Source organism: Toxorhynchites rutilus, chromosome 3 (genome assembly GCF_029784135.1).
Source record: "Toxorhynchites rutilus septentrionalis strain SRP chromosome 3, ASM2978413v1, whole genome shotgun sequence".
In the NCBI taxonomy this organism is placed as follows: Eukaryota; Metazoa; Arthropoda; class Insecta; order Diptera; family Culicidae; genus Toxorhynchites; species Toxorhynchites rutilus.
The window spans coordinates 95,558,767-95,630,855 of NC_073746.1; the positions used below are offsets into that span (position 1 = coordinate 95,558,767).

Sequence of the window (72,089 nt, forward strand, 5' to 3'; positions counted from 1 at the left end):
TTAAAAAAATACTTAGAATATAAGTGAAAATTTAAAATGGCAGAGAGTGGGGGACCTTCGGATATGGAGGTCTCTGACTCTAGTTCCCTCCTAACGGATAAAAAAAAGTCACTCAAACGTGTTCCAAATACGGAAGATACTTCTTCTGGGGACGAGTCAGCTAACCCTACCAAGCCTCCCTCTAAAAAACTAGCAAATCTCCCATCTGCCCTTAACGATCCCACTCTACCTTCAACCTCGTCTTCTCCCTCTGTTCTTCCCGCTCCTTCTCAACCTTCGCCTTCCCACTCTCAATCCCCGTCCTCGCCTTCCCCCTCTGTTATTCCCACTCCCCGTGTAAAGGTCTATCCAGAAGATGCGCCCGGAACTGGTCCCTGGGTTGTTTTCTTCAGGCCTAAGCCAAATGGAAAGGCGTTGAGAGTCATGCAGATCGCGAAAGATCTGGCAAGGTATACCTCCGTTTCGGAAATTTCGAAGGTTAGACCAAACAAATTGCGAGTTGTCGTGAATGATCGAAAAGACGCAAACAAGATTGTTGTCGATCAGCATTTTACAATTGAGTATCGGGTCTACATACCCTCTCACATAGTCGAAATTGAGGGTGTGATAACCGAAACGGGCTTGACGTGCGAATACATTACGAGTGAAGGTACCGGCCGTTTTAAAAAACTGCCCTCGACGACTGTTAAGATCTTGGGTTGCCGCCAGCTCGGAACAGTCTCCCATGAAGGAGAAGAAAAGAAATTTACGCCGTCCAACTCGTTTCGAGTCACCTTCGCTGGTTCAGCTCTCCCTGACTACGTGATGGTAGATAAATTGAGGTTAGCCGTGCGACTTTTTATTCCAAAGCCAATGACTTGTCTAAAGTGCAAGTCAGTTGGTCACACGGCTGCTTATTGTGCCAATAAATAACGATGTGCCACTTGCGGAGAACAACATGAGGGGAAATCCTGCAGTGCGACTGAGCATAAGTGTCCATATTGCGGGGGATCCCCACACGTGCTCTCAGCTTGTGAAACATACAAGGCTCGCTGGGAGCGCTCTTTGAGGGAACGCTCTAAACGCACTTTCGCAGAAATTTTGAAGGGCGCTTCTCCACTGGCTCAAGAACAACAACCAATCAATACACACAATGTCTTCGCTACTTTGCCAGTTGACGAAATGGAAGCGGATACAGCTAACGGGGGCACGCCGTTTATTTCTCAAGGGAATCCCCGGCGCAAAAATGTGACCACTCCCAAAGTTCAAGGACAAGTCCCTCCGGTGATACCCCCTGTTAGCTTGCCCAAAAAATCGAGTGCAGCGGATAAGCAAAATCAGGCCCCTCCTGGCCTCCGTGGTAATAGTTCACCTTCGAACGACCCAGCACTCGAGGGGACATCAAAAACCCCAACTGTCCCTGTTTTTCCGTCAAGTTCAACTTCCCAATCGGGATTTATAAAGTTGTCTGACCTTGTGGATCAAATCTTCACGTGTTTTAATGTTTCCGACTCCATCAGAACCATTGTCACCGCAATGCTTCCAGTACTAAAGACAATTTTGCAGCAATTGATGCAAACATGGCCCCTCCTTGCAATGATTATCTCTCTTGATGTCTAATTTAAATAGAGAGGTCGGAGATATCACTGTTTTACAGTGGAATTGTCGTAGTCTTATCCCTAAATTGGATACATTCAAATTTCTAATTCATAAACTCAATTGTGATGTTTTTGCTCTATCCGAAACCTGGCTCTCTTCTCAAAATGATCTCTCTTTCCACGATTTTAATATAATACGCTTGGACCGCGATGACAGATACGGAGGGGTACTATTGGGGATCAATAAGTGCCACTCATTTTTTCGAATTGACCTTCCATCTATTGGAGGGATCGAAGCTGTTGCTTGTCATGCAAACATCAGAGGCAAAGACCTCTGTATTGTCAGCTTGTATTGGCCTCCGAGAGCTGCGGTTAGCCGCAAGCAACTTGTTGACATGTGCTCACTCCTTCCTGAGCCACGATTAATCTTGGGAGACTTCAACTCTCACGGAACTGCCTGGGGGGAACCGTACGACGATAATCGTTCGTCGTTGATATATGACCTTTGTAACAGCTTCAATATGACCGTTTTGAACACTGGGGAAACAACACGTGTACCTAAACCTCCTGCTAACCCAAGTGCTCTTGACCTCTCGCTTTGCTCGAATTCACTATCGTTAGATTGCAAGTGGAATGTAATCCAGGATCCCAACGGTAGTGACCACTTGCCAATCAAAATTACTATCACCAATGGGTTGAATTCTTCTGAATCAATAAACATGGCATACGACCTCACAAGACACATTGACTGGAAAAAATATGCGGACGCGATTGCTCTAGCCATCAATTCCAGAGATGGTTTGCCTCCATTGGAGGAGTATAACTTCATTTCTCGTTTGATCTATGACAGCGCGGTTCGCGCTCAAACGAAACCCATCCCAGGTTCCACTATTCGTCGAAGGCCTCCCAATCCATGGTGGGATAGCCAGTGTTCTAAGCTTTATGGAGATAAATCGAATGCATTTAAAGCTTTTCGGAAACGTGGAACCATTGAGAATTTTCAAACGTATTTGGACCTTGAAAATCAATTTAAAAACTTGATCAAAGGGAAAAAACGTGCTTATTGGCGAAATTTCGTGGGAGGTTTGTCACGAGAAACGTCAATGAAAAAATTATGGACAGTGGCTCGAAACATGAGAAATCGCTCTTCATCCAATGAAAGCGAGGAATATTCACATCGATGGATTTTGAATTTTGCACGGAAGGTTTGTCCTGATTCCGCTCCTGTGCAAAAAATTGTTCGAGATATACCACATGATAGGTGCAATCTTGATTCCGAGTTTTCGATGGTAGAATTCTCTCTTGCTCTGCTTTCATGTAACAATTCTGCTCCGGGATCGGATAGAATTAAGTTCAACTTGCTGAAAAACCTCCCTGATGTGGCGAAACATCGCTTGTTGAATTTATTCAATCGGTTTCTGGAGCATAATATTGTTCCAGATGATTGGAGACAAGTACGAGTTATAGCTATTCAAAAACCCGGAAAACCCGCGTCCGACTTCAATTCGTACCGCCCAATAGCAATGCTGTCTTGTATACGGAAATTGTTGGAGAAAATGATCTTGTTTCGCCTTGATCGATGGGTTGAAACGAATGGCCTACTCTCAGATACACAATATGGGTTCCGCAGGGGCAAGGGGACGAATGATTGTCTTGCGTTGCTTTCTTCAGAAATTCAAATGGCTTACGCCGAAAAAAAACAAATGGCTTCAGTATTCTTGGACATAAAGGGGGCCTTTGATTCTGTTTCAATAGAGGTTTTGTCAGACAAATTACAATCTCGGGGTCTGCCGCCTCTATTGAATAATATGTTATATAACTTGCTTTGTGAGAAACATTTGAACTTTTCTCACGGAGATTCGGCAGTAAGTCGGGTCTCTTACATGGGACTCCCCCAGGGCTCATGTTTAAGCCCCCTTTTGTACAACTTCTACGTAAGCGACATTGACAATTGCCTTACACAAAATTGCAGCCTAAGACAACTTGCAGATGATGGAGTGGTGTCTGTCGTAGGATCAAACGAATCCGACCTGCAAGAATCCTTACAAGATACTTTGAACAATTTTTCAACCTGGGCCATTGGGCTAGGGATCGAATTCTCCACGGAGAAAACAGAGATGGTGGTTTTTTCTAGGAAGCATAAACCAGCAAAACCAAAGCTTCAACTTTTGGGTAAACCGATCACTCATGCTATGTCATTCAAGTATCTTGGGGTCTGGTTCGACTCCAAATGTACTTGGGGGGCCCATATTAGGTATCTGAGTAAAAAATGCCAACAAAGAATAAACTTTCTCCGTACAATTACCGGCACCTGGTGGGGAGCCCATCCCGAAGATCTTATAATGTTGTATCGAACAACTATTCTCTCAGTGATGGAGTATGGCAGTTTCTGTTTTCAATCAGCTGCCAAAACACACTTAATTAAACTCGAGCGAATTCAGTATCTTTGTCTCCGTATCGCGTTGGGATGTATGCCCTCAACGCATACCATGAGTCTCGAGGTTTTGGCAGGCCTACTCCCACTAAAAGATCGCTTCAATTTATTATCTCTTCGGTTCTTCATCCGGTGTAAGGTCATGAACCCATTGGTGATCGGAAATTTTGAGCAGCTGATCGAGTTAAATTTTCACTCCGGATTCATGAGTTCATATCATGAATTCATCTCCATGCAGGTTGATCCTTCTTCGTATATTCCCAACCGTGTTTGTTTCCCTGACTACATCAATTCCTCTGTGCATTTTGATCTGTCCATGAAGCAAGATATCCATGGATATTCAGATTACCAACGATCGAGGATCGCTCCAACGATCTTCGATGAAAAGTATGGGGGTATCAATTGTGATAATATGTACTTTACTGATGGGTCCACTATAAACGAGTCCACAGGATTTGGAGTGTTCAACGAATTTTTTAGCACCTCACACAGTCTTCAGAATCCTTGCTCAGTGTATATTGCTGAATTGGCAGCAATACATTGGGCGCTGGACAGCGTCGCCTCACGACCTGTTGAACACTATTACATTGTAACGGATAGTCTTAGCTCTGTCGAAGCTATCCGTTCAGTGAGGCCGGAAAAGCACTCGCCGTACTTCCTTGAGAGAATACGAGAAATTTTGAGTGCTTTATCCAGACGCTGTTATTTCATTACCTTTGTTTGGGTCCCTTCACATTGCTCAATTCTGGGTAATGAGAGGGCTGACTCATTAGCAAAGGTAGGTGCAATTGAAGGCGATATTTATCAGCGTCAAATCGCCTTCAATGAATTTTATTCTTTAGTCCGCAAAAATACCATAGTTAACTGGCAACGCAAATGGAACGAAGATGAATTGGGCCGGTGGCTCCACTCGATTATCCCTAAGGTTAGCCTTAAACCATGGTTCAAAAGTCTGGACTTGAGTCGGGACTTTATTCGCACCTTCTCCCGACTCATGTCCAATCACTGTTCGTTAGATGCGCTACTCTTTCGTATTAATCTTGCCGACAACAATCTTTGTGTTTGTGGCCAAGGTTACCACGACATCGAGCACGTTGTTTGGTCGTGCGAGCTGTATCTTGTCGCCAGATCGAATTTAGTAGTCACCCTTCGGGCCCGAGGAAGGCAGCCCATGGTGCCGGTGAGAGATGTGTTGGCTCGGTTAGACCTTGATTACATGTCCCAAATATATGTATTCCTTAAAGCTATCGATCTTCGTGTGTGATTGTCCTTATACCCTTAGTTTTTCCTTTTCCTTTTCCTTTGTGAGAGATCGGATCCCTTCTTAAGAATAAGATGAAATGTAAATACATATTAGATATAAGATAGGTTTAAGAATTGAGTGTGATGAGTGTGATTGAGAGTGTGAGTGTGATCATTGTCAACATATCCTCATATCCCCTCCTTTTCCTGAAGAAAATATGTCACCCTTCTAAACTCGAGTTGACCGCGAGTAATCGGTTTCCTATATTATTAACATTAGAATTAAGGAAAAATGTATATATACTAGTAACAATACAGTAAGGAGTTCGGCTCCTTTAAACCTATGTAACTGAGCCTGTAAAAATAAACGATTTAAATAAAAAAAAAAATAACAGATAGCGCTAGATCGAACTTTCATCCACTCATTCGCAAGTAACCTCACTTCGTCTAAAGCCAGGCGTATCGCCGGCGAGCTGGTAGTATTTTTGAATGAGCACAAAGAATTATTGAAATACTTGAAATACTTCACACTTACTCGGTTTACAAAATGACAATCACGTTATTGTCATCAATTCTGATAAAACATCTGCTGGAGAGCACGTGTCTAGATTCAGTGCGCAAGCGTTACTAAAATCGTAGAAGGTGTCTGCACAACGACGCGAGAAATTGTGTTTCGAAGAAAAAACAATTATCTGGAATTCATCGTTAACGCACATCGCTCATACGACTCTCTCCATGATCTTCTTCAATAGCACTAACGTTCCCAACGTTCGCCTTCTCATCGTAGTATCACTTGCAACATTTTTATTAGTACTTAGTTGAGATTTCTATACCAAACAACACGCCTTGTACGTATTCTGAGTAGCAAGCTCTGGAATGTGTGTGCCACAATGCAAGTCAGAAGAAATATTTTTGACGAAAAATGCCCGACCGTTCTGAAAGACCAAGATGAATATTGTACAAATAGTAGACAACATGATCCTGCCACAGGTACTCCTGTCATTATGAACATCATTACTCATTTTGAAATAATATTTCTGAATAGCTATATCAGACGAGTGAAATAAAGGAGTGCGCTCGATGGGCTTTATGTGTATCGTATGATGTCATTATATGATGTCGTGAGCTGTACCAAAAATTCATGGTCAACATGTAGAGCGAACGACTGCGATTCCTACGGCCTAATCAACATAAGTGACTTGAAGAAGTGTCCATTCACTTGGGAAACGCTATCATGACCAACGCCGAAACAGTGTCAGAGTCAAAATTATCCCAACGAATTGCAATTTTGCATTCTTAAATCCTTTCGACTCAAGTCCGATCGAGTTGTGCAAATGTGTGAACCCTCCAACGCAATTCGACATATACAACATTGAGCTTCTTTTTCCATTTTTGTGAAATAAAAATGCAAAATGGATACTCGGGAGGAATAAACACGCTTTTAACCCAATTTTTTAAATGAAAGTTAATTCTACACATCAAAAGTCTGTTCGATGTGAAAAAGCAACACATTCTCTGCAATTGGGGAATAGATCTTGAACGAAATTTGTGTCTGACGATGATCTTAAGTTATGTGTAGAGTTTTGGTGGAAATGCAAGGAAGTTTATAGACAAAAAAGTAAAGTTAGGGTTAGGACTATGTCTTCTATGTATTTAAACGACATCGAGTGATCGTGAAATTAGATCGAGTTTCAAACCAATCGGATCCTGGAATACTGTTCGATACTGTTACCATAATAATAGTGTATAGTCCATGCGGTGATTCGAAACTGTTATCGTTTTGCATGGTAGATGGATGTACAAAGCATTTTCCTGTAGATTTCACCAACGACACGATCGCATGCGTAGGCGAATATCTAATATATCAACGAATAAATACTGATAATGTCATTCACAAATATCAACAACGCAGACATTGAAATTAAAAATGGTTGAGTAGTACCATATTCGCCTCAGCTGAGCAAAGGGCAATTAATAAATTTGCATGTCGGTGGATGAAGGAAGTGGCAACATGGCTTTGATTCTTAATTAGAATACCGCTGTGAATACTTCTCGATTGAATGACAACAACGAAGTAATGCGGTTTCAAATAATAACGATACATCAGCTTCATCCTGAAACATCGTACCAACTTCCGTAGAAACCGTTTCATTCGTTTTTATCGATCAAATTCGAATAATGTTGTAGATCGTTAAAACATTCAAACACGCTTAAGTCTTTACGGTCGGAATTCATTTCCATTGAAGGAGATACTCTTAGATTTCCACGCTAATAATATTTTGTTTATACCGAGTACCGTTACCTATTATTCACAGAAACTCTGTATACATTCGTGAAAAAGTTCACTAGACATAAAAAGTCGTTTAGAACAAATGTAAAATACTAAATCGTCGACTAAAGTATTTAATATGATTCCTTGCTTTGATGGCTGAGAGCAGACAAACGACCGCAAAGGGTTAAAATACATTAGTTATGTTTTATTTAACCCCCAAAATATTCTCTAGAAATAATTTAAATGGCAGAACAGCGTTTGCCGAGTCAGCTAGTTATAATATAAAATAATTGTAAGACTCAATTTTCGTTTAATGTTATTTTTACTATTTTGCGAAAAAAAAAGTGTTATTCTATATTTGATACGATTGAAATTACTCCGTATCTAGTAAGAGAAATTCGGGTAAAATAGGAAGCTGTTTAATTTTCGATTATTTAACTTACTACCAATTAATACTTCTTGACCACCCATGAAATTTTGACTATTCGGTCGTGATTATTTTTTATTAATTTCTATTTAAGTTCGATTTTTGTATATTCACAATAGTTTCAACACGCGATCATAGATGATCTTTGAAATTTTGACGTAGGACTACGTCCAACCTTTCAATATAGGGGCCCATTTCAGTATTTCGGTGTCAAAAAGTATTCAGTTTATGAACGCTAATACCTCCTCAATTAATGGATGGATTTTGGTTCCAAATACACATATTGATAGGAAATATCCTCAGCAATTGTTTATATGCTACACATTACGGTTTTTCAGCTCATATAAGGTTCAAATTGATGAAAAATTGGAAGAAATAATTCCCTACTTTCCCATACATTTTGTCTGCGCTCCCGCAGCAAACAGCTATTCATTACAAGCAACCACGGTTACGGGCGAAACGTATGGACAAGGTGAAGGAGGGAGACAAAAAAGAGATCTATATATATAAAAATGGAGTGATGTCTGTCTGTCTGTCTGATTCTTATAGACTCGGAAACTACTGAACCGATCGACATGAAAATTGGTATGTAGGGGTTTTTGGGGCCGGGGAAGGTTTTCGTGATATTTTGAGACCCCTCCCCCCTCTCTAAGAGGGGGCTGCCATACAAATGAAACACAAATTTCTGCATTACTCGGAAATTAACCAAGCAAACGAAACCAAAGTTGGCATGTGAAAGTTTTAGGGTGCAATAAATGTTTCTAAGATGGTTAGATAGTCCTTCCCCCACTCAAAGGGGGGGCTGCCATACAAATGAAACACAAATTTCTGCATTACTCGAGAATTAATCAAGCAAATGAAACCAAATTTGGCATGTGGAGGTTTTAGGATGCAATAAATGTTTCTATGGTGTTAAGATACTCCTTCCCCTTCTCTTAGAGGGGGCTGCCATACAAATGAAACACAATTTTTTGCATTACTCGGAAATTAATCAAGCAAACGAAACCAAAATTGGCATGTGAAAGTTTAAGGGTGCAATAAATGTTTCTATGATGGTTAGACAGTCCTTCCCCCACTCAAAGGGGGGGCTGCCATACAAATGAAACACAAATTTCTGCATTACTCGAGAATTAATCAAGCAAATGAAACCAAATTTGGCATGTGGAGGTTTTAGGATGCAATGAATGTTTCTATGGTGGTTAGATACCCCTCCCCCCTCTCTTAGGGGTGACTGCCATACAAATAAAACACAAATTTCTGCATTACTCGAGAATTAATCAAGTAAATGGGCGGGACGAAGTTTGCCGGGTTAGCTAGTTATAAATAAATATAGGCGGTCGCTACAACGTTAACTAGGGGTAGTGGGGGCAAATTGGTCATGAGGGGCAACGTGGTTACCTGCTTGTTTGGTAGTATAACTATTGACTATATATGCCGTATTGATAGTCACCTAATGTTTGAAGAATTTAATGACTTTTGAGTCACTCTGTACTTCAGTAGAGCTGTCGCATGTCAAAATATAAATAAAAACAGAAATTTCTCTCTCGGTAGCCATTCGGCCGTAGTTCTGTGCGCATGGTATCTAAGGAATTTCTCGTGAAATTTAGTTTATTCAATCTGATATATTGGACAAATCATCAGTTTGGACGACTGTTCACATATTTTAGAAGAGGTGAACAGATATTTCGTTTAATCTCAGTGATTAATTGGCATAGAAATTCTTTTGATGTTGGGGGGCAAAGTGGTCATAGGTGAATATCGACTTACAATGTTTTGTTTACTAAAGCTGATATACCGTATCATATTCTGCTCTTGAAGAGGATTCTTTTGTGGCTTTAACCCTGAATAAATATGCACCTCCAACTAAACCAAGCTCCATTATGCGGAATGTTGTTTGTTTCATACTATGTTTTTGTATGCATGAGAAAATTTGAATTGAGACTCTAGGTGAATATGCCTAACTTATTTCATATATGTACCTACTATATCAAATATGATTTGAACAAATTTGGACGGGTGACCACTTTGCCCCCACTAGGTGACCAGTTTACCTCCAAGCAAAAATAATGTTCGATTTTTCACCTTTTTTCTAATGATGAAAAGTGCACTATTTTGAATTTTTATAATAAAAGCCGTTTGTTATCTTGAACAACAATGAGTTGAACTATAATATTCTTCGAGATACGGGAATTGAAGCGATATGTGGACGCTGAAAATGGGCATATTCCTTAGGGTGACCACTATGCCCCCACTTCCCCTATATGGCTGTATAAAGTGAGCGATGGTGGGGCTTGGCCACATTCTATCATCGGACGCAAAGCAGGAAAGACGCTATCTTGAAATTGATTTTCAGCAAAAGAGATATCGCTGCATTTGCCGGGGATGTATGCGGTGCGATACCGCAAGAGTGAGAGACAGGAGTTTCAATGGGATGTGGAGCAGGAGATCCTATCGAAGCGTGTTAAAAGCGGTGGAAGCGTCGCGCCGGGTGAACGAGAGGCTAATCGCGCTCGATTTGATAGAATGCTGGAGTTTTTAAACGGTTTTATTTAGCTGTGACATATTTGTATGTTTGTATGTAACATGTTTGTCTATGGGGCTGTACCACATTAATTGAAATTTGACCCCTTTCCTGTTGATCGGTTGATCTGAAATTTGGAACACACCTTTATCTCTGCAGTCATTGTAAAACTGCATATTTCATGATCTTGAAAATCCAAGATGGCGACCACTACAAAATGGCGGATTACAAATTTTTTCAAAGCCCCATCAATATGGGTATCAAATGAAGGACTTGACTAGTAGAACACAGTTATTCATGAGGAGTGCAAAGCCCAATTATATCACGATACCAGACGGTAAATTCCTATTACGATATGCTTGCCATCAAGTATGTGTTCGTTGCCGGCTGAACATTTGCACGACAAATTTTGATTATTTCGTATTTGAATGTAAACGTTTGAGTGTTTGCTGAGTGCTGAGGTTTTATTTTATCCTTTGTTTTTTTCTGTAATTTTGTACATATAAAGTTGATCATTCTGGGATCTGTGCTCCATGATATTCGAATAATGGACACCCCTTGGTGTAGTCCTACGTCTCTCCGATTATATCCCCGACATTACCTACATTACCCACCTTACCTTTTTTGAGTTTGATAATGCATATATGTTATGAGTTCTAACTTCCGGACATTTTTCAAATGCTCATGTTGTGGATAATGACGTCCTCGACATCATGTCGTATTAAGTTTATTGGTATCATTGATTATGCAGGGGATTGCAGGGAACCAATCCCGTAGAGATATCTAAATACATAAATGATGCTTTGAATTTTTGCTTTATTGAAGCCTGTAGGGGAACCGTGGGTAATACGGACAGAGGGGGTAATATGGACAGGTGGTTGATTTTTATGGTTACATTTTGAATTTCAGCTTTCTGTAAATGAAAACACCTTCTACATGTTATTCTATAATATTTAAACCAGCATGTGGCAATGAATACTGATCAAAAGTGGAAATGGGAAACAAAAACCGAAAATCATACATGATTCCGCGTGTGGATGTTATTTTAATAATTGTAATTTGAGGATTTTGAATGGTTTAATATCAAAATTGAATTCGCTGATGGTTATATTTCGTTTTGTGAGTTAACAGAGAAGCGATATGAGGTATGTACGAAAAGGTAAATTCATTTTTGAGTGGAAAATTTTAAATTATTGAAATAACTGTACTGGTGGGGTAAAACGGACAGTTGCAAGTGGGAGTGATATGGAGTGAGAAAAGTCAGTTTAATCTATTCCTAAGGAATGCCCTGCGTCTATAAATGGAAATCAAATCGCCGAATGTGGACTATTTAGAAGCTGACTGGAATCAAAAGCAAAATAGTTGAGGATCTGATACTGCTGAAAAGCACGATAGGTGAATTGATTCGATTTTTTCATCATTTAACGGACATTCGTGATGAGTTCAGACCTTGGTTGAATAAAATTATTCCTCTCGTGAATGATAAACCTCTACGCTTCATATATTACAGACCTGCCCGTATTCCCCCCACTATATGTCCATATTACCCGTATCGAAAAAAATGTTGTACTTTTCGGTCTGTTTTAATTTCAATAAAAAAAACAATGAGAAACACTTTTTTGTAAAATATTTAGCCAAATAGGTAGAAAAAAAGTACATTGAATTGCAAGAAACTGCATCAAAGTTTTGAGAAACCTGAGTTTCCAGACATATAATTGAAGTTCTTCTTAACATGTCCGTTTTACCCTCACCTCCTCTATATATGTATTTTGCACAAAAAAGATCTTACCCTTCTTCATTATATTACCTGAATAAAATACCTGGGCATCTGTCTATGTAGGTAGGTTTCCTTCACGTTGCATTTTGAGTACCTAAATGTATGCATTGCATTTATCATCACCAAAACGCCTAATTGTAGGCAACAGAGAGAGCTTATCTATTTGTGAACAGCGGCACGTATATGTGAAAGGAACCGTTGAATCGCTCGTGAAGTGTCATTTAGTGTTAAACGTGGTAGAAAATCCAATGAACGAACATTTACATCATTTCGAATTTACTGTATACGATGTAACGACGGCCCAATGTAATCCAGGGCAATGTAGACTGAGACTAATCATAATTTTTTTGATAAATTAATATTGGGTTTTTCGGAATGCTCGTGCAAAATTTTAGGATGCGATCATGATTTTTATATTTCTTTTGTATACATCAGTGATTTTCAACCGGTGGGGAATTCCTCCCTAGTGGGGAATTTGGTCATTTACTTCGCTTTGAAGATGACAATGATTAGCAAAAATTGCCACAAAAACATTATTGGATATGCAAAAATTTGCGATCTAAATCTGAAATGTAATGTTTAATTGAACAACTTCGCAATGTTTGAAAGACTTTCGTCAGTGAATGATGATGGAACAGACGACGAAACAGTACAGAAGATCATAAAAAAGGAAAGTGTACAGCATTTGTCAAGACTTATCCCGTGCAAACTTGAAACATATTTTCCTTATATCAAAGAACAAATTTGGACAAGGTTTGAAATGCCCTCCGAGTGGTAGTAACGAAGGTTTCGGATCAATTTCAGAACAAACTCATCAATCTACAAATGATCGATTTTTATCCTGATACGCGGAATAAGCGTTACGATTGTTGTTTTTGCATAGAATTTAAGTGAATCTGGATTTCCTACACAAAGTGGATATCGAAGACATAAGGTGTGCTTTTCGACAACGTTCTCAAGAATTACAATTTTGGCGGAAATCGTACAAGCGCAGGTGCCATACTGTCTTGCCAAAACTTTATATACTTTTTTTGTAATCAGATACAAGTATTAAATCAAATTTGTTGCGAATATAACTTATAAACCGTTTGTATTCTTACATTACTTCATGGTAACGATTTGTTTTGAAATCTTCGATTTTTCACAATATTTCAACTTTTCTTCCCAATTCCATTTACGTTATCTTAGGTAACCTATAAGAGTGTGTTTTCCTTTACTAGCTAATATAGAAAGGCTGAAATTGAGCCATCTTTGGGAGAGAATATTCCCATGCGGGAAGCTGGACGTGACAGAAGGCTTAGTTCCAGGAAGAAGTTCATGATACAGATTTTCTTTCAGTCCCAGTCCCACCAGACCCAGCCATGACTTCCTTCAGGCAAAAACCTGCTTCAGGGTTCTATTCACTTTTCAAGATTTTTTGAACTCAGCATTCTTGTGAGTGAGATCCTTCAAATGTTCTTCGGCAAAAAAAACCTTTATTCCGGAATCCGGTCAATTTTGAAATTAGCACAATGTTGCAATCTTCAATCTGATCAAGTCAAATCCTATCGGGTTGTGCAAATGTTTCAGCCTTGGAATGCAGAATGCAAAACGTTTATCTCATTCGGATTGCGAAATGTCAAATCCGATCGGGTTCCGGAATATTGGTTAATATGTAGTCCATACATTGTAGCGTTTTCGTGATGTTTCGTTTCGTATGAACGGTGGTTTTAGATATATGTAGCAAATCTACTGATTCATGTGTCGTGTATCGAGGATTAATCTTCATAAGTGTCTGAATTTGATTGTCAACAGTATCAGCATGGACTTTTCAGACAGCTCAATAGAAGCGTATTATAAAAATTGCCAAATATCAATAAAAAAAACATCATTCTCTCTAGGGATAAGGCCCGTGCACCCATGGAAGAATATGTTGTTCGTTTCAATGTTCGGAAAACCTTGGGAATTCTCTAAAAATAAAAACGAAGTAGTTTTATCATGAAGAGCACAAGCTGAATCCAACCCGCAATCGTGATTTTTTGCACTTTGACGTCCGAACGTTTCGTAAAAAAATATTCGCAGCGCCAATTCGGATTACTTGGCTTGTCACCGCCCGTTCTTGACATTATCGGGCAATTATAAATTGTCAAGTTTTACTGATCTCATCGTTAGTTTTCATAAGTTCTCAATCCTGTTCCCCTACTTTCATAATATTTCGGAGATATACATACGTAAATATTACAAACCTGTCCATATTTCCGTCCACTATATATCCATGCGGGTATTCACGAAAAAATGTTCTACTTTTCGGTCTGTTTTAATTTTAGTAAAAACATTGAAAAACATTCGTTAATACTACAAAAAATCCAACATTTTTTGTGTCTTTGAGTGTCTCTATCTTGACAGAATTCATGGCCCTCTATTACCGATTTGAATAAACTAATCGATCCCAGTTCATGTGCATTACATTTGGATGTTTGTCCAGGCAGCACTTTCAAGCAGCTCAGTCTTTTCATTGAAGGGCGTCAAGTTTACAAAATCTTGTGAATACAAAACAGATCTCATTTAATTTTGACTATTAACATGATTTTTTAAAAATACTTAATTTGAAAAATACTTTATAATACTTAAAATCTGAGATGACCATTTTGAGAAAATCGACTTTAATTTTTTGAAATCGATATTTTCCAGTGTAGGATTTCAAAAACATTTTTTTCATTATTTTTTCCTGAATTATTTTCCTAAAACTCTTCCATAGATCACTTTTTTGTAGGACATACCGTTTTCGAGTAAAAAAAAAATATTAAAAAATGACCAAAAATATTTAGCCCTTTAGTCTTCTGTTAGTCTAGATAAATTTTCGGAAAACTAAGTATCCCAAGTTGCTTAATTAGGTAAGGTCTTCACGCCCATAGACGAGTTGGTGCGAAATCCGTCTTAAACGTCATCATTATGATATGATATCATTATAAGGGTTTTATTTAGCTATAACCCGGAATCATAGTAGGCGTATCTGGAATACATTTGACAACGATTTGTTTCATTAACGGTAAAAATCTTTCGACTGTGAAAATTCCACGTTGATCCGTTTTATTTTGAAAATGATGGAAGCCGAGAGAAGAAATTTCAAATTCGGCTAAAATCGCGAAATCACTGAAAGAGAAATGTGGAATCGAACGTGTATGATGTGCCGAAACTATTGTTCGGATAGATCAGAGGACGCGTCTTTGTGGAACTACGAGCGGGAGCTGAGGTTGGAGGTATTGAGATCAATTGAGGCAGCATTACAGTCTAGAAATTTGAAAAAAAATATTTTTTTTTCTTCATATTTTTGAAGTTTAGGCATTCAAGAATATACCCTAGAAAGTAATTTTCGAAAATACTATTATTTACCGAGTTAAACCATTTTAGTGATGCGGTATCTAGTTTAGTACGGCCATAACAATGAACTTCAATCGCGTTTTTCTCGAAACCAGTTTTTGACGTAGAACTACGTCTTTCATTAAGGGTGCCAAATCAGAAAACAGGTCACGTTTTTATGAAATAAAGTTAACGTTGATAACTATTTTTGCCGCGAAAGGATTTTGGCAATTTGCATACTAAACGAATCGGAAATTTCGTAAGATTTGTTTAATATGCTTTACATTAGAATTTCCTGGTTTGTAAATGGTTAAAAATCATGAAAACTTTTAGCGTTTTCATTTTCCCATACATTTGTTCTGTACATTTGTATGCTTTCCCGAACAGAGCAGTCAGTAACGAGCAACTTATCGACGACCAACGGAGGGGAAGTCGTAGGATTTCAAGTCTTCGTGAACAAAGAAAAAGTAGAAGAATGAAGGGGAATTTTTGCTTAGAGTAAACTGACCAGACGTCCCGCGTTACGCGGGACAGTCCCGCATTTTAACAAAATGTCCCGCGTTAGATTCCGTCCCGCGAAACGTCCCGCATTTGGCAAAGGAAACGAAAATGTCCCGCGATATCAATATATTTCAATATCACAATTTGATCATGTTGATTTTCTTAAATGGATGAACCTCAAAAACAATCTTTTATTTGGCAGACTGCTCAAGAGCGCTTCTAATGCATCCAGAGATTAATACGTTGAGCTGGTTTCATCGCACCGACATTAGGCTTTTTGTTCAGAGAGTGTCAACTGGAAGCGACAGCAACAAAATTGGAAAATGATTTTCATAAAAATCCCCTATTGATCCGCAGGGACCAACGTGAGCCAGATGAAAAGTTCATCTTTGGTCCCCTAGCTCGGTCAGGGCTTAACGTTTTAAAAAAGCCGGAAGAACTAGTGTATACTCCACAGGAAGAGGCAGAGTTGTTTTATGAAGTATCGTAAATGAAGCACTGGGCGGTCTTACGGAAGTTGGCCGGAACCTGAACCATGGCCGATGAACCTTTTCGTGGCTTTGGTGGTCTGCTGTTTCTCTATTTTGGCCATTCGCCCAAAAGTTTTCTATCGGGCGCAGCTGAGGAATGTTGAGAATGCTGGTGCTCTTCGCGACAATGTTTATCTCCAGCCGATCCATCCTCCAGTGATCATTTGGCATAATGGGCTGATCCCAGGTTCGGCATAAAGATCACATCAACTTGCCAACTCCGGCAAGCACTTCGTATTATATATCTCCCCGTTAACCATAAGACTCGAAAGAAGAGCGGCTTGGACATTCCCTTCACATCTGTCAGTCAAGGGCCTTCTTCGAGAACTTGATGTGAATGATATATTCGACGTCATCGCTTACCTGGGAAACGTAAAGTACCCGGTCCCCTGCCATTCGTTGAATTCTAGCATTAAGTACGTCTCGTCTTTCATTATGAGTATGAAAAGAAGTTTTTCACTTCTTTCGCCAGCACCTCAAGCTACTCCTTCTGGGTGATTGCCTGCTGCTCAGATACGGCCGGTCTCGTCTGACGCTTCCGCATAAAAATGTCCATTTTGGCCAGATTCTTCTCCACCGTTTGGCCGGTTGCTTCGATCTCCCGGCTTAAGGAGCGGCAAAGAGATGATATTGTAAAAACCAGATCGGCTATATCTGGCGGACACAAAGTGCCTCAGGATATCCAACTCCTTCACTGTGGGGTGGAGCTTGCAGTATGAAAAAATCATCATGTTGCTTGACAGTGCTGCTGCTGCGAATCAACAGCCTTCAATCATTTTTGGTGTAGACTTAAAAAAAACGTAAGATTTAAAGAAAATTTGTTCCTATAAATTATCTTTCATCGCCATCCGAAATTAGTCCATTTTTTTGTGTCGATGAAAAATGAATTGGAATTTTCGAGCATTCCATTCGGTAATTTGAAGAAAATTGTAAAATTTAAATCGTGCTTGCCAGGCGTAAATGCTCTGATTGAGCGAGTGATTTTCGAGCGTAAACAAAATCTAAACCACCGAAAAATCACAACTGAGTGCCGGTACTCAGAAAGAAATAATACTGATCAGTTTAGACTCGCTAAACTATGGTTTATGTTCACATAACGTATATACATAACGTTTGGTTTTTTGTGTCCCGCGTTAGACCTCTGACCATCTGGTCACTTTAGCTTAGAGTATAAACAGTGGATCTCGCTGAGGCAAACTTTCATTCGGCATCGGACTGTTGAGCAATCTAGTTCACTTTGCTTTCGCTGCGCTTCGATCTACGATTGGACCCCACCAGTGCTAATCCAACTTGGATATCGTCGTGTGGTTTTTTCAGTTCGTTTTTGGCGTTAATCGTATCGTGTGTTTTTCTTTCCGCGTCATAAATTGGACACTTCGCGTAGTGTATGATGAGCAAGAAGAAGAGGAAGGCAGGCTCGAGCCCTGTAAAAAACGAACGCATTACCAGGGGCAATAAAATTTCGAGGTAAGCGTCATCTAATGATGCACGCGATGTTGGTGCAGTGAAAAGCGCTCGCACTGAACGAGCCTTCGCGGGTGTGACACCGCATCGAACAACAGCGAAGTAGGCGATTTCGACGCGTCGGTCGAACATGTAAATGCCGTTACCCAGGCAGCAACCAAATCAAGCTCTCCCGCTGGTGGTGAAGGCGGTCGCTCTTGACAAACTCATCAGCGAATTCGCATCGAAGGGTGTTACAGCAGGGTACAAGCTGTGTGGCATAATTCAGTCTTTTTCCAAACAGTTAGCATTGTTTGTTTTCCGTCATCACAAGGGCTTCGTTGGTGCCTTTGAGGATGCATCAATGCATTAAACTGACGTTATGGCGAAGCAGACGTTAAGATTGTGCGCCAAAGCGTTATAGAATGATATCCGAAGATATAAACAAGCGACTTATATAAAATAATGGCGTAGTTCTACGTCAACAATGCGGTCGTATCTTGGACACAACCTCCTGTATTTTTTCAAACTGGCGTACACGATATCTCAATTTCTACTGAACAGATTCTTGTCGAATTCATATGAATACAATCTATCGCATGAACCATTTAAAAAATATATATTTTAAAACTGTTTTAAAAAAATCTGGAAACGTAAGGAAAAACGTTTTAACCCGCATTTTGCTTTTCAAACAGTCGCCCTAGAATATCTCCTTAAAGCAAATCCAGGACTGTCGGACTACGACATCACCAAAAAAACACAACTCTATCCAAAATACCAACCGGAGAATCCGTATGCGAGATAGTTATCGTAATTTCCGTGCCTGCAAGCAACCGAACACTGAAGCCATTACTTGCTGACACGGAGACGCGCCTAGACACACAAGTTGTACAAGGTTTTGACGAAGTACGGAGGATGCATGCTGATAGAAGACGAAACGTACATGGAAATGTATTTTGGACAATTCGCAAACCTGAAATTCTGTATATAAAAACATTGTTCGTACCAATCCTTATAGACAACGGAATTTTAAATAAATTCAATGAGATCCAATTTATACTCAAGATTTATTCACCACTTTCAGAAAACGTGTTGCTCCAGTATATGTCGGGAAAAGGTAAATCGAGCACCTCTAGTGGACTCAGCGAACGAATTATTTCTTTCTCAATCTTATATATGGCATTGTATCAACTTGGGGTCCACAGGCGAAGGAACTGAAAAGTTTAAATCCTGTTTAATTCAACATCTTTATCATCAACTTTCAATTTTTGGTTAATGCTACAATAGGCAAAACCTGCGTACGAATCAATTAAAACTTCAAATACAACGTGAAACAAGTTCAAGTTTCGAAGATCCGAAAACGTGAATTCTTGTGTCCAGTTGTAATCAGCGGTAGAAACCCCTTTGACAAAAATGTAATACCTTTTCCGCTTCACCCCACGAAACACCGTCAATGCCGTCAACGGAAATTCGTGTCAGACCGACGATAGCGATATTAATTTAGGGTTCTCACCTACCATGATTACACACGCAAAGGCTTTCGAAGTTTCGCTCATACCATATTCACACACCATGCTTATTCCGGATGATTCATATATTTTTGTATATCAGATTGTTAGTATCAGACGTAACAGGAATAATTTCAGATAATTTATGTTTGAAGCTTCAACAAATATCAGTATTTCTCGTTTAATTTTTTTTAATTTCTTACTTGATGGTGGTGCAGCTGCTGCTGTTGCAGTCAGGGGAATAATTTGAACAACAGTTTTATCACAAATCAGTAGATAACATCACAAACAGGAATTTTGTCCAAACAGAACTGCATCTGCAATCATGTGAATGCGCATTGAATATCATGCCGATTCCGGTGGTGATAGCAGTCATCGTTATATGCGTTAAAAAAAATCAATCAATTGTCGCACCTCGATTGCTACTGGGTGATGAAGAATGTGTTGAAATACAGGAGAAAACGAACTTTAAGTCTACTCATTTTTCGCTCGCAGCAAATTATCTTGTTTCCATTCAACCCTAGTTAGTATCTTACATAAATTTATAATGATAGTAGAAGGTATCTAGTTTCGTGTATATTCAATTTGCGGCTTTTTTTTCCAAAGATTGGAAGATATGATAACTCGGCGGAAACAGCGACTAGAAAGAGAGGGAGCAGAGTACCTGACTATGATTTGTTCGGTTGCCTCCCGCAAAAAAAACAAGAACTCCCGGAAGAATGATGAACGTAATTCATAATTTGAAATCAAGACCGCACTCTGTCCCAGTTCGATCTGTCAACACTGAACGATACATGATTGTTCCGCATCCTCGATAGCGTTGGTTATACATATTGCAATAAATAATCTCCTGGACGAAGAACATCGCAATCCAGGACAATATTCTGTACTCTAGACTACAAATGGATTACCGCACGCGCTTAAAGCTAGAAAAATTCATTATATCTAGACCCTTAAAATTGCTTAGGCTTAGCATCTAACTGAATGGCTTTTTTGTTGTGTTTAAACTAGCTTCCGTATCCGTATTTCCATATCCGGAGGGAGGGACGCGATTGCGATTTTCTCATTAAGGGTTATTTTGGTCATTATAATCGTTAGATTTATCTATTTGCCGCTTACTCTAGGGAAAATATCGATTATGCTTCGAAAAGTAGATAAATAGTTTGCATGTTAGTCTTGTAGTTTTCTATCCTCGGTTTGCGGAGACTTGGGTTTATATGTGGTGTATAATGAAAAAAAAATCTGGTACAATAATATAAAAGAATTATGTATAAACTAGACTCTATGTACATGATTGGAATTGCAAGCAAAACGACTAACACAGTGGAATTATTTATAAATATATCAAGTGAATGATCGCAGCTTAAAAAAGCTTACCATCTTCACTTTTTGTAGAAGCATACGCGTAACACACAGAATGGAAAGTTATAATGGCGCGGATCGATTACTGTCGTGATATTTGACGTATCATCTAACAAGTAGACTATACGTACATCTAACAAGTAGACTATACACGTGCCTCGGCAGACTTTACATATTTACTAATATCAACGGAGATTACCTCCGGAAGCATAGTGAGACGAGAGCACCCTACCGAACAATTCATGCTTTCAATATGTCAACAAAAGAAACTACTCTCAGATAAAGAAAGTATACTATCGTTCCTTTACCAATCCAACGAGTTGAATCATTTCAGTCCTTTGGCGCCTCCGTTACCGTCCGAGTTTTGGCTTCTTCCATTTGCGCTAGCATGGTTTGTACTAGCACCATTACTGCTGTTGTTATTATTACTGCTACTAGCACTGTTATTATTATTATGATTTTGATTGTTGTTGTTGTTTCGACTGGTATTGTTATTGTTATTCAAAGGTACCGTTGCACGTTGGTCTTCCATGCGGCCGCCCTGGAGACGCATGATCAGCGAGAAGAAATCCTCATCCGGCACGGTAGCCCCACTGTTAGGATTTCCTGCCACTGCTCTCCGCTCGTTAACTTCGGCGTCCATTGTGATGTTGGGCGTTGGCAGCTCCGAACGTTGTTCCTCTATTCGGGAACCCTGCGAGACAAGGACCGGACTTTTGTTAGATTTTATGGTTCGAATTACTACGAGAGCTCCATACAAACCTGACATCTCATCAGCATATCTAAAAACGCATCGTCCGGTGGTGTTCCAATGCCATCTGACTGCGGAGGATCCTGCTCCTGATTTAGACTGCTGTTGCTAGCGTTGGTCGGATGGTTCAACACATTGTTTGCGTTGTTGAGAGATATTCTCTTTAAACCTGGCAGTAGAGCTCGCTGTTCGTCCATTCTCTCGGCTTGGAAGTCAGCGATCATTTCCAGCAAAGCATTTCTGTGGAACGTATAAAAAAATAACATGTATTTTGTATCGAAATGGAAATTTTTTGTTCATTGTTCCTATTGTTTCTTGTTCAAACTCCGCCAGCGATTGACGGATCTCTATACTGTCGTGATTTCGTAAAGTTACGCAAGCGCCAAAATTGACTTTTTACTTTTTATGTTATTGATCGATAAAGAATACCAAACCAAAATATCAAAGTTTTACAGAAATGTGAAAAAATGACCCCGTAAAAGCTTGAAAACGGAATGGCGTAAGCGCCATTTCTCTTACGTTGTGACGTAATTTAATTGTGATGCGATGTGATTTTCTGATCTGTTCTGATGGCATAGAATGAACGAGAAGGGACAGCTGATTTCACATAACAACATATTCCTTAATGGACTTTTAGCCGAATGAGAGTCGCATGCCTTCTTTCTTGTAAAAACACTTTTCCGAAAATCGCATCATGCCAAATATTTTAATCAAAAACAGTCGATCACTGTGCTGTGCTACATTTATAACAGCGATTTGATTTTAGAACTACAAATCATGTACTTAGAAGCTCTGTCAAAGTCTCGTCAAATTTTTAATTTCATAAAATCAAAATCAAATTGAAAGAACAAAAATATCTTAGATTGAAGTGTATTGTTGTTCTCACATATTGCACATAACGATTTTAACTAAACAGTTGAAAATCATCAATTTAATTGTTGATTACAACGATTTCCCAATAGGGTCCTTTTTCTTCAGGAATCAAGGGACAAAGCTTCTTGACGATGTTTACTTACCTCACCTGCTGAATTTCTCTTTCGGATGAATTGAAGCTGAGTGTTGATTGAATGGTAAATGTCGGATTTGGGGAACAGCTGCACTCTTCTAAATTCTCTATCGAAACTCATATTATAGCAAATCTCAAAACATCCTCGCGTAAACAGTATTTGCTTTACATCGGATTATTTCGGACGACATTATCTTATTTGACAAAGTCGGTAAATGTGTAGAACTTTTCTCCCTAATACTTTCTCATGCTCCGCTCAACGGCGGCATTTTGAAGGAAATAATTGGAAACAGATTCTCGCATACTTTGATGGATGAACGCCAATCGAACCAATTTTAATCGCTGTTTCCACAACAAACTAGCGTTGGTAACATAGCTTAACTAAAACTGCATCTTTTAAAAAATCAATGTTTTTACTTCAATTGTACACAATTTGTCCAGATTAGATTATCGTAATGTACGCGAAAAGTCTCGTACTGAAAATTCTTCCCTCTGGCGCTCACTTAGCGAGATTTTGGCAGTATAGTAGTATGTCCGAAAAATAACCTTAAACTATTGAGGTCCAAATGAATTTAAATAATAGTCACCATAACATATTAATACCTACTGTAAACCATGGACATGAAACACGGCAGGCTCAGAATTTAAATTTTAAATTAATGAATTCATGATATAAAGACCAATCAGCCACATCAAATGGAGCCCTACTCCAAGAAGCTCAATTGAGAGTTTCTTCGAGATGGGGGTGAGTGGAGGAAAAAAAAGAACTGGTGAAACCTAAATTTTTCAATTCCTAGCACCAGTCAGGTTACCTCATATTACTATTCGTGCAAATACCAGCAAACCTTGGAATGGCTGGAGAGAGTGGTTCCCAGTATAACCCTGGGAGATGAAACAAAGCTGATTGCTCTAGACGCATAAAATATAACGCGTCCAGAAATTCTCCATGCTTTTTTCCCACAAAGCGCAACATTAAATTACGAGAGACTCAAGAGACTCATAGAGAGCCATAGAGAGTTCTACAAAGATGTCCCAAACAACTGGGGCTAAAACATTGTCAAACTGTTCCTTCTATTTCATCGACAATTTTGGTCACCTTATTTTTGATAACATAAAAATGAGCGCTCCATCATATGTAACAACTTTGTCAAAGACAGCTGCCATATTAATCAATCACAAATTTCTGCATTACTCGAGAATTAATCATGCAAACGAAACCAAATTTGGCATGTGGAGGTTTTAGGGTGCAATAAATGATTCTAAGGTGGTTAGATACTCCTCCACCTCTCTTAGGGGGAGCTGCCATACAAATGAAACACAAATTTCTTCATTACTCGAGAATTAATCAAGCAAATGAAACTAAATTTGCCGTATGAAGGTTTTAGGGGACACGGAACGTTTCTATGGTGAATAGATACTCCTCTCTCTCTCTGAGCTGTCATACAAATTAAGCATACATTCCTGCATAATACAAGAACTAATCAAGCAAACGGAACCAAATTCGGCATGTGGAGGTTTCAGGGGGCAAGAAACATTTCTAAGGTGGTTCAACACTCCTCCCACCTTTCTAAGGAGAGGCTACCATACAAATGAAACACAAACTTCTGTATACTCGAGAACCAATGAAGCAAATCGAGCCAAATTTGGCGTGTGGAGGTTTAGGGGGCACAAAACGTTTCTATGATGAATTAACACTCCTCCCCCTGTCTAAGAATACAAGCTTGTCTAATTTTTGCAATGCAATATCGTGGTTGATTTTCTCGAAAGCGGCTGGCAGGTCGGTGTAGATAGCATCCGTTTGGTTCATACCATTGGACATTCCATCGAAGGCGTACGTACGTGGAAGGGAGAAGATTCGTTGTGGTAGAACACTTCGGCATGAATCCATGTTGATAAATGTGTTGCTTGCAATGGGAAAATATCGGTAACCACGAGTTGGAAAATGTTTGGAAACCGCGCTAAGGGCAGAGATTTCTCGATAGTCATCAACGTTAATTTTGTCCCCTGTTTTGTGGATCGGAAAAATTAATGTTCTCTTCCAAAGCGAAGGAAATATACTCGTTGACAAAGAAAGCCTGAACAAATACCGTATTGGAGACCCACACCGTATGTCACAATTTCTCAATGAAAATAGATCTCAAAATCAGGACATGTCTCTCTAAATCATGACAGATGGTAACCCTATCTTCGAATATCTCTTGAATGCAGCCCTCTTGGTAGTTTTGGTTCGCCGAATTTCGGTGGTTTGCCACGGTTGGTGAGTAGATGAATGTCTGTTTTTCTCAGGAACATGTCTGTCAATCAGATAGCTCATGATGTTCGCGAAGGTTTGATCAGCGCCCTCCACGTCGTGAACAATGATTGGATGGGACCTTGGACTAATTATGACATCCCATACGGAGTGATTGAACCTTCTCGTTCAGTATGGTAAGGGTGGTCCCAGTGTTAGTAATGGTTCAATCATACTTGTATACTGATGGGTCGAAAATGGGTAGCAGAACAGATGCTGAAAGTTCCCTGAACAAAATCTCTGTAGCTATGGGAAACTGGCCAATAGCTCTCCGACAAAAAAAAGGTGCAAAAATAGAATATATAAATGTCTGCCTCAAAAGAAATTCTAGGCATGCTCACATCTACATACATCTTCTCAGACCTTCAAGCGGCAAGCGGCCCATGTTTTCAAGCAGTGTCTTAGAATATCAACAACTATTCACGAGTAACGAATATGATTTTATTTCAGTTTAAATGACTTTTTTTCAGCTTAAAAAACACTGCCCTCATTATATTGATGACAACAACAAACGACTTCATTTTGTTCATATCGCTGATGCTTGAACAAATTTGCTATAATGAATGAATGCGGCATTGAGTGGGGTTCATAACTTCGCTGATATTTATACTTTGAATATCAAAAGCAACAAATTGATATTCATCACATTCGAAACGATATTCGTTCTGGCATTGATTTTGAGTCAAAATTCAAAAATAAAAAAATTGTCAGGCTGGACCATTTGGGGAACAAATACGCCAGAGTTCGATGAAACGAACTTTGCAAGAAATCGCGCAGGATTTCGTTCGGCGAGACGGTAACAACGGCATAAATAAAAACCAACCGCACACAGCTGGCTCATGTTAAAAGTAAACAACAGCTGATATTCATTTGGTTAAAATGAAACTTAGCCAAACATGTTCGGTACAACTGTACTGGATCCCTGGCCATTGTGATATGCAGGGAAATGAAAAAGCAGATGCGCTCGTAAGATGCGGCTCGAGCTCACCTTTCGCTGGTCCAGAGCCCTTCCCAATTGGATGACTGTACAACTTAAAAAAAATAAATTGTCACACCGAATACTAAAATTATTCAAAAATTCCTCAATCGTAACCCATTAACGACCAAGCTGTAAACATTATTTTTTGACCGAAAACGATTGATGTAATTTTGTGTATTGGCGTCAGGGCCCGAAATCTTCGAAGGTGAAAAAATGAAGACCGACTCTACTCTCAGTAGCTTCGCTTCGACTAGAACTGCCTCGGCAGTCGCCGCCAAAAAAAATTAGTTTACTAGAAAATTAATTGGATAGCGTTGACTAGCGAGGATGACTGATGAACTAGTCCAGTCAGTGGTTATTCTAACTGACGCGACTAATGAATACAAATCTGTCTCTTCATTCAACTGACTTCAATCCACATTTCTACCCACCTAGGAACGAAATTGTTACCCTCGTACGCAATCTTATTTTTGCGTCCATATAAAGAGGAACGAAAACTTTATTTCTGATGCAAAAAAGCAGTTACCCCATTAATGGACGGTTTATTATCTACCCATCGTGAACTCAAACTAACGAACTTAGACATTTATCAAGTATGCTATAAAGGACCTCGCGCTAGTATTAGTAAATAGCGAAAATAGCATACACACACTGCGCGCTATTTTATACGTGTGAGTAATTTTCGTGTACGACACAAAAAAAATCTAGCTCACCTGTAGCGTTTGTCAAACCACGTTGAACTCAAACATGATACGTGACACATGGGAAAGAGAGAGATGAATTCGTTTTGGGGGAAGTCACTTCAAAATGTAACGTAGACAATTTGACTGGGAAGAATGAAATGAGATAGCCGAGTCGAAGAGGGGGAATGTGATTAAACGCGCGACTGACTGTTTAGTCGTTTTGGCGGAGAAACTGCGTAAAGAAGCCAAAAGTTATTTCCGACTGAACACGGATATAATCAGTCAGATAGTCAGCTGACTATCCTCAGTTGACTATGACTATGCTGAACCCTGATTGGCGTTACAGAAACCACAACCTTCAAGAATAATTTTTTTCCATTCTTCCGTTTTCCGGAAAATACCAAATAATCGAAAAATCACCAAAATCACCATTGGCCAAAACCTATATTTTTGTTCCTGTAGGAGGTTCAATCCACTGGTTTTTTCCTACATCACAATGTGTTATCTTTCATCAATGTAATACTGTAGAAATGTTAACATATTTTTGAATTTTATAAGGTTTTGTTTTTTGTTAGGTTATGTGAGGTTGTTGCACATAGTTGCTTTTATCCGAATTTATTGCCCGGTAAAGTTATGAAAAATTAAATGAAACTGATAGTAAATGGTAGCTAATAAATTAAGCTATCATTTGATGCCGTAACCTTACCATATGGTTGCTTTCCAAAGCCATGGAAAACTATCAAAGTTGCTGTTCGATTTTTCGAACACTTGAATGCGTTAATAAGAAAGGCATCAGCACATTTACATTCAATGGATCACACCCAAAAGGAAATAAAAATTGTTTCTTGTATCTTATGTTTAGTCTTCCACAATCAATGAGTATGCTTCAATTGGGTTCTATGGTGTAATGGTCAGCACTCTGGACTTTGAATCCAGCGATCCGAGTTCGAGTCTCGGTAGAACCTAACACACCCGGATGCTGTATTTTGTAAAGCGTATTTTGCCACCTACCTGTTCTCCTTGGCTACCGCTGCGTTACTATTGTGCTGGGTCAGTGGTTTCCTAGCGGAGTCTACACTTTCGGCATGCGTAAGCTGAAAGTGGGAATGAAAACAACAAAATCTCCCATTATTATTTGCTCTCTCCCCCAAACAAACAGCCCACAATTATATAGCAATGAGATATCAATTAACCTTTAAAGTGCAGCGCTGATCATCCATTCGTTTGCTCTGGGACCGAGTGAGTAGCTCGAAGAAGTCTTCGTCGTTGGTTTTAAATATATTCTCGTTCTGTTTGTTGCTGTTCTTCTGCTGCTGCTGTGCGAGGGCTGACTGTGCCAATGCGGACTGTTGCTTATCATGCACGTTTACCATCTTCTTGCCATCCGGTGTCAGCTGTGAAATGCAATTGGGAAGGCTATTATCGGTACAGAAAATCAAACGGTTGTGAATTCCATTTGCCGCCGATGATTCAGTCTGATAAGATATGAACCATTTTGATAAGCACGTTTCACTATCGGCAAAATTAACTAATAATTCAGCGAAAAAAAATTTTGCGGATAACCTTTACATAGCTTATCATTGTTTGCGACCTAATTGCTGCGCTCTGTGTACGAACAAGTTCAACATCGCGGCTGCTTGATTAGCATATTTGCTATATTATTTATTGATAACGATCTGCCTACGGCTTAATCAACGTCGGCAAACATTAGCGATTGAGATTAAACTGATTCTACATGATTTTATACACATTCACAGAGGGTATTGGTTTAACTTGAAACCGATCATCGACACGTACCTTTATTAAATCCAATTGTTCCATACTTTGCCGTCGCACGCGGTACTGTTTGGATAGAAGACCGCCGCCAACTGATCCAGCTTTCCCGCCACCGCTGAGCGCACTCGTGGCACTGCTTTGAGTATTTTGATTAGTTAGCTCTTGGAGGGTATCGTTCTCGACCGCCGCAATCGAGCTAGTATCCACTAGCATCTCCGGCAGTCCGAGTATTTTCCTCAGGTCTGATATGTTCATCTTGGCGGTGTTCTCGCCAACCAAATCGCCCAGCTCTTTCGCGAGTATATAGTGAGAATTTGCGTAGTGAAGAGCTTTCTCGTGGTTTCCTATGGATGAGTGTGCGTTACCGAGGCTCCAACAGGCTCGGGCTTCACCGATTCGATCGCCAAGCTCCTGAGCGATTGCCAGATGTCGCTGATGATAATCGATAGCGGTGGGGAAGTCTCGTAGTAGAGTGTATGTGTTACCTAGACTGTAGCAAGCCTGGGCTTCGACGGCACGTTCACCCAATTCCATTGCCAGTGACAAAGTGCGCCTTTAGAACGAGAAGTTGAAATGATCATTAATTTAATAATTGTAAATAATTTTGTTAAAAAGTTCTTATTTTAAAAATAGAAAATTCTTTTCTATTACATTTTTCAGTTCTTATTTCCCTCCTCACTAGGACAATTCTCTGTTAAAATATTCCTCCAAATATGATAAGTGTAGAAAAGTGGGTGGCTCATAATGATAAGCAGAAATACAGTAAACATTCACTAACTGGGCGAAAATGGAAGACCAGTTATCGACATTCGCGTTTTAACTGGTCCGGCATGTTAAACGTCAAATAAAATCGAGGGGCACTTCATTGAATTGTTTGATTCGTGTCGATCATGAAATTGGATAAACAAAAGAATTCCAATGGAAGTTTCGCATTGTGTGCGACAACAGGTATAAAATATAGTTTGAGGAAATTATTTTTCTGTTATTTAATCAATGTTTTTGTCATGCAAAAATGATGTCAATTTTCATAACATTTCAAATTACATTCGAATGTCCCTCATAACAAACCTTCCATCTGAATATGACGTCGATTGTTCACGAAATTCTGTTTCTTAACTGGTCCAAGGACCAGTTAACGTTCGACCAGTGAAAAAGCAGACCAGCTAAACCAGGACCAGTTAGCGAACGATTACTGTAATAATTTATGAATGTTTTTGTTTTTCTCCTATTGCGGGCCAAAAACGATGTGCTTGTTTGGATCTTATTCACAATATTGTTTCACCGATGAACCCGGTCCATAGCTGCAATTCTCCAGCTCCCGGCCGATTCTCGTGAAGTTCTGTTCAACCTAGTCTAACCATTATTATCTTGTTCCCACCGAATTCGTCGCGAACACCATCTTTGCAGGGCTGCTGTCCGGCAATCTTGCAACATGCGCTACCTATCGCACTCGTCCAGCCTTGTAGACTTTCTAGCTGCTGGTTTCGCCGTAGGGTTGCGCCAGTTCGTGGAACATCGCCGCCAGTTCATTCTTCTTCTCCATTCCACTTCTCTTCGTTTTCCTGTACACCACCGTATATTGTTCTGAGCACTCGGCGTTCGAAAACCCCAAGTGCTTGAGAGTTCTCTTCGAGCATCATCCATGCTTCGTGCCCATAGAGGACTAGCAGATGAGCTGACTGGACTTGTTGAAAATCGTACTTCGCACGTTGAAGTCTGTTCTCCGCATAACACCTTCTAGTGCGACATTGTGGAGTGAGCCTGTGCCTGTGAGCCTCAAACGATTTTGACAGATCGCCTGAGATCCGAACACCGTTCATTGTTGCCTGAATCAGTCTTGTCAATTTTCGAAGAGAAAGCCGTGCTCATACGTGATTCTCCATAGCTGTCGTCGGTAGATTCTATCATATGCGGCTTCGAAGTCGACGAAGATATGCTGTGTAGATTCTCGCGGCACTTTTGAAAGAATCTAATAACTAACCACGAATCTGCTTACTACAGACGACGACAGAGGATCAGGGATAATATTTTGTAGACACCATTCAGGATCGCGATTGACCAGTCAGCTTGTCACCTTTTTATAGATGGGGCAGATTCCAATTCCTTCTTTCCACCCTTGCTAGGCCCATTAACGCGCCGCTAGGCGAATCACGTTGCATCGAAGCGCGATTCATATAAAAGAGAAGGGCACAAGATACAACATTCAGTTAAACCCTGACCAGCATGATGAGTGTTGATAGTTTGAGCGGCGCGAAAATGAACATAGCAACATTCCCAAATAAACTCTCAACGTCAACACATCAAGCTGGTCGGGGTGTGACTGAATCTTGTATTATCACCTAAATTATTTTTATTTCTTAATTTGGTTTACATTATAATAAAGTACTACATATCAAGTGATCAACCTAGGGTTCTACATCTTTAAGTTGTGAATCTTGTATATTCCACCCTTCTCTTATATATGCATCGCGCTTCGATGCAATATGAATCTGTGAGCGGTGCGAAAATGGGAATAGCAACAATGTTCCCATATAGAGGATTACGTTGGAAGAATTAAAGAATGAAAAAAATAAAGAATGAAAGAGTTGAAAAACTAAACAATTAAATATTAAAGAATTAAACAATTAGAGAACTGTGCAGAGGTTGTGCAGTCCACTGATCATTCAACAAGAGCCAAAGGTTGTACCGCTCATGACAACTCTACACGAGCTGATGATTGCGCCGGCTAGTGACCATTCTATCCTGGATTCCTCGAGGCGAGAAAGACGCACCACGCTAGATATGGGGTACAGACTAGGGGGGCGTTGCTGATTAATGGTCGGCTGCATTCCAATAGGAAGTATCCCGTGTCGGGCACACGTCAGAGCATCGAAGACTGCAACATACCAATTATGAGAACACTTGTAATACTAACCTCGAGCCAACCGCGAGTAATCGGTTACATATTACTAACATAGTTGTAAGACAAAAATTGTCAAAATATTGGACTCCCGGCCCCGTCAGGCTAACGCCACATGTGCCTTAATAAAATATATATTTTGGAAAAAAAAAATTAGAGAACTGCAAAATTAACCACGCCTACTACGGCCTACCACGTAACAAATAAACAAACCTACAGTTCAAGTCGATTAATTAACTATACAATGAAGAATGCATTGATTTATTGGAATCAGTTGCATCAAGAGTGATAGATATATACACTGTCCATTCTGTGGTTTAAATTTTTAGTATCAATTACAATTCGACAGTCAGCCAGTTAGCAACCAGTTACCGGCGGCGGCGATGGTATCCATCATCATTAGTATCGAGATATTTCTGCCGAATGAAAAGTGAAGGAAGGAAGTGAGAAGGTCCCACGTCTCTCCGGTTATGTCAACGACATAACCTACCCGTCGTTTTTTTTTTAACTAACGATCTCTGCTCTGCCCATGACAGCATAATCGACAACACCATTAGTGTTGGGAAAACGCATTTTTGTTATTTTTTGGCCTCCAAACATAACCATGCAAATTTCCGATGAAATGATCCATCCAGTTGAAGGATATTATCGGCAAAAAGAGGGCCTAGGAGATTTTGCGGATTATAACATATTTTTTCCATTTGGAAAACGCTTGCGCCTATTTATGCGGACAATCAATCGTTTCAATGAACATTTGTTCGCATAGCTAGACGTAATCACCAGGTTGCTTTGTTTGTAGTGTTAGTATTTACAATTCCGATAATAGTTTCAGTTGTTATCGGATAAAATCAAAAGGGTTGGGAAGAAATTTAGTGAAATGTCTGGAAAAAGGGCTCTTGATTTGTTGCGAGTCTATGATCGTACTTTTTTCCTGAAGAATACTCTGGGATATGATAAGAACAGCAGGTTCGTGTTTTTCAATTAATTAAATTTCAATCTGCAATCTGCAATGGTGGTAATTTTAGCAACATGATTTACCGATATCACGATCAATCGCATAAAGATGTGGAGTGACTTACTCCAACGGTATGAGTAAATGCTGAGTATGTGGAATAATTGAATGTTGAATCTGAGGAGTAATAATGCTAAGAACCAATATTATTTCAATTTTAGTACTGATCTGATTGTTTCATTATCTACTTGAAGGTTCAAATGCAGAAATTTAGGTAATTATAACATTTAAAAACACAATTGCTTCTCTTTGTTCATCGTGTACAGAAAATAGTAATTATATGAGCAGCGTTTCAATGGTTTCTTATGTTCATCTATTAGGAAACACTAAGTAATAAGACACTATCGTAACAGGCGTGATTCAAATGTATATTTAATTTATAGCACATAATACTCACAATTGTTGATTTTCGCACGATGTATGAAAGCTGTATGGAACTACGTTTGTTATGCGGACAAACAGTGATTTTTCGGAACCGTTTCTTTCAAAATTGCTCAAATGTTTTTGGACAAAAAAAGTTTGTTTGCATGTTGAGCTAACGTATTACTTTGTGTAGAATGCGAAACAGTGAAAAAGTCGATTTTGTTCATTTTGTCGTTTACGTCTCCTATACAAACATGGGCAGTGATGTGCTGCTAATTGTTGCTTTCAGGGTACTCCAGTATTCATCAAGGGGAGCTACATCCAGATCATATATCCCCGGTAACACGGCTTCAAGACACTGCGCGTATGTTGCAGCAACGATCGGTTCCTGCAGTCGTCATAAGTGGTACCATTGTATGCGCTAATATCTTGTACTACCGACAGTTTAGAACGCAATTTGACCATCACAGTTTAAGGATTTAAATCACCAAGATCGGTTCTGACGTCGTTGATGTCTGAAACGAGCCGATCATCGCTCAAAACGAAGTCAATTTGTGTTTCCGCGTATGTTGCAGCAACGATCGGTTCCTACAGTCTCCATAAGTGGTACCATTATGAGCGCTAATGTCTTATACTACCGACAGTTTAGAACGCAGATTGACCATCACAGTGTAATGATTTAAAGCACCAAGATCGGTTCTGACGTCGTTTATGTCTGAAATGAGCCGATCATCTCAGAACGCTCAGCTCAGAACGAGGTCAATTTGTGTTTCCGTTTGCTGTGGTGATCTCCAGATGTAACGGTATTGGAGGCTGTGCAAACCATTTTAAGGCAAACAGAACCCAAAACAAAAAAAAAAAGTCCAATAACTGTGGCATACTTGCATTTGATCATATGCACAGAAGTTTATTTTCTCTTTCACTTCGGGGCAGCTATCTGACATCCTGTATATCATAAGAAAATTAAATTCCAAGCAGGAAGTAATAGGTGTACCTCTCAAAATTTATAAAAAGAACATTTCGTACTCGGTACTCAGTAGTCAAGGAGGAAACAATTATAAGTTCGTCAGTGCAAAAACTTTTTGAAATATATATTGGACGTGCAACTTAATTCGTTCCGTTTGTTTGCATGAAAGCACATTTATTCGAATAATAAAATGAGTTAATGCATTATTAAAAGTACTGGCCATCGCTAGCCATTACTGTCTTCATCTTTTTGGCAATTTACGAATTCCGTCGCGAATGAAGGGTTATGCATCAATCGAAACAAATGGTAGTCAGGAGAAGAAAGGTCTGGACTATAAGTCGAACGAACCAGAATTAGCAATTAGCTATTTGCCGAATACTTTTTAAAGGGGTGGTACACTTTGGAAACATGAAAAAATAAAAAAAATATTTCTGGCCTAAAATGCTCTCTGGGATGTCTACTTTACTGTAGTTTTTGTCCCAGGTTTGTCCGATGCTCCTGTCCAAAGTAACAAGCCAATTAGTGGACCTGAGTCTTTGCGTAGAAACGCGGATCCAAAATTTAAAGCCCGATTTTCACGAAACTAAGTTTTGTAAACTGGTGGGAGTTCTATCTCCGGAAAGCCCCATCCAATTTTGATGAAATAGTTTTTCCCAGATTCTCCACTAAATTTCCTGTCATCGTACGAAGGATTTTTTTTGATATATTAAAAAATAAAATTTTGATGAATGTTTCTGTCACGAATTTTGAGGCAAAAACGGATTTTTATTGCAAAACATGATGCCATTTCGTCAAAATCAATATTTTTAAAAAAAATGCTAGAAAAAACTTGTAGAACTCCCATCAGTTTACAAGGTTTTTGACTGCAAGGGTTCAACAAACCGGTTGCGGCTATTCAGTAATGCACATTCGAATTGGTATCCAATTGACACCAATATACTTTTTTGTTTGTTAAGTAATATATGCCTAATAAAACTGTGATATTAGAACAATCATAGTAATTTATTTTCTCGTTGAAAAAAATGGCGGAAATCACATACTTTTGATGTCGAACAGCAACATCAGACCGAGCGTTGTAATGATGGAATATTATCAACCCGTGTCTGGAATGATTTGGACATGTTCTGGGAATAACTAGCTATTGACGGATCAGTTGTTGCCTGTGACCTGGTTTCAGCAGCTCATAGTCGATCACACCCTTTTGATCCCACCAAAAACAGAGCATTACTTGCACCGTGGATATTCGATATAGGTACGTTTTAGACTGTCAAGCAACGCTCAAGCAACATTTCGGACATACAAAATCGCCATTCAACTTCTCTCGCTTTCAACTCGTATGGAACACAATTTCCTTTCTTTTGTATGTATCCTGGGAATTTGAGTTGTTTAGAAATAGTTTGTCGAGCTACTCCCAGTGATTTTGCGAACTCTGTTCACGTTTGACACGAATCTTGATCGAATAATGCCTCAAGTTTTTCATCTCCAAAATTTTTCTGTAAACCTGGACGCCTTGTGTCTTTAACACTGAAATCATCACTTTTAAATCTCTAAACCATTACCTACAAAAACTATGGTGCAGAGTCACCGTATACCTCTTTAAGCATTCGATGCACTTCAGCTGCCATTTTTCTTCCAATGGAAACAGAAAATCAAAATATCCCGCAAATGGTGCTAATTTGCAACGAAACTCGACATTTTCAACGCAGTAAAATTGAACTTGTTGTGCAAAACTCAAAGACTTGTAAACAATATTTGGTTGGCACTTGTGTCGACATCTTTATAATTCAGCAAAAATCAGCTGTCGCCGTCGACAGCCATTTTGTGGAAATGGAACGAATTGAATTGCACACCCAATAGGTTGATTATGTGTTACACCAATTCACTGCCTTTCAAGTTTCTAAAACAAAACTAACTGATAAGATCAGAAGAAAAAATATTTACTATTCCAAACGTCACGTCAGTAAAAGTGAGATTTTTTTCTCTGGAATTACATTACAATTCTTACCCAATTCTAAGAGTCCGACGACTCGGAAGTACAACAGGGTGTCGACTTAAAAACCAAAAAAAAAATCCTGATATTCCCTGATTTTCCGGTAATTTTTCAGAAAAATCCCAGATGTAGAATAGTAATCAAATTTTCTATTAGTTTTGTAGTTGTAGTTCGGTCACACCGGACCATTTCACTCGGGATGTGCCGCTTGACGACGTGAACCCTAACTCTTTCCGCACCTTTTGGACCGAAAGGTGGTTCGCAGAGAGAGGGTAGTTCCTCAGAAAAGTCAAGCGCCAGATTGCCTGGTTTGACGATGTAAAACCGGTCACTGCTAGGTCTCACACGCTCCGTCGAGCACTTCTTGTGCTTGGCCTGGAGCCATGGTCCGAGTTAGAGATGTGCCATCCGCTCATGAGCTGTTCCGAAGAATCGACTCTTTGAAGTGAGTTGACGCGGAACAGCTCGCAAAAAAAAAACAGCTCTTCAGCTCACTTTGATGATGATGAAGGAGAGAAAAGAGCTGTAGAATTGAAGAGAGTGTGTGAGCTGTAAGATTCAAATGAACTGACCGTCTCTCGCTCTTCGTGTTAAGACATCAGTTTAGTTTCATTTGTCCCTCGTCTTTTCAACTGTTATATTCGCGTTGACGGCATTGAGCTTTGTTTACCAGTTTAGGGGGCGCCAAAAATAATAATTGGCTCTCAGGCAGAATGAACACGTTTTTAAAATTCAAATTATTAATGAAAATTAACTTCTGTGTATCAAATGAGTATTCTATTTCAATGAAAAACACTTTGTTTGCAGGCGGTGCAAAAATCTCATAAGATTTTTTTTTTTTTGAAGAAAACTTTCTATTGTAATGTAAAGCCTCAGTAAAAATGTCGGAAATGTTGTACTCGCCGAGTCTGTTGTAAATAATAGTCTGGAATACGTGTTTCAAGTAATTAATAATATGATGTAAAAATTTCATTTGAATTTTAACATTTTCAAACTGGCTTCGTGGCTATCGAGTTTGGGACCCAAATTGAAAGTCGGCTCTGACAACTGAGCTGAAGAGCTGTTCATAAAGAACAGCTCATTTAGATGAGCTGATATGATCAGAGCTGGTCCAGCAAGCAAACAGCAAGTTATTTTTCGTAAAAGGATTAATATGTGTTTATTTTTAATGTCCAATTTTTATGTGATAATTTAATGTGCAATCAATTCCCAACGAAATCTTGCGGCATTGACGTCGATAAAAAGACGAACCAGCCCAGGAGGCTGAAAACCTCTCAAATAAAGAATAAAAAAAGGTGAGTGGCAGAACATCAATATAGAATCGAACTATCAAGCAAAGCGACCTCGATCAACCCGTTTAACAAATTTAACAATCGAGATCTGTTAATCGAAATCATTAGTCTATCAGAATTGGCGTGATTTATCCATAAACATCGGCAGCAAAATTTGCTACCGTTCATACTAGGATAATTATCGGCGTAATGAACAGTAATTTTACTCCTATAAGCTAATGAATCTATTGTTTACATTGCTTACACTACACTAATGTACTATACTTACTTATAATGATTAGCCGCCTGCTCAAACTGCCCAAGGAATATGTGCGAATTACCAAGATTGCTATTCGCTCTCCGTTCCGCAGCCTTGTCGCCAAACTCCCGCGCAATCCGTAGTCGCTCCTGGTGATGTTCAATGGCAGTTTCAAAATTTCCCAGCAAGTAGTATGTGTTCCCCAGGTTACCACACGCCCTCCCCTGAGCTCCTCGATCGCCAAGTTCCTTCATCAGCTTCAGATTCTGCTGATAGTAATCCACGGCCTGCATGAGCGATTCCTTTACCTCATCAGAAAAATCTCCCGGATCTTTCTGACCGAGTTGTTTACCTTTCGCGTGGTACACATTGCCCAGGTTGTACAGCGCCCGGCCCTCCGACAGCCGATCCCCGAGTGACTGAGCGATCGCGAGATGCCGCTGGCAGAAGATTGCAGCCTCATCGAAGCGACCCATCACCTTCAGCGTGTTGCCCAAATTTCCGGAGGACTTTGCCTCGCCCAGCTTGTCGTTCATCGAGCGGGCCAGCGTAAGGTCATGTTTGTGGTATTGCATCGCTTTCGCATAGTCACCCAGGTAGAAGTATGCGTTTCCCAGCTGGCTGTATATGGCACTCAGCGTCCGCAAATCGTCCGTCCCAGCCTGTATCGCCGCCTGAAAGAAGGCCACACCGGCCCGGCAGTCACCGGATTTGCACAATCGTTCACCCTCCAGTGCCAACTCCAAGCACATCGATGAACCATCGTTATTCTGTTTGAGGTGGGAGGAAAATAGAAGAAAGCGATGAGTTGAGTGTAATGATTACATTTAACTATTTGTTAGGAATATATGATATTTGGTTGTCTGGAAAGTTTGTTCCGTCACACCATTGATCAAGAATAATACGACACGATCAAGTAAACGACACGAGAATTAACAGATTCACTACTGTTAAATTTACATTTGTAGCAATTATACTTGTTTTTGGAGATTTTTTTTTTTTTTTGCTGGTCACTGTATAAATAGGTACGTCGTGAACGTTAGTAAAACAATTTCACGTTCAGACAGAATGTTTACAAAGTTACTCTGCCGAAAATGTCTTGAATCATATTGAGGATGCATACACATATTGTTGTTTGAAACGAAAGCGAGCATAATTATAGTCTAAAATCGAACGTCGGTTTCACCTGGATGCTGGAGTTCACATCTGGTATATTGGTTGAGCACGACTAATTTTAGACGCAAATATGTGCGGAAAACCGATACGCGCACTTGCCGTCACGAACCGCAGTATGTGTGTGCGTTGGTATGCAATGGCCTAATTGAATGATTCACAGACAGCCGCTCCCCGAACCCATAGCAGCAATGAGCAACGATGATTAATATCGAATGGATTGGACCACACTCCAGCATAAGAAAGAAATGATTGAAATCAGAAGCATAAAAGGGGTGACACCAGATATGCTCCCGTTCTTTTCTTGAATGATATGATAGTGATGATTTTTTTCTATAAATTTATATCTAGATTGATAAGTAAACGAGAATTGGGTAAAAAATGTGTTTCACTCCTAAAGTTTGTGTTGTGAACATTCGACATTTAAGTAGAGAAAGAGTGAATCTTGAGTAAAATCGGTCCGTTATCAAAAAACAAACATCTCACCAGTGAACCTGTGAGTTACTGATTGCCCGCTTCACTGGAAGCGAACTAACGAACTCTTTAAATGAGTAACATTAATGGTTTCTTAGTTTTTTTTTGTATTTATTCCTCCACAACTGTCTCTCACTTTGCGCACAAATTATATAACCGTACAGTTTTAAAACACAGCCGTAATTGTTAGCACCCATGAAAAACGTTTTATCAATCACAACAAATACGGTACGAATGGCTCGATTATATTGGTTTTGAAGAGCCGAATTCTATTTATTTACATTTGTGCTCAAGACTAAGGTAAATGATTTTGGTTCGTCCAGTCGAAAATGCGATCTTGGTTTGTCCACTTTTTTTAATGCTCTAGTTCAGTTCTAGTTCAAGTGCAAATGTATTCCAAACATAGAAATACACCCAGGTTTTTTTTACGCGGTTTTTTATACGAGGTTTTTTTACGCGGATTTTCGAATTAACGCGGTTTTTTTACGCGGATTTTCCAATTAACGCGGTTTTTTTTTACGCGGATTTTCCAATTAACGCGGTTTTTTTAACGCGGTCACCACGTAAAAAAAACTGAGCAATATCAAATCTGTCCCTCATGCTTCCTGAGACCATATGACGGAACTTAGCGCTATTGACGGATATTAGTGCCGCACCTATGTGCCAGGTTCGATGCATCTGTAGCGAACACAGATTCAATTTGCCCGCGTTGTTCACCACCGCCTATGCCAGTTTCGATGGGAACGACCACGTCAACTCGGAGGACAGATTTTGCAACGCAAATGCCTGACAGAACAGAAAGAATTAGACCAGAAGCAGTTAAAGTAGGAACAGAGGCAATTAGCGCTGCAGAGAAAGCATTTCCAGGAGAAATACAAGCTGGGTCGCTAGCTGATGAATCTGCAAGTGCAAGAAGAAGTATCTCGAGATAGCATAAAGCTTGTGCAAGAATGGGTTGATGAGCACACCACTGCGAAGCAGAAATCCTCCGTACGACCTTCGTGTGCAACGAAGTTTCATGTTTTTTTTACGCGGATTTTCGAATTAACGCGGTTTTTTTTACGCGGATTTTCGAATTAACGCGGTTTTTTTTACGCGGATTTTCTAATTAACGCGGTGTTTTTTACGCGGACTAGCGGCCCAATAAGTTAAGTAATTGGAATAGCTTTGCTGTTGCACTCGAACAGACTCTCGTAACTTTTTTTCTTTTCTTTTATTCAATGTTTCTTTTTTATTCCAAATGTCTCTATGTCTAAAACTTCTACTCTTTCTCTGCGATCAATTTTTGCTCTTTCAATTTGACTTTAACATTCAACTCTACTCTCTCTACTCTCTACTCTGTACTCTCTCTACTCTCCATTCTCTCTACTCTGTACTCTCTCTATTCTCTCTACTCTGTACTCTCTCTATTCTCTCTACTCTACCTACTCTCCCTACTCTCTCTACTCTCTCTACTCTCTCTACTCTCTCTACTCTCTCTACTCTCTACTCACTCTACTCTCTCTACTCTCTACTCACTCTACTCTCTCTACTCTCTCTACTCTCTCTACTCTCTACTCTCTATTATCTCTACTGTCTAATCTATACTCTCTCTACTCTCAACTCTGTACTCTCTCTACTTTCTACTCTCTACTCTGTACTCTCTCCACTCTCTATTCTCCCTACTCTCTCTACTCTCTACATTCTCTACTCTCTACTCTGTACTCTCTCTACTCTTTACTCTCTACTCTCTACTCTTCTCACTCTTCTCTACTCTGTACTCTCTCTACTCTCTCTACTCTTTACTCTCTACTCTTTACTCTCTACTCTTTACTCTCTACTCTTTACTCTCTACTCTTTACTCTCTACTATCTCTACTGTCTACTCTGTACTCTCTCTACTCTATCTACTCTCTACTCTCTCTACTCTCTCTACTCTCTACTCTCTCTACTCTCTCTACTCTCTACTCTCTCTACTCTCTACTCTCTCTACCCTCCACTCTCTGCTTTCTACTCTCTACTCTCAACTTTCTACTCTCTACTCTCTATTCTCTACTCTAAAAAAAAAGAAAAACGTTCACACAATCGTATACACGCACAAACGAACACATGCACACAAGCGAACGCGCACAGTCTCACACATAAAAAACACATCGCATCTGCTGACTGCTCCATCTCTCACACTGTTTTTGTATACATCAATCAACCAAAACACACACTCCCATACACGCACACGAACACACAAACACGCACATGCACACGCAACCGAACATACGCAAACGAACACACGCACACACGCACACACGCAGACCCGCACGGCCTCACACACATAACACATGCAAACGCGCACACTCTCTCACACAAAAAAAAACACATCGCAGCTGCTCACTCTCTCACTCTGTTTGTGTTTACGTCGAGAATACGACCATTTACGACCGTTTACGACTGTCCACGACGGCCGCGCTTTATTTTTTAGCGATTTTATTTATAGTAAGATTTTACAATTAACGCGGTTTTTTTTACGCGGTTTTTTTTACGCGGATTTTCCAATTAACGCGGTTTTTTTTACGAGGTACGTATCCCTCGCGTAAAAAAAACCTGGGTGTAAAATTGTCTTTTTTTTATGATTTACCGTAGTTTTATGGGATATTTTTAAAGATTCACATGTTTTAAAGGTTTAGAATGTCTACCTTCTATTGGTGTCAACGCACCCTTCATTTGAGCTATCTTTTAATCAACCACCAGATGATTATTTGGTACGTATTTAGACCTTCTCTGGATTATAACACTCATATCATAACATAATGCTTGCATATCATTTGTATCAGATTTAAAGGGTAAATGATCTTGTTTTGTCCAATTTAGGGTGTTTTCACGCAACTAGTAAATGTAAATCGATTTTCTTCATGAAAATCACATATAATCAGTACGAGTTTGGGTTTTTTGAAAAGCCCCAAGTCTCTAGTTGCTAATACTACCATGAAGCGTTGAAATTACTCAATTTTTTTGTGGTTTTTCATGATTTTCCTCAAAGAGAAATTATGATCATGGTTTGTCCAAAAAATGATCATGGTTTGTACGGTTTTAGGAATCACAATTTTTGAATGAAAAAATTCGAATTTTCAAGTGGATGTGGCAATTCTTATTGCTTGAGTTCACTGTCATTATATTGATCCATTCATAATTTATACTTTTTTCAGAATGTTGCCTTTTCCGGGGCATTTTAAAAGTGTTCACCTCAACACACTCAACACAGAGAAACGTTATTTCTGATATGCGCAAAAGACACAATAAACAAACTGTAGCGCGCCAAGGGGTTGTCATAGAAATCATTTGGACAAAACAACATTAGTTAATCGGACAACTCATGATCATAATTGAGGTCATCGAAATGCATTAATTACATGGTTTAGCTATGTAAATCCGATACAAATGGTGTGCAAGCATGATGTTTACAATATTTGTAAGTGTTATAATCCAGAAAAGGTCTTAACATGTGGCAAATAATCATTTGGTGATTGATTTAAAGTTAGCTCGAATGAGGGGCACATCGACACCACGAGAAGGTGGGTTTTATAATTCTTTAAAACATGTGGATCCGTAAAAATATACTATAAAACTACTGTAAATCATGAAAAAGATAATTTTTTTCATATGTTTTGAACCATTCGAATACCTTATTTTACAAAGTTGCGCTGAATTAGAGCATTCAAAAAAGTGGACAAACCATGATCATATTTTCGACTGGACAAAAATCATCAAAATCATTTACCTTATATCCAAATCATGAAATCAATGCATATCAATGACCTCAATTCTGATCATGGTTTGTCCGATGCACTGATGTTGGTTTATCCACATGATTACTACAATATGCTCAATAAACATTAAAGTCCATTTGACGGGAAGAATGAAATGCGATAGTCGAGATAGAGCGAGAGAGCAACTAAACGCCCGAATGACTGTTGAGTCATGTTGACGGGGAAACTGCTGGAATAAGCCAAACACTCATTTCCAATCGAATACGAAGGCAAATTTCTTCATAGTCCGCTGACTATCCTCAGTTTAATATGACTTTACCAAGCCTTGGCCTCAATACCTCTTTGTCGATTGAACGAACTGACATGATTATCATTTCATTCGAAAGATAAAATGTCTACGACTTATATGCATTTGAGGCAAACTATGGATAGAGTCAAGTATACTGGAGAAGTTTTAAGTCTCCATAATTCAAGACAACAACACAATATGGAATACGAAAATATTGTCCGGAGGGGTAGAATAATTCTCAGAAGCCTTCCTGTTAATTAGAAAGTTACAAAACAAAATGTATTTGGTTGCAGTATATAATGAATAGAGAACAAAATGAACTCTTTTACTTCAACATAATACATAATTCCAAGCTCTGGAATTTTTTCGGTTTCTTCTCCTCGACGCCCGCCAATAATCAATGCTAGCTAGATGACCACCAAACGAAAAGAGCTGCGCGTGTGTGTGCGTGGCGGCTGTCTTCAATGCCTCAAGCGCCCTTTAGTGGTACCATTCTTTTCCCGGTGGATTTCCGTTTGGTCTTAGGAGGAATCTTTAATGAACCCGACACGCACCAATTCCGTTTGTTCGCACAAACAGGCTCTTGGTGACCCCGTTCATCAGCACTATCATGATGAACGATGTTAGCTTCGCCACGGCAGCGACATGCTCCAATCGGTGTTCAATTATAACTGAGTGGATTTCCGAGCGAGACCAGCTTATATACAGATTTATGTGAGTACAATAGCCTATTTTCAAAGCAATTTTTAAACTATTGAAACAAGTTTTTGGATCAATAATTGACAAGCATATAACGTGGAGACATTTTATCTTTCCTATGAAGTGGTTATCATACCATTCCGTTCAGTTGGTTACGATGTATTAACGCTCAAAAATTGTTTGACGTAGGACTACGTTTTACATTAAGGGTGCCAAATCAGAAAACAGGTCACGTTTTTATATATATATTATATAACGTTAAAGTATTTTATATAAAGTTAACGTTAATAACTATTTTTGCTGCGAACGGATTTTAACGATTTGCATACTAATCGATTTTCTAAGATTTGTTTGATATGCTATACATTACAATTCCATAGTCTGTATATGGTTTAAATTGATGAAAATTGGAAGCATTCCCTTTTCCCTGTGCATTTGTTCTGTCTATTTGTGTGCTTTCCCGAACAGAGCTGTTAATAACGGGCAACTTATAGGGGATAGCGAAAAGAGAATAAGTTGCGAACTACATGTTGCGACAGCAATCAAAAAGCAACTCACCGTTTTTGATAGCGATAATTTATTCTATGTATGCTCCAAACTAAAATTAGAATATAATTTAAATCAACAGAATCCGTTATATCAAAGCTGAGCTCACATTTCAGTGACCTCCTCTTTACTAGCCCTTTCAATTGGCCTGTCCAACTTCGGTGTAGGTTATGCGCTAAGTATTCGTATGATATCGTATAGTTTCCCTTTCGAACATAAATTAACATACACCTTCGCTAATTAGTAAATAATTTTTCAAAGTTAAAAATTTACATAACCAACAATAACTTAAACTTGTACCACGTTAAAAAGCCTTCTGCACGTTAGAGACGCTTCTGCCAGAATGTCATATTTTTTCACCCAAGTTTGCTGTAATCGTAAGCAACCGATCGGGAAAGGATGGCTATTATGAAATTATGAAGGAAACTCCACCCTTGCATAGTAAGTAAGCTGTCGCTAGCGTATAAGTATTGCATCTCCTCTAAGGAAAATTCTCAAAATCTCTCTGTGCCCAAAACAACAAAGGTGACTTATTCTGCTCGTTTTGTGTTTTATGTTTCCCCTCGAGCTGTGAACGCTAGCAAATATTTCACTTGAAGTGCATCTGGCATTGCAATTATACGTGTTGAATGGCGATGCACGGAAGATGCCTCTCGTTAAAAACAATGCGTGCATTAAGTGCAATGCGTGCATTGATGGAAAGAAACAAATTGCGACATATGACCAATTAGTGTATTGTTCTCGCAAAGGCTAGAAAGAATCGTTGATTCTCGAAATGATTCTACAAAACCACACCAGCCATTCAACCTTTTCAGGGTCTCCGGAGCTTTTTACTAAAGAGTTATTTATGAAATTTCGACGTACTCGCAAATAGTATCCGAAATGATAAACCAACAAATTAAAAAAAATGATTGCGTAGTCCTACGTTCTAAGCCAGCTATACTCGACCTGCGGTCTACCAGGCTCTTTTGGTTGGCTTTTGGTCTCATTATCATTTCGTATGTGTAACAATCACGAAAATTTAAGAAATCTTTTAGGAAACATGAGATGAGAATAACGGAGTTTAACAAATTACACATTAACACATTAGTTAGTTGTCTAGTTAAATGATATTAGTAGATTAAATATTCTATTAAGTACATTTGATCCGATCGTTAGGGCTAATCTTGTCGACTTTAGTGAATAAAAATTAAAATATCGATATGAAAATATATTAATATGAAATCATTACCTTTTTTGACATAAGACTACGTCTTTCAGTAATGGTACCAAATCAGAAAACTAGTCACGGTTTTCTGTGGAATAGTTTTACCATTAATATTCATTTTAGCTATGAGTGAAATTTTATGGTTTGCATTCCAATCGAATCGGAAATTCGTTAAATGTTTTCGGTTATTCATACATTACGATTCCCTAGCCCATAAATGATTTAAATTAAGGAAAATTGGAAGAATACACATTTTACTATCATGTTGTTGTGACCAAGTATGTACAAGGATGTGTGTTTTACGATAAAGAGAGGTACAATATTCAAATATCACTGCTAATAAGAAACAGTCTTTTTCAATGCTGATGTCACACACAATAGTTTTGTTCGATTGGAAGAATGAATGATAGATATCGCACTGTATGGCACAATTTTCTTCGGTTCGATTTGCATGCCTTCTGGTGAAGAGTGTGTTTGTATTTTGCATCACCTCATATTTGAATCTGTACGGGGGTGTAAGTTGAGAATTTGGGAGTGCAAAGTTCCGAGCTCATCTTTGTCAGTTGTACAAAGTGGTATGTCAATCACTTCATTCGAAAGATAAAAGGTGTATGAGTAATGATGTTTACTAATTGACTCAAAAATTTGTTTCAATATCTCAAAACTTTCGAAGCAAACTATTGAAATCACAAAAATCTATAAATTCGAGTAAGCATAGTGTGCAGCGGAATCAAGGCAGAAGAGAAAATTAAGTGGGTGGGTATTCGCTATCAAAAAGATAACGGTAGTGTGGGACAAATATACAATCGCACTGTTTGTAATGCGGGAAAAATGCCGCGATACATACAAAATGCGTTACGTATATTGTTCTGAGTGCGTGTACTGTTCTTGCGAGAACAAGAATGAATCATAAATCAGTCATGTTCAGCTGCGTGTACAAAACAACACAAACGCATCGGTCCTTTTCAGGGCCACTAAAACTTTCGACAAAAGAGTTATTTAAGAATTTTCTATGCATTCTAAAAATCTATTTAATGTTTATGTTTGCCTGAAGAGAGCTTCTGTGAATTCAGGAGTGGGTTTGGTTTTATTGGTGTAATGATGATGTTCTGAATAGTAGAGGTTTTAAGCTTTTTCAGTATATTCGTCTCTAGCATTGAAAAATACCAATTTGAATTACCAAACTAAACAACCCGGCCTTGAGAAATACTGTTTGGAAAGCCTTGACTCTTGGATGACTGATAAATCGTGAATGACTGATTTGTGATTTTTTCAATCGATCATTCAACTTTCGTGATTCCATTGTTTTCGGATTGAAAGTGACATAAGGTATTTTTCAACGTTGAGAGTTGTGTTCTTCGGTGAAAAATTGAAGTTGAAATTTTGTTTCGTCTGCTGAGATGTTTCGTCCTGCGTCGTAAGTGTAATTTTGTTAGGAGATACTGAAAAACTACTTAGCTATTCATGAAGTTCAGTATTCCAGTTTCAGTACTCTAGGCAGCGAGCAATCAACAGTACATGTTGATGCTTAGAATTAATTTGACAATCACCTCAAAATACTTCGCGAAGCGTTCGCGCTCCTCACTCAGTGAAAGCATTCATTTATCGGCCCTTGTCATTACTATCAAATATTTGTATCAAAGAGTTTTATTATTAAATTTCTTCAATGTTTGTGCTCGCCAGCAATAATTTCGTAATGTTAACAGTGCGGTGATGTCTTGAACATCACCCTTCCTCATTTTTTTTTCTTTGCGGCCCGCGCCACCACGACTTACACGTGTTTGTGGCCCCTATGGAAAAAGGTTGAGTATCGCTGTTCTCGGGCACAACTCCTCGAATTTTTGGTCCGGCGTAACGCTTTCGTTTTCGAAACTTCGAACTTACATCACAGTATAGAAATCAAAGACGTAGTCCTACGTCAAAAATCGAAGACTCGCATTACAAATATGCTACTACAAGTCCAGAGCACATTCTGGGCTTTAGATATTGCATACTTCAGTTGGTCGTTCCGAAATTGGTTATTTTTGTAATTTTTCCACTACAATAATTGAGCCCTCTCTAAGAGTATCATCTCTGAGAACAGTTCTTATCTGTTCAATCTTGAATACAGATAATTAATTGGTGTTCTTTGCACATTGGAATTCTTAGTTCTTATTCTTACTCGTCAAGTATTAATATTATTTCAATATATCCACAAACATCGCATCAGTGTAGTAGAAAAAAAATGTATTCAAGATTCTTTGCAGAAAACCCGATTCAAGGTAATTTATCCTCCATTCAAGAATGTCCCTATCGAGGCCACAATTATAAGTGTGAACGAAAAAGGAAATACAGGAGAGAATCAAAATCAAAACCTGCAAAGGAATTCGAGAAACCGAAACCTAAGCAATTTATTGTTCATTACTGAACTAATCATTCGAAGTGTGAAGAAAGGAGGCTTCATCTTCGTGTCGTTGAATTTGAATATCCTGAGCATCCAACTTATCGATTTATTTGATTTATTGTCGATTTCTTCCAACTCATTGGTCAATGCCGTTCATCACAAGCCGTAAGACACTGACCAAATATGTCGTGCCAATTTTCCTGAGGTGTTCCCGGGCTCACTTGGTCGGTGCACTAAAGCGAAAGTTAAACTCTGCTTGGAACCTGATGTACGCCCCGTGTTTTGTTCCAAAATTCAAGTTTATCCTGTGTCTCCAAGGGTCGATACTGAGACATATTTTTTTTCTAAATCGTTTTTAAACGGTTTTATTTAGCTTACCCTGTAATTTGTATGTTTGTAACATGTTTGTCTGTAGCGCTTTACCACATTAATAGAAATTTGAACCCCTTCCTGTTGGCCGATTGATCTGAAATTTGGAACACACCTTTATCTCTGCAGTCATTACAAAACTGCATATTAAATGATTTTAAAAATCCAAGATGGCGGCCGCTACAAAATGAAGGATCATATATTTTCTCAAAACTCCATCAATATGGGTATCAAATGAAAGGGCTTGACTAGTAGAACATAGTTATTTATGAAAAATGCAAATCCAAAATGGCCGCCATCACAAAATGGCGGATTACATATTTTCTCAAAACTCCATCAATGTGGGTATCGAATAAAAGGACTTGACTAGTAGAACACAGTTATTCATGGGGAATGCAAATCCAAAATGGCCGCCACCACAAATGACGGATTATAATATTCTCAAAACCCATCAATATGGTTATCAAATGAAAGGGATTGACTAGTAGAACACAGTTATTTACAAAAAAAAATGCAAATCCAAAATGACCGCCACCACAAAATGGCGGATTACAAATTTTCTCAAAACAAGCCGCATCAAAATGGGTATAAAATAAAGGGGATTGACTAGTAGATCACAGCTATTTATAGATAATTCAAATCCAAGATAACCGCTGTAACAAAATAGCCAATTACTTTTTTAAACGGTTTCATTCAACTTGACCTGCTTGTACGTATGTTTGTGTGTCTGTAGAGTTGTCCCACATTAATGAAAAAATGACCCCATTCCTTTGATTTATTGATCTGAAATTTGGAACAACCCTTTATCTCTGCTGTCATTATAACACTGTGTATTCTATTATCTTGAAACATCCAATTTGGCCGCTGGTGAAAAATGGCTGAACGGCTTGACTTGGAGAACATTATGATCATTATGAACAACATAAATTCAAAAATGTGTATGTATTTTTTTGTAATCCCCTCAATATAGGTATCAAATTAAATGATTTGTCGAATAGCATGCAGTACATCATCAAAATATTCCGAAAAAAATTAGATAAGAGAAAATTAAAAAAAAAAGTAGAACGGTTCTATTGTAGAGAAGTATACTAATCATACAGATGTACTAAAAACTAGAAAATAAAAAAAAGTAAAAAAACTTTTTAAGTTAAACGGTTTAATGTACTAAAAGCTAGAAAATAATTAGGCAAGAAGCAGTTGATAGCTATCACATCCCTTCCTTCATTAACCTAGGGCAATGATGAGACTGAAATAAAATAGTAGGCATATGATGAAACAACTAACTGTGGATAATGGAAATCCGATGTGCCTCACGACTTTATTTTACTCTCATCATTGCCCTAGATCAATGAAGGAAGGAATGTGATAACTACTAACTGCTTCTTGCTTAATTATTTTCTAGCTTTTAGTACATTAAACCGTTTAACTTAAAATGTTTTTCTACTTTTTTTTATTTAAGAGTTGTTTTCCTAACAACTTTGTTTTCTATCAACTTTGTCTAACATTATGTTTTAATCAGACATTTGGCTTTAAAGATTAACTTTTGGACAATCTGTCAAAGGCCAATTACTGTGTAGATATGACCATATCGAAAATATCAGTTTGAAAATAGTCGGAGAGGATCAATTTAACCTTTCTATACTCGCGTATAGGTTTAACAGGCCGAGCATCAATGAGGTGGCTGAATTAAATGACTATTAAAACTGAATTAAGTTAAAGAAAAAATATTTTCTGGAGTTTTTTCACTCAATTACATTTTTATCTTTGAATAAATACCAATAACGTATACAAATACATAATAGCAATATCACAGAGACGCGCACAGTTCAGAGTACACAAATTAGGATTTACGCGCGAGTATAGTAGTGTTAAAATCGACTGTTTTCCTACATAAAATTGCTCTTCTACGAAATATTTTTTTGGAAACTCCTAACGAGTTTTGATATTGACGAATTTAAGAAAAACTGATGTACAGAAAAATATTAGGGGTTGCAGTAAAATATGGAAATAAAATTGGGAATATGTACCCACAATATTTGTGAACTATACCACACAAATCATCTTTTGATTATTGTGTTTAGGCTTTCCTAGTGGGCATAATGGCGCATTATTTCAAATGTTTTATCAGTCAGTAATCTCCGTAGAATGAATAATTGGACTTGAATATAAAACAAATAATCATTTTTTTCCAGTCTCTTTTAGTTCCTTGCTACACCTACAGAAGGATTTATTTTTCACAATATTTATGCTTTGTAAATTTGGTACATATAAACTAAAAAACAAACACCACAGTTTGTAACAAATTTCCCAATTATAAAAACAAATATTCATTCGCTTCAGAATTGGGAAGCCAAGCCGGATCTCAAACTAACGCAACACAAATGCCATCAAACTGTGAATGATTCAGCGTTGATTCATTCTTCATTCGAAACAATTTCATTGTAATCCGCACTGAGACAGAGAGACGAAAATCAATTGGTCGTGTCCCCATCGACTGCAACAACCTTCAGTTCAAAACAAAAAAAAAATAAAAATCTTTACCTGATCGCTGGAAAGATTTTCAGCGCTTGCCGACAGAGAAGACATATTGTCGATTGTTTTGGTTTCTCCGGGTTATTGTGTTGTGATTGTGTTGATATCTCGCAGTCCGATCAAGGCCAACAAATATCGGTCAATGATGCAAATCCCGAGTCTCGGTGGCAGTGGTGGTGGCGCAGCGGAACGAAGATTCCTGTGGTCTTTTATTCGTTTTTTTCACAATTTCACTGAACAATTATCATCGCACACTAAACGACAAAATCATTGAAATTGATCACAGCGGCAGTCTCCTCGAAATACACTCGAGTAATATACATAAAAAACTATGCGAAATAGAACGAGTGACGCACAAGACGAGTATTTTGAAAAGCAAGCTCTCTTCCTTCGGAGTACTATCGCTATCCTTTGGCACTTGGAGCACTGTACGAACCGATTAAGCGATAACGAAATGGAGCTCTTTCTATGGATTTTCCGTTCTATGCTGGCGAAGTATAGATTATAAGAACACTGAAATGATGCACCATTCGCGTCGCTCCCGTCGTCGTCGTCGTTGCTTGTGTTTTGCTTCCACTATGCCCTTCTATCGCACAGTCTTCCTTCTTTGCCTTCTTCTAGGATTATTCTCAGCGGACTGTTGATGTTTCGTTGAAGTTTCGGTTGAGTTTTCGTCACAAACAAGGATGCCAGGTGACTTTCTAAAATATCTTGTATGTTTAAACGAAATGATTTAGCAAAAATATAATAAAATCATGACTCAATTTTTAAACAATGGTTAAAAAAACATCCAATATGTTCCCAAAAGAATAAATATTTTCACCAGTTCTATCGTTAAAAAGAAGCTATAATTAACGCGGAATGCGTTCTGTTAAGCTCGTTTGTACCCAAATCCAACTGATAAAAAAACTTCAATATGATTGAAATATATCTTGTCATCTGGCATCTCTGCTTACAACTGTGACGCTTGAATGACACGATGTAATGAATGGCGAGGTTTCTGAAGGGGCTGCTGCACTGAGAGAAATAGTTAGTAAATATAACGAATTTTTTGGTAAATGCTACCAACAGGGCCTGACAGTTCCACTTCAATTAGCACATCGTCACTCAATAATGTGTTTATCGCTTCTCAGAACAGAACCAGAACCATACAGTCTAAAAATATACCTATTCTCTCTTCACGCTTAATAAGAAAAATATCTAGTCTCTTTCGTTCATATTCCTTTCGTTTCACGTTGATTCCTTTCATTTTGCATACAAAAGCGACGTTAGAAATCGTCACTTGGAAATAAATTTGAAGCATCCATGTATTCGGGCAGTTTGTATAGAAATGAATGTTTCCTTGCGGCATTCGAAACTTATTCACTGAAACTAATGAAAACGGTGCAGTGAGGGTTGTGCAGTATGCCTGCAATAGTAATCATTTACCGGTAAGCGTGAAATTAGTGATGAAACGGATAGTGGTTTGGTCGGATACTGGATACCGAATATCCGGTCAGCTTCGAGTCCGGATAGCCGAGTATTAGGCAGCCCGATGTTTGTGTTTGTGCTTGTTTGTGTGCACGCATGTGTGGGTGTGCACATGCACGTGCATGTGTATTTGTGTAAGTTCGCGCGTTTTTTTGGGTGCTTGCATGCAGGTGTGCGCTTTTTTTGTGCGCAGAGATGTGTAGGCTAGTGTGCGCAGGTGTGCGCGCATTTGTGCGCGTGTGCACGTACGCACGTGCGTTTGCGCGTGTTTTTTCTTGCTTGCGTGCAGGAGTGCGCGTTGTTTTGTGCGCGGGCATGTTTGGGTGTGTGTGTGTGCACGTATTTGTGCGTGTTTGAGTGCGTATGTGTACGTGCGTGTGCGCGTTTTTTTCTGTGCGTATGCACGTTTATGCGCGTGTGTTCATGCATGCATGTGCGCGTATGAGCATGTGCATGCGCGCGTTTTTTTTGCGTGCGTGCATGTGTGCAAGTGTATTCGCACATGTGTGAGTGCATGTGTGTGCGTGTTTGCGAGTGTGTACAGGTTAGTGCGCCTGTGTGCAAGCGGGTGCGCGTGTATGTGCGTGTGTGTGCACGTTTGTGCGCACCTGTGTCCCTCTTTGTATGTTTATGTGCGCTCGTGTTTTTGTGCATGTTTGTACATGTTTGCGCGTGTGTGTGCACGCTTTTGTGTATGTGCGTGCGCACGCTTTTGTGCGTTGTGTGTGCGTTTGTGCGTGCGTTAGCATTTTTGCGTGGGTACGCTGAAAATTTCCAGACCTAGTCGAAAATCGCGTAGTTTCGAGCAAATAGTGTAAAAAAAACCGCGTAATTTCAAGCAAGCATATAAAAAAAACGCGTAATTTTGAGCGAATAGCGTAAAATATATCACAAAAAAACGCATAAAAAAAGAATCCAGTGTACTTGCAAATAACATGTTTCTTCGTATCATGCGTATCATGTAAGTCCGATTTGAGCTGTCTTTCATTTTATTATATTATCTGTAACAACCATGTATTCCAAATAACAGAGAAACATGTTATTTACAAGTGATTGAAGAATTTTGAACACGGTCTGCGACGATGCATTTTGGTAAAATAAAACTTGCAATTGAAAGCAACAAGCGGCCTTTAACATGCGAAATGAAAATAAATATAACCCGTTCAAGCAGTTTTAATTGTCATTGAGAGCTTCTTTGTTCTTGTAAGAGAAAAAAAGAGGAAAGAAACGAAACAAAAGAATCAATATTTCAGTATGCGTAGAGAATATTTCGTTTCCACTTCACCCCGATACATTGAAATTAATGCACCGAAAATGACTGTAGTGGAAGTGAGAGGTGTATGAATAAAATTCAATCACATTTGAGGGGCTTAGAATGCAAGGGGTGTAAGTGATTTGCTCGATATCTCTTCATCAACTTTTTCTTTAGTTAATAACTCAACTGCAAAAACGTTCCAATTAAAGTTTGCTATAGTATCCGATAGATGAGGTTCTGATCTATCTTCCATATTGTTAAATACAGCTGGGAATGTATTTGCAGCTAAGTTATGACCAAAAGAGAGAGTCGATGTAGAGATATCGATAAAATCACTTACAACCCTTTCATTCTAAGCCCCTCATTTATTAGCTTCGAAAATAACTGGTCCTGGCTACAAATCTATAGTCTCAGGAAAGATTGGTATATATAACGGATTTTTTTTGGTAAATATTACCAATTGATAGTAAATTTTAGTAATACAAATCCTTTGTACATATTACGCGATAACATTGGTAAACAAATGTCAAATCGGCCAGTATAACCCAGTATAAGCAATCGGTTCAACGTTGGTTTAACATACACCCTAAACATGGTCGAAAATGATTCAAAATAAAATAGATTTATTGTTGATACATTTTTTTATTACCAATTATTATCATTACCATTTTATTACCATTACCAAATTTTGCTAATAAACAATGTATAAAATTATTTATACTCATTTTCAAGCAGTTGACTGATGTCTGATGTGCAAAATTCCATCCCTTCCACTTCAACGCGGCTCTGGTTCTTAAAAAGTCTTCTTCTTCTCCACCACGAGCCAATGGATGATGCCATCCTGGGATGAAAACCAGTGGCGGAGTCCGTCTTCGTCGAATGCCAGCGTTAGATTGAAATTCGCGAGCGCTATCCAACAATTCCGGTTGCCGTATTTTGCGGGCGTTTTCGTATCATCCGGCAGTTTATAGTTTGATCATTCTCATCGTCATGTTCCGTGAGAGATGAGAAAATTTAACCTGTAAAAATTTGAACAAAGAGCTAATGCGTGAATAAAGTGTCAAGCAAAACCGAATTTACCTCAACCAGCTTCTTCGGGTTTATAGCGACAAAAAGCGAGCGGTTTTGGAAGCACAACACCAGCCATGTAGACTTCTTGAAAGGGGTGTAGTCATTTTCTACCTTACTAATGAACATATATGTAAAGTAGAACCATTATTCGTAAGCCCAATATCGACTATATTTTCCCGGTGGAAATTCATGTATTAGAATTATATCCTCATTATACCTCCGTATTGCATTATGGCAACACTAAAAATAGTTAATACGGGCTTTTCTCACCAGTCTTCAGATTTGACAACATTCAAGTTTACTACTGTCATCGAGTAAAACAAAATAACCTCTGATATGGATGTAGGATAGTTGGCAATATGTACAGAATTTTGTAAGACAACATTTTTTAACAGATATAGTTTGGCTTAGATTCGGTACAAACGTGTATCGTATGTTTGACGAACAGACCGAAAAAAAAACTTTAGACATCCAATAATAGAATATTTGTTTGTCGTGTTTGGTGTCGAATATATTTGATCAGTACACGTTGATCAAATTTTATCTCTCAAAAAGATTCAAAAATTTGCCTTCGGCCAAACAGTATATGAGTACTCTTAGAAATATCATTTTTAGATCCTCTAGTATATATCCAAATTTATGGCTATAATTAAAAATTTAGACTGAAATATTTCCTTGAAATCAGAGTGCAGATGATTTTTTACTGTCGGTGTTCCTTGTGATAAAATGCAATAATTTAAAAAATCTTAAAGTTATAGGTATTGAACCAAAATTTGTTGGTGTACCGAATTAAAAAAGATTATTTTTATTATAATATTTTTTTTGAAACATATGTTCTATGTACGATCCAGCATTTTCGAAGATGAAACATGAAAATCGACTCTCCTCTCAGTCGCTTTGCTTCGAGTAGGACTGCTTTCATAAACGTTTTCCTCTCTCTTGCGAACGCATTCGCCGTCAAACATGACTCGTTCAACATTTACACTCACTCTTAATGTTCATCAATTCATTTCTAATTGAAGCAAATGGTTGTTCTAATTGGCGTGGCGAATAAATACAAAACTGCCTCTCCATGCAACCTAACTTCACTCCACCCTGATATGTACCCTGTTGCCCATGTTTAATCCTCAGTTGAATGTGACTTTGCCGAGCTCTGATTCTATGTGATAGATATCACGTTTTATTTCTTTATTTTATTTAACCAGAATACATGACATAACACATTTGTCTTTTAAAGTCAAGTCACTAACGCAGCAAAACTGTTCACACAATGACTAGCAACCATTACTACATATTATTCAACTTAAATCTAATCTATTGATTGAAAAATGATAAGCAGCCTTAAGTTTTCTGCAACTGGTGAAAAAATCTAGCTTAAGTGTGAAATTATAGAAAAATGGTTAAGTATGGCTTCGCATTGATTGCACCGCATCGCGTGCTATGACATACCGATCGCTTTAGATCGCGCGTTTTCTGACGTTTCAATAATATCACAATCTAGTACATTCTGCATGTAAACAGCCCAGCACAAGGATGCCAGATATAATAATATGTCTTCATTTTGTAAATAATTAAATTGTTGTAGATATTTTATATAGTAAATTATGCGATATATTGCTTTCCAAATTGAAAGTGAAGCAAATTAAATATTTTTCTCAGTAGCATTTGGTTACTCTTTCTCCAGTGTCTCGTATTAATTTCTAATGTAGTCAATCAACGGAAACTTTTCATTTCCATGTGCTTGTATTTTCCTGAAGGCTTTTCAATAAACCAAGGTCAGCGATTCTGAAGATTATTTTTTTCTGTGAACAAGGTAAATGGAAAGCCTTTAGCGCAATATCGTGCTTTTTTAGACCTCATTGCAATAATAACATCATGAGTGGTGTTCATGGTATGCGTTATGTAAATTAGAATAAAGTTAAATGATTTATCGAACAAAACGAAAATAATTATTGAATATCTCAATTTTTATTTTCATTTGTGGCAATATTGTCACTTTTGCATATTTGCGAACTTGAGTCTCGATCAGGAAATATGTTAATCTATTACATAGAATACATAATCCACAAGGAAAAGTTAAATTGCTCCTATAATTTTTATTAGAGAAGTGTAACAACTCTGGAATGAGTGGCGGAACGAACTTTTAACAAACGATGGCATGCTCGGTAAAAAAAAACTGTTTTCCTCGACGATCTTGTCACCTTCGTCGTCGTAAATGGAACTAACGTTCCTAGAGAAACTTCGCCGTCTCAACGTAGTATTATTTGCGTCATTTTCATAAATACTTAGTAGAGATTTCTGTGCCAAATAACACGCCTTGAATGTATTCTGAGTGGCAAGCTCTAAAATACGCGTGATCACAGAGCAAGTCGGAGGAAATTTCTTTGACGAAAAATTTTCCCGACCAGAGGAGCCACGGGAGCACCAATACCTAGCCAATTGTCAATTGTCACCTAGGGTTCTCCAATACCATGTTGACCTGCCACTTGTATAGTGTTTATATTCCGGACATGAGAGTGAGACGTGTTCTTAACGTCAAAATATGTGTGTTATAGTGAAACATTTGGTTTAGATGGGTTTCAGCCAGTCAATCATTTCATTTCAGGAACATGTTCAATCGATTCAAATGAAGGCTGATTTCGGTCGCTCCAAAAACCAAAAAAACGAAAGGAAAAATTGCACAATTCTATGCTTCCTCTGGTAGTGAGGAACAGTTAACGAAACGATGACGAAATACTCGAATTAGATGGGTATTTTCTTGCGGCAGCGAAAATCTCGCTTGGCAGTATTGGATCAACAAACCATAACCAAAACGCAATGACTAATCAAAATGGGTAATAAATTTATTGATGCCAAGAATGGAGTTACAATGAAAATGAGACCTATTTAACGTTGTATGGAAACGAATGACAAGAAACTGGATATCATACATGGCTGAGGAAATCGAAGAAGTAAAGTTTACTACACATTCAAAGTTTCCTCGAAAGGTTCTGCTGCGGCTAGTTATTAACAATAAAGGAACGTTAAGGCTAAATATCCAATGTCGGAACTTACTAATTGTTTGCCGGAAGTCGCCTGATTTATTCAGAAATGGTACTCGTAGAACAATGTTGTAATTTGACCTTACCTTTCATCATCTCATTACGTGAAAAGGCCTTTGGACGAAATACAGTGTCACTGGATATCGATGGTACCTATGGATTTCACCCCTCTCCCCTTCTTGATGTACTCCACTTACGTCTAATAAGAATTTTATCGACAAATCTTTAAAAAAATAATTTATTCCAAACACTTTGTTACAGCGACACGTCAACATTGATACAATTAGCAACTAAAAATATTCCAAAATCTTATTTTTCTACGGCTAAATGTCGTAAAGCTACCAAGAAGTTTGTCGATATATTTTTGTAAGCTAGATAACAAGCTTGGGAATAAAACAATCCAGATGAGCCTATAATGCTTTATTTTTTGGAAAAGTGTTTTTTAACAAGCACTAACGTGCTTGGGCTTTTAACTCTCCTGTACTCGCGGGCAATATCGTAACTTGTATACCGACTGTGCGTGTCTCTGTAAATAATATTACAATTGTGTAGTTTTAGGCGTTATTCGTATTTATTTAAAGAAATTGATATAATAGAATGAAAGAACTCCACAAAATATTTTTTCTTGAACTCCATTCAGTTTCAATAGTCATTTTATTCAACCACCTTATTGATTCTCGGTCTGTCAGACCTATACGCGAGTATAGGAAGGTTAACAACGCAATTCATCATATTTGCTGATTATTTTGCTGTGTGTAATGTGATTACAGCTTACCCCTCGTCGTGCTCTTACCCTTAGAAAAATCCTCGGTCGAAAACTACTAAATACATTTGGTAATGCAAAATTAGTAGAATGTACAAATTTTTTGTACATATTGTCAACAAACCCGCATCCCTACCAGAGATTAGTATATTTTACTCGATAACATTAGTAAGCTTGGATATTGTCATATCTGAAAACTGGTGAGAAAAGCACGTATTAACCATTTTTATTGTTCCCATAAGGCAATACGGAGGTATAATAAGGATATAATTCTGATACGTGCATTTTGCGAGAAAATGTAGCCGATATTGGGCTTCCGAATCATGGTTCTGCTTGACATATGTGTTTATTAGTACGGTCGAAAATGACTATAGATTGGTAGTATTTACCAAAAAATTCGTTATATTTACTAATTATTTCTCTCAGTGTAGAGCACATCTGAAGGGTTTTGTTTTCATTTTACAGTGTCGATCACTAATTGGATTCTTCTGTCAAGGCTAAATATTTTTAAAAAGTGGAAATTTTCTTTCGGACATGTAAAAGTAAACTAGATAGAAATAAATATCAAGATTAAGCATTTAGTCCATTTCACTTTCAAGTATGGCATCCGAGGAGCAGCTTGCTTTATCAAATATGATAAAGGCTGTTCATCAGTCGCTGCGGGACCTGTCCAAGTGTTCTGATCCCTCCCAAGTTTGGGAACAGCATGTACGAAATCAAAAGGAGTTGGATCGATATGCGACTGCGATGTTTAAATTGGCGACATCTCACTGGGATAAAACCATGGAGACCACCAACAAGAAAGAAAACTGCCGCATTCAATGGGTGATGAACGCCTGTCGGAACTACTTCTTCACCCGCAACTTGGCTATCTACCGAGATAAGGATGAACGGGTTTGAAACTACAGATTGATTGCACTCCTCATAATCACAAAATTGTTTGAATTCTAGGTAATGAAAGAGATGAACGAAAACTACGTGTGTTCCGAGGAACCATATCCAATTGAGAAGATAAAACTTCTGGATGTTGGCAGCTGCTACAATCCATTCGCCGACTTTCCAGAAGCGGATGTAACAGCCATAGACATCGCACCCGCCACCGACACCGTAATGTACTGTGATTTTTTGACGATCCCTCTGAAGGAAACGCCTCCCTTCCATAGCAACAATCGCGTTGAAGGGCTCCCACCGATGTATTTCGATGCCGTTGTGTTCAGCTTGATGCTTGAGTATATTCCAACATCCGGACAGAGGATGCACTGTTGTCAGAAGGCTTACGATGTGTTAAAGCCGGAAGGACTTTTGTTAATCGTCACGCCGGATTCGTGTCATCAGGGAGCGAATGCGAAGTTGATGAAGAACTGGCGCTATTCGCTTGGACTCTTGGGTTTCGCGAGGGTGAAAATCGAAAAATTGCAGCATATTACCTGTATGGCTTTTAGAAAATGTCTTGTGAAGGAAGTTTCACAGCAGTGGTGTGCTGCCAACCAGGAGGATTATATGGAGCCGGCACTTTATATTCCACAGGATTTCAACACGAATCCCATTGTGCTTGAGAGCGTTGGACAGCAGCGTGAAAGGACCACTGAAGAGGACAACGATATAAGCGAAATGTTTGCTGCAATGCCATGCAGCGATGTAGAGATGAGTTGATTTTAAGGGAGCTAAGCTTGCACATTTCTAGAGGGGCGTTTCCTGTATGAAGCGTTGACTCGCTGATGAAGGAAAGTGCTGAATACGATGCAATAAAATCTATATTTCCTATATTTTACGAGAGCTCAATCTGCATTTTTAAGAATTAGGTTTTTCTTTCACGGTATGTTCTACGCAATACTAAGTTGTTTCATGCAACTTTGGATGCAAAAAATCAAATGTGTCCTAACTAACTAATTATTCGGACATTTCGGTCTAAGCATTTATTTGGTTGCTGTTCATGGTTCATGAAACAACGGTTTTTTTTCTGTTTTATCAATGATACACTAGTTTTGATGACATACAATATGTTTTAGAAAACAATATAGATGTCTACACATTCTTTTATTTCGACGATTTGACGGGTTGATGCAAAACTGCATCAGATCATGCGACACCTACAATTGAGCTGACGGACTACAAAAGTGATGTTTGTTTTGGCGATCTAACGCAAAACGTAAACGGTCGGTGTGTCATCTGGATTTTGTTTTTGAACTAAGAAAATGATGACAATGTACTTGGAAGGGAGTGAAAATAAAATGCGACTAGTGAACGATCAAACAAGAAAGATTTATTTCGACAAACTACAGAGCATTGAATTATCATGGCATGCTTCTTGTAATCGTGTTGCTTCGTTGGCAATCTCAACACTCCTCCTCAATCACGATCTGTTGCAGGCCAATTGATGATCGTAGTCTCTCCAGCTCCACCCTTGGTAGCGGCTTTGTCAGAGCATCTGCTTCCATGGATTCGGTTGGACAATACCGAACGCACAGGACTCCAGGTTTCTTCAGATCACGGACGAGGTTGAACCTGGTGTCGATGTGTTTGGTACGCCGGGTATCACCTTCGTTCTGAAGCATGCTGATGCAACTCTGGTTGTCCTCGTGGATGAGAACAGGGTAGTGGACTTCTTCACCGAGGCCTCGCATGAGTTTGATGAGCCACAGCAGTTCCTTGGTTGCTTCTGCCAGAGCTACATACTCTGCCTCGGTCGATGACAGCGTAACGCATGACTGCTTCCGGGATGTCCAAGCGATCGGTCCACCTCCAAGCTTGAACAAAAATCCGGAATTCGATTTCCGGTCCGAGCGATCTCCTGCCCAATCCGCGTCAGCATAGCCTTCAAGGTTTCCCTCTCCTCCTAGCTTCAACCGCAAGTTGGCAGTACCCTTCAAGTACCGCAGGACTCGCTTTGCTTCCGATCAGTCGGTTTCCGACGGCTTGCTTACTCTGCGCCCGAGAATGGACGCGGTGATCGCCAAGTCTGGTCTGGTACAAACAGCAACATAGAGCAAAGCACCGACAAGGCTTTGGTACTTCTCACTGTTCGGCATTTTCACCTCCTTTTGCGTGATGTTGGGGTAACCAGGATCCATCGGTATCGGTGAAGGTTTCGCTTGTTCCATACTAAATCGAGCCACGATCCGATTGATGTAGCCTTCTTGCGACAGCAGAAAATCTCCGTTCACGTTCCGTTCCACCTGGGTCCCAAGGTAGTTTTTCACATTGCCAAGGCAGGAAATCTTGAATTTCTTCCCCAGGAAAGAGCAAACTCGCCTGTATTCGTCATCTCCAAATACTACGATTAGCATATTGTCGACGTAGAGCAAAATAAACGAAAGCTCTCCGTCAACGTTCCTTACGAAAAGACAGTTGTCAGCTTCCGTTGGCTTGTATCCCAGCTGCATCAGGACTTCGGTGATGGTTTTGTTCCAAACCCGTCCGGCTTGCTTGAGTCCATACAAACTCCTCCTTAAGCTGCAAACTTCGCTTCGATTTCCGGTTTCGTATCCGGGGGGTTGCTGCATGAAGATTTCTTCGCTGATTTCTCCATACAGGTACGCCGTTTTGATGTCGATGTGCTTCACATCCATCATCCTCCGGGCAGCTACCGCCAGAAGTGCTCGAAATGTCGTGTGTTTGGCTACGGGCGCGTAGACTTCATCGTAGTCAGTTCCAAACTTCTGACTGAAGCCTTTCGCCACGAGACGCGCCTTGTACCTTGCTACGTAGCCATGCTCATCCAGCTTTTTCTTGAAAATCCAGCGGCAGCCCACTGGTTTCCGGTTGGAGGGCAACTGGACGATTTCCCAAGTTTTGTTCTCCTGCAGAGAAGCAAACTCCTCGTCCATTGCTTTCTTCCACTGCTCTCGCTCTGGACCACCCAGGGCTTCTGCGACGGTCCGTGGCTCAGCGGCTTGCTGAATGGCAATCTGGCCTGTTTCGCCATATGTTTGAGGTGGCACTCCCTTCGTCGTCCGGCTGGACATTCTTGGAGCCACAGGTTCAATTGGTGCGTGGGGGGTGTGCAGTTAAGCCACTCTGACTCCAGCCATTTTGGAGATGTTTTAGACCGACGCGGCGAACACAATTTACCTTGTCCGCAGTCCAAATACGAAAGAGGCAGAGCATTCGTGCTGCGTGATTGGGTTGGATTATGCAGGGCTGAGGCAAACCTCAAAGCGGGCGAAATATGAATGACAGGGCTGCGTCGCGTTGGCACGGTATGTATAAAAGGGTGGGCTGCGCATTTCGAGCGGAATATATTAGATGTAAAGGGAAGATTATATTCACGATCCACACATCACCCCTCCTCAAAAAAAAAAGGAGAACTCAGGAGTAAATTATTTATTGTGTTTTGAGGAATACATGTTAGAATATACAATATACATGCTAAATTTTAAATTGATTCATTTTCAACCGCTCTTATAAAATCTCCCAAATATGCAGGAGTTCTTTTCGCTCGTATTGGGCGTTCAACAATACTAGGCTCTGGAGTTTCTACCTGGGATTGGTGTACCATAGTGTCCTGGAGGGTCGTACGACCTACTGGATTTCCTGTAGAAATAACTTCTTCGAAGTGCCTCCAATGGTACGCTTTCTTTGTCTGCGACACATGTCTTTTTAAGACCTGACCGCTTTCATCTCTCAGAACTAGCATGCCGTTTCGTTCTTCTATTACCGTATATTTACGAGGACCGAATCGTGATTCCCCTTTTACACGGGACTGACGCTCAACCACGACTGTGTCTCCTAATGCAATACGGCATTTACGAGCTCCTCGCCTTGCATCTTCTCGAGCCTTTGCGTCCGTCTTTGATTTGCGATCCCTTGCATTGAGCAGGCTGTCATCAAAGGTTGCTTTACCACGGCAAATCAGAGGAAGTCTCCGTCTGATTTTCCTACCCGTCATCACCTCCTCCGGTGGAATACCTGTAACGGAATGTGCTGCAGCGTTATATGCGTGAATTGCCGCTTTCAATTCCTCTTCATAGTTTGTTCCACTTGCCGATGCTGCGATCATGGCTTTGTTCGCCAGCTTCATGCAGCTCTCAGCCAGACCATTCTGCTGGGGATAGAAGGGTGTCGAAAAAATCGCCTTTATACCGCGTTCGTGACAGTACTGCATGTAATCTTCTCCATTGAAGGGGGGGGCATTGTCTGACTTTATGTTTTTCGGGTAGCCTTCCTTCTCAAAAACCTCATCCATGATTTTTCGTGTGTGCTCGAAACTCGTGGACCTCACCGATTTGGCGATTACGAATCTAGAACGATAGTCCACAATGACCAACACCGATATACCCCCGAATTTGAAGTAGGGGCCGTTGAAGTCTAAGCCGATGGTTTCCCATACCGCCTGTGGGGCAAAAACACGTGCCATAGGAGTGGGTTTCTCAGGTCTACCGTTGATTGCGCAAACGGGACATGACTTCACCCATTCTTCCACATCTTTTGTCATACCAGGCCACCAAACTCGCTCTCTCAAAATAAAAAAATTCGCGATCGATGGGTGACCCTCATGAGCGATGCCAAGGGTTTTCTTGCGTAAACTTTCAGGTATTGTTGCGCAGCCTCTCTTGACTAGAAGTCTTCCCTGAATGGACAAGTCGCTTCCCAAAACTTGAAATTGTTTCAAGTGTCTAGGCCAAACATCAGTTTCTAGAGCGTCTATTACCTCTGAAAGTTGCTCATCCTTGGTAGTGGCGTCTTCGATTTCTTCCTCGGTAAGGAAACCAATTTTATTCACTTCTAGGGAAGCGATTTCCCACGGACTAACTTGCTCGTCGAATGGTCCATCATCTCCTTCATAGAGGCGTGAAGGCGGGTCGGCTATATTATCGCGACCCCGTATGTACTCCACGTGGAAATTATATGGACTGAGTCTAAGAGCCCACCCATCTGCGCGGTTTAACGCGGTTAAATCCACGTTCGCTGAGTTCGTGACCCAACCATCTTATTTGAGTCTTATCGAATTCGCACTTATCAGGATTCAAGGTCAAATTGTTTGCCTTCAAAATTCTCATTGCGTGAGCCACTATCTTTCGAAGTTGATCTAGATTCTTCGCAAACATTAGAATGTCGTCAATATACACAACGGTGTTTTTTACTTCCCCGAGTATTCTTGACATCTCGCGCTGGAAAATTTCCGGTGCGCAGTTCACCCCAAACATCAGGCGGGTAAACCGGAACATGCCATCTTCCGTCAAGAAGGTCGTCAGGTCCCTTGATTGTTCGTGAAGTTCCAAGTGGTAGAAAGCGTTGGATAAATCAAGCTTCGCAAAATATTTGGCTCCGTGCAGTTTAATTCGCATCTCGTTCAGAGACGGAAAGCGGTAATACTCTCTCTTGATTGCGCGGTTGGGCGCCCGCATATTGACGACCAACCGAAAGTCATTTTTACCCTTCGCGACTGCTGACATACCGCAAATCCAGATGGGGGCAGAAGTCACGCGTTCGATGATGCCTTTTTCTTGCATTTCTTGTAACCTGGCTTTTGCGCTCTCCCGATATGCCGCAGGAACATTGTAATACGCATTTTTCGTCGGAGGAATAGATGCATCGACGCTAAACTTGATCAGTACGCCGGGAACTTTAGGAAACTCGATAGCATCTTCGATTTTCTCGATCCTGTTAACGTCAACTCCAACTTTCAGTAGCCCCTGATCACTTGCAGTTGATCGACTTAAGAGAGAACGGGACCCTTTATCTATGACATAGAATTCGGCAACGATTCCAGGTTTATGGCTCCCTATTACGTCGATCAGTGCTCTGAACGCACATTCAATAGGGATGGAACCCCTGGACGCGTAGGATCGCAAGTCGTTATTACTCGACACTAGAACGAAGTCAAGCTTAGTGTTGCCAGAATTAAACTCATTTTTCAATTTCATCCAGTCATTGCCACCGATTGTGTTCACATCTGAACCGGAATCAATTAAAAAACGGATTGGGTTTGAGGATCCCACACGGCAGCCAGAGATATTGTGTTTATTTCCTGGAAGTGTATTATCAATAATAAAAGTCTTAGAATTTGCGAGGATCTGTATTGTATTTTCGCTGCTTTTGTAATTTAAATATACTTGTTCATAAAGCAAAGGAGAAATATGACATATAGTCGAACAAGCTAGCCAGTAAGCACTAGTTGCTCACATTGAAAAATAAGAAAAAAAAATAATCAAACTTAATACTCAATTTCTCGCATTACCTTTCCATCGTTCTCATCGCACGTCCGTTTTGGCGAGTGCTTACGCTCAGCTTCCAGATGATTCGTGTCCTGTTGATTGCTGGGCACGATCCGAATTTATGAAAGAGACGGTTGCACCTCGGACAGCGTGATCGACGCCCTAGCCCACGGTTTCTCACTTCATCGCGCTCATACTTCTTCGAGTTTGTCCTATCGGTCGTTTCTTCGCGCTTCCGTTCCCAACGTTGAATTTCACCAGATGTTCGTGGATGATTTTGGGTTAGCGCAAGTGCTTGTGAGGGTTCTGGTTGAGCTGCTTCCGCAGTGTATGCCTCCTCCCGAGTAGCAGATTGGACTATGAACAGTGTCTCATGTCCGAAGGTCCGTGCCGTTCTTACTAACTCCTTATTGCGCATCCCCTTCAACAACTGAGCCCGAATAAACCGGTCTTGGTCGACGGTACTGTAACCACAGAGACGAATTTTCTCCATGAGACGGGCGTGGAAAATGATTGTTGGTTCATTCAGTTCCTGTCTCATGTTAGTGAAAGCTTCATGTTCTGCTGTTACGTCCACCATTGAACGTAAATAGGTTTCGATATTTTTGATAAACTTGTCGTAGCAGTTCGGATCCTCCAAGCTCGGCCGTAGTCTAGCAGCTCGTGTTATGCCTTGCAACTTCTCACCAATTGACAAAAACAGAATTTGTGCGCGCTTCACTTGGTCGATAATGTTGGAAAGGGATATGGCGATCTCGAATCGATCAATGAACCGAGCCCATTGTTCCCACATCCTGTTAGCCGGGACGTTGTCAGGAAATGGTTTAATATTTGCCCATCGAATACTCCCTGCGCTGGTCGATGTAACGGCGTTCATGTTGGTGGTGTTCCAGCTCCGATCATCTTCATACGGATCCACGTTGGTTCCGACGGCTCCGATGGATGGATGGCCGGAGTCCAGACCTCTCACTAGCTGGTTTAGTGTTTCTCCCCACTGTTTGATACGTTGATAGAAAGTTGTGGAGCTCTCATCGTCGCTGAACCCTTCCTTGCAACTAGAATGTACGCTGTCGCTCTCCGAACCATCTACGTTTTGCTGTTCTTTCAGGTCCGACTCGTCAGCCGACGGCACATCGTCGGTTTCTCCCGAAACATCCACAAAATCCGGGGCACGCACGTATTTTCCCTCACTCATTTTTAGTTATAAGTTTCCGTAAATCCTAGCTAATCTGAAAGAATTCAGGTAGAATACAAAAAATATATTAACAGTGAATCGTTAGCAGCTTGAGCTTCATTTTCCCAGCCAACTTTTCCGCGCGGTCGTCCCGATCCGCTACCATGTTTTTTCCATCACATCTATCAAACGCGGTCGTCCCGATCCGCTATCCGTTCTGATAATCGCGGTTGTCACGATCCGTTACAAGAACAAAAATGCGGTCGTCTCGATCCGCTACTATCATTCAAAACGCGGTCGTCTCGATCCGCTACCAGCACTCAAAGCACGGTCGTCTCGATCCGCTACCAATCTACCATTTTTCCACTAGTACTTTTACTGTTTTTTTTTTTTTTTTTTTTTATCTGTATTATAGTGACTTTAAACTAATTTGGCTGGTTCGTCACTTTTACTACTTTTACTGTTGGATTAACTTTCCAACCAGGCCGCGATATGATAATCAGAAAAACAAACGAAAAGAAACTATAAAAAACTAATAAAAAAATAAGTCTACCGCACGTTTACACCGAATGTGAAAAAAAAAACACATGTTTCCGTGTGTCGGTAATTTAATAATTAAAAAACTAATAAAAAAATAAGTCTACCGCACGTTTACACCGAATGTGAAAAAAAAACACATGTTTCCGTGTGTCGGTAATTTAATTCCGTTTGGTTCACCATATCATACGAGGAAAGAAAAAAAAAAGTCTCTCCTCTCCCGGTACATTTTTGATCTGGTCAACTAACATAACCGCACGAGGAAAGAAACGAAAAAAAGACGGGTGGGTAATGTCGGGGACATAACCGGAGTGACGTAGGACTATACAAAGGGGACAGCTTTTGTTAAATATATATTTTAAATATATTGTTTTATTTTCTTCACCTACGTGAATACCTACCTATCTACCTGAAAAATGGATTAGTTTACTGTTTACTCTTTATGAATATGTTGATGGTTCTGAAAAGAACCTTTGGTGTTGTGTTTTTGTTATCACTCGATATTCCCATCTTGTTCGGCTAAACCTTCCTGTTTAGCGATTTGTTGTCACTCGCCACAGCTTTCACAGTTGGAAAATTTCTTCCCATCCAGCTTGTGACATATTTTACAGTAAATTACATTCAATGACACGTCGCATTACCACTACTCAGTGTCGGATTGGAGGCGATTTTAACCTGTAATTGAACATTTGCGATGACAGTGGTACAGTGTCGACTTTCAATGTGGGATCATAATTTGGATCTCTATGTTTACAAAAATGTCCAACTAAATAAGTCACATTACATGTCCGTCCAATTAGCTAAATGTCGAACTAATTGTAGATTACTGTGCTTTCAATCTGGAAACAATTTAAGAATTGGTGAAAATTGAATAATTAGGAAAGTCCCCAACTATCAATAAGCTCAGAACAACTGCCAAATTCACATACTCATCTAATCCTGGCAAACAAATTATGAAAACATCAATTTGTGTTTTATTATTATTTTGGATAATGTTTTAGAAAGCATTGAACTTTATTTCCTAAACTCTTTTTTGGAAGGTTTAATGGCCTTGAAAAGCGCCTTGTTTTATGGAATGGTTCCAATTTAGAAAACTTAGTACTCGTGGTTTTGAAGAAAACCATTTCGAACGCCCTCGATGCCGCCTTGTTCTGGATTTGCCGCCAAAGCAGTTTGTATAAAGAACAAACTTTTTTCTTCTGCTACCTGATGCCGTTTTGCGATTGCGTTGGCACTCGCCACTCGCTGCAACTGCCTGTTGTTGTCTTGATGTCCACCGAACCGAATGTGTTCTGTTCCGAATGCAGGTTTTCTTATCGTCGCGAGCAGCTTTGCCAGCTAACTCGATCACTTCGGCGGCCGAAGCTATATAACGCCGGCTAGGTGGACTGGTACACTGGTACTAACGCGCTCGGCCTAGCTACCCTTGCGGGGAACTCCAGATCAACACAAGCGGGAACTCCAGATCAAGGTTCGAGCGGGATTTTGCCTTTCCCTTCACTTTTCCTCCTTTGCCATATCCAACCATGGCTGCTTGTGTTGGTTTGTTGATGTGAGGTGATGCGAAACGATGTGGTGTACGGTTCGGATGAGAATGATCGTTACGGCAGCGGAGCGGGGATTTTTAAGCTGACTGGCTGGCTCGAGAATTACGCATGTGTGAGACTGCGACCGATGTTTCGTTCATTTTTTTCTTTTTCCTTTCCAATCGTGCTTCATTCTATTTCGCTGCTGCTCTGGTTGCCCGTTTTGGTCGGTACGATTTGAGGAGTACAAAATGAACCAATCAAAAATGGGCACATAGTGTATTTGGACAATGCTTGATATTTCACAATTATTCAATTATTTATCTCAAGAAAAATGAAATGTTATTCGTTATGATAGATGCGAAGATATATTTCCTATCAATTGATGCAAAAACCTTTGCGATCTATTGATAAATGCTCGAGTTATAAGCGTTCCAAATCTTGCATTTTTTCCTACTTGTTCAGTGCCTAGATTTCCATTTCACCCCCTATATCTTCCGGTTAGACGTAGTCCTACGTCAAAAAACACACATTTTCTTCGTTTCCCGGTTCATTTTGTTTTAAAGTCTGGCTTGCAACACCGCTAACACACGTTCTCCGTCCCCCGATATAATTTTACTGTTTTTGCAACATAACCGCACAAGAAAATTCAATCTGCTTGGTCAGCATCACCGCACGAGTAAAAGAAAAAAAAACTGATAGTCCGATCTTCAATCCGTTTATCCAATTTAATCGCACGATATATGTAGATACATATTCTCCGCTTCCCGGTTAATTATGTCTTCGGGTACATTTTCATCCCGTTCGCACGAGGAAAGAAAGTTGAAAAAAAAATCACATGTCTTCTGTTTACTGGGTCCTTTCTTTTTGGCTCACATCACTCACACACTACAGCACAAATTGCAACTCCAGAATGGCTAGTGTCCGAGTGACAAAAACAATTTCCTAAATTGTTTTTTTCTTCCAGCTGAAAAAAAATCAGCTCCTGGAAGGATCGCCAATGTGCAGTTAAGCCACTCTGACTCCAGCCATTTTGGAGATGTTTTAGACCGTCGCAGCGAACACAACTTACCTTGTCCGCAGTCCAAATATGAAAGAGGCAGAGCACTCGTGCTGCGTGATTGGGTTGGATTATGCAGGGCTGAGGCAAACCTCAAAGCGGGCGAAATATGAATGACAGGGCTGCGTCGCGTTGGCACGGTATGTATAAAAGGGTGGGCTGCGCATTTCGAGCGGAATATATTAGATGTAAAGGGAAGATTATATTCACGATCCACACAGGGGGGACGTTCATCCTCGTCGTTGCCATCGGTGAGCGTGACATCGCAATCGACGTATGGATCGATCGTCTCGTTTTGATCATCCTCTTCGTCGGAATCAGACTCCTCCTCAATCTCCGGTTGCTCACCATGAACGTCCCCTGCAACGATAGGAAAATTATTAGTCTTCGGGAAAGCATGTTCACCGATCGAGCATTCTGTGGAGCTTCCGATATTCACTGCAAGGGTTCCTCAATGCCGGTAGTATAATCCTACAGTGAAATCACCCGATACATAGAGGAAATATTAAGTGTGGCTTACCTATTCGACCGTTGTCTGCTGAAGAAGAAATGATGTGACATGTGTGCTACAACTGCTGCTATGATATAACACCAACATCACTGTTATACTGTCAGCTGCGAGGGGTAGGGCATTGTGCATTTAATCTCTCTTCTACGCACCTCACACATTCGATGATACTTCCATTTCTGACGCTTCATCCTGACCGGTGTTGCCCATCGTCAGAAATCGTGCATCTCTGCTGTTCACAATGGTGCCAGTCATCTGGTCCAGGAATCGGTACGCCTTCTGTTGCGATGAATAGCCCACGAATGTCATCTTCACCACCTTCGAATCAAACTTCGATTCTAGACTCTTCCTCTTCAAATCCTGCAAGGCGTCGTTGTCACGATGACCCATCCTTCTGTGTCACGTGTGCTGACAGTTGGCGGTGTGGCGTTTTTCTTCCATCTTCGTCGCTCTGTGGGTGTTCTTCAAGACGTACAACCCACCAGAAACGACCGCTTTTGCTGCAACCCTTTCATCCTTCAGAATGGTGCAGCCCTTGGCATCGAAGATGACGGTTCCTTTCTTCTCGACCAACTTCCGCACCGAAATCAAATTCGACTCGAGATTCGGTACGTACAACGTATCTGTAAGATTAACTGTCAGATTTTTACCTTCAAGATCGCAGCAACTGATGCGACACGTTCATTTGCCCCTCGCAACCGTCGTCTTGCCGTCAGCGAGCACCACGTGTTCGGTCACATTTTCATCCAGGTCCAAGAAAAAATCCCTCTCGACGCACATGTGCGATGTCGCCCCGGAATCGATGACCCAGGCTGCTGCTTCAATTGCTCCTCTGGCCATGAAGGTGGCTTCGCTCCTATCTTCACGAACTGCCTTTGCCCTGGACGAAGTTTTGCGGGTTTTCCGGTTCTCCTGGTCGTTCCGGTTCTCCTCTTCTCGGTCACTGGCCAACTTCCGAAACTCTCGCTGTTTATGTCCCGGTTTTTGGCAGTAATGGCAAGTAAGTGGCTTCTTACCAGAACCTGCCCGCAAACCGGTCTCGTTTCCATAGCTACCGATTTTCGTTACCTCGTCGATGAGCTTCCTTTTCACCAACTCCAAAGTGAGCTCGTCGTCCGCTGTGCTTTCGAGGGCCGTCGTCAGCGTGTTGAAAGATTTCGGGAGGCTACTCAACACAATCGCCACCTGCAGCTTTTCGTCCAGTTTCAGGTCCGCCAAGGAGAGACGCTCGAAGATTTCTTCCATTCCGACGACGTGCTTCTCCATGTCCTCGCCCTCACTGTACCGTTTCGTAATCAGGTTTCGCAATAAGGACACTTTGGAAGTCAGGGTTGGCTTCTCATGGTTGTGTCCTTATGGTCCTCAAGCTTTTTCCAGGCTTCACGACGGTCATCGTCTGCTTGATGAGGCCATGCTGGTTGCTCTCCATCAAGAGCCCGATCGTGACTCATGCTCGCTGGTCCCCGTAGTCCCAATCTTCCAACTCAGCAGCGTTTCCCGGATCCGCCGTCGTCGCAGCTTGATCGGCTGGTCTCGCTTGGGTGACAAACTCCCACAAATTCTCCCGGATCAGCAGCAGCTCGGTGCTGAACTTCCTGCTGCTGTAATTTTCTCCATTTAGTTTCGGAAACTGGATCTTGTCCATTTCGGCTTCGCTTCAGGAAAAAAATTTCACGGATGTTGATTATCGTTGCTAGGCACCTAGTTCTAGGCCCATAACCACTTGGAAGGGAGTGAAAATAAAATGCGACTAAACTAGTGAACGATCAAATAAGAAAGATTTATTTCGACAAACTACAGAGCATTGAATTATCATGGCATGCTTCTTGTAATCGTGTTGCTTCGTTGGCAATCTCAACAAATGTAACCTAAAACTCAAAAACAAATCACGTATATTTTACTTCCGGACTTTCCAAGGTAGTTCTCACATGCAGGAA

The 72,089-nt window shown here is 39.8% G+C and overlaps 2 protein-coding genes and 1 non-coding gene across 4 annotated transcripts; 2 read left to right on the plus strand and 1 right to left on the minus strand.

Annotated features, from left to right (window-relative positions):
- Positions 1-19,638: 19,638 nt before the first annotated feature.
- LOC129776931 (G-protein-signaling modulator 2) lies at positions 19,639-51,227 on the minus strand. Its single transcript, XM_055782879.1, has 7 exons — positions 50,600-51,227; positions 37,210-37,949; positions 28,440-28,971; positions 27,836-28,036; positions 27,654-27,736; positions 21,696-21,924; positions 19,639-21,627 (listed from the first exon to the last, which is right to left on the minus strand). The coding sequence occupies exons 1-7, from the start codon at positions 50,642-50,644 to the stop codon at positions 21,259-21,261; spliced, it is 2,199 nt and encodes a 732-aa protein (XP_055638854.1). The 5' UTR covers positions 50,645-51,227; the 3' UTR covers positions 19,639-21,258.
- Trnaq-uug (transfer RNA glutamine (anticodon UUG)) lies at positions 27,536-27,607 on the plus strand. The gene has a single exon. It is a non-coding gene; the product is annotated as a tRNA-Gln (tRNA).
- Positions 51,228-58,622: 7,395 nt separating the features above from the next.
- On the plus strand, positions 58,623-59,972 carry LOC129777188 (S-adenosylmethionine sensor upstream of mTORC1). Of its 2 annotated transcripts, none has more exons than XM_055783315.1 (3): positions 58,623-58,726; positions 58,790-59,084; positions 59,142-59,972. In XM_055783315.1, the coding sequence occupies exons 2-3, from the start codon at positions 58,791-58,793 to the stop codon at positions 59,841-59,843; spliced, it is 996 nt and encodes a 331-aa protein (XP_055639290.1). In that variant the 5' UTR covers positions 58,623-58,726; position 58,790; the 3' UTR covers positions 59,844-59,972. The 2 variants fall into 2 exon arrangements, with proteins under 2 accessions (XP_055639290.1, XP_055639289.1); XM_055783314.1 differs by having other exon boundaries at positions 58,643-58,732.
- Positions 59,973-72,089: the final 12,117 nt, after the last annotated feature.

Excerpts from the sequence above, each read along its gene's own strand:
- LOC129776931 (XM_055782879.1), bottom strand. The coding sequence starts at position 50,644 with ATGTCTTCTCTGTCGGCAAGCGCTGAAAATCTTTCCAGCGATCAG. Across the intron at positions 28,037-28,439 it reads AACAATTGGATTTAATAAAG|CTGACACCGGATGGCAAGAA; the intron begins GTACGTGTCGAT and ends TGCATTTCACAG. Across the intron at positions 21,628-21,695 it reads ATATGCTGATGAGATGTCAG|GGTTCCCGAATAGAGGAACA; the intron begins GTTTGTATGGAG and ends CTTGTCTCGCAG.
- LOC129777188 (XM_055783315.1), top strand. The coding sequence starts at position 58,791 with ATGGCATCCGAGGAGCAGCTTGCTTTATCAAATATGATAAAGGCTGTT. Across the intron at positions 59,085-59,141 it reads ACCGAGATAAGGATGAACGG|GTAATGAAAGAGATGAACGA; the intron begins GTTTGAAACTAC and ends TTTGAATTCTAG.